Raw genomic sequence first — 72,089 nt, 5'->3', positions numbered from 1 at the left:
TAGAGAGGCCATAATAAAAGATATGCAGCCTGGTCCATTCAGAAAACATGTCACGAAGGCACCTCCTGATCATCAGCTTGTATCTCTCCTAAGCCTCATAGAAGGACTCTTCATCTTTCTGTTTGAAGGTTTGGACATCCACCCTAGGCTTAGTTAGCTTCTGAGGTGGAAAAAATTTGGTCAGAAATCCAGTGACTACCATGTCCCACGTGTCTAGGCTCTCCTTTGACTGAGAATCAAACCATTGTTTTGCTCTATCCCTCAGAGCAAATGGGAAGAGCATAAGCTTGTAGACCTAAGGATTCACTCTATTCTTCTTCATAGTGTCACAGATCTGCAAAAAGTTAAAGAAGAATAAGTTTGGATCTTCCTGCAGGAGTCCATGAAACTGGCGATTCTACTGTACCAAAGTGATCAGTTAAGGCTTAAGCTCAAAATTATTTGCACCAATAGCAAGTATAACTATACTGCACCCATAGAAGTCAGGCGTGGGTGCAATGTATAAGCCAAGCGTCCTCCTTGCCTGCTGATGACTTGCATCATCTACCATTCTTTCTTGCATAAAGAAGACCATAAAAGAGCACAAATCTCATTTGATCAGTACAATTCATGCATTATTTGATGAATATTATGGTACACTACTTTGAGATAAGTTGTGCTGAATTGTAGGTGAAAAAGGTATCAAAAATGGGAAGAAGATAAACAAGAAGCTGGGCGTGTGAGACTGGCATGCCACTTGGGGGCAAACGCCACAAAAATGCACTGGCGTGGCACGCCAGGAGCTAAGCGTGGCACGCCAGTACTAAATTCCAGAAGGGAGATCCAAGCATGCATGTGGGCATGGCATGCCAGGGACTAGGCGTGGCACGCTAGTACAAAACTTCAGAGAGAAAAATGGAGGAAACAAAAGAGGCGTGCCACGCCCAATCCATCAACTACTATGGGCGTGCCACTTGAAGTCGAAGGCGTGGCATGCCAACTCACTACCTCAAGAAGAACCTCCACTACGGCGTGCCACTTGGTGTCGAAGGCATGGCATGCCAACTCCAAAACGTCACTTTGGCGTGCCACTTGAAGACCCAGGTGTGGCACGCCAAGCTTGAAGAGTGCACAAATACATGGGCGTGCCACTTGAGCAGCATGGCGTGGCACGCTGGTATAATGATCCAGAGAAGGGGCTGATGGCTATTGAAGACCGGGCGTGCCACTTGAAGTCAAAGGCGTGGCACGCCAACCTCTCAACCTCACTTGGGCATGCCACTTGGTGTCGAAGGCGTGGCACGCCAGTTCCAAAAAGTCACTTTGGCATGCCACTTGAAGGCCAAGGCGTGGCATGCCACTTACTGGAGCGAGACAAAATCATGGACGTGGCACGCCAACCTTTAGGCGTGGCACGCTGGTATAAGTTTCCAGAGAGGGTGGAAGAGGCCAATTACATGGGGCATGCCACTTGGTATCGAAGGCGTGGCACACCAGCCATTATTCTTCATTTAGGCGTGCCACTTGAGCACACAGGTGTGGCACGCCAGTGTCTTTCAGAGGCCAAAGCATCATTGGGGTGTGCCACTTGAGTTTGTGGCATGGCACGCCAAACAGAGGAACCACTCACTCACAAAGGGGCGTCGCGCGCCAGACCCTGGGCGTGCCACGCTAGTTCAAGTTTTCAGAGGCAAATGAAGTGGAAAAATCAAAGGGTGTGCCACTTGAGCTCGAAGGCGTGGCACGCCAACACAAGAATGCCACTATGGCGTGCCAATTGAGTTCGAAGGTGTGGCACGCCAAGGTTGACAAGGGACGAGCGTGCCACTTGAAGGATTGAGCGTGGCACGCAAAGCCATTTTGAATGGTACGTGACACGCCGATGAAGCGCCAGCCACACGCCAGCTAAGGAGTCACATTTATTGAGTGTTTTCTTTCCCTCCAAAATGTAATTTTCCCTTTTTCACATTTGTAACTTCTTTATTTTCACTAGGAGTAGTATAAATACCCCCAAAAAGTATTGAAGAGGGGTTAAGCAGTTAGTTCTAGATCCACTGTTACACTCCACTTTTGAGTACTTTTCAAGCTATGAGTAGCTAACTTCCCTCTCATTGAGAGAGGGAGCTCTGTTGTACTTGATGGATTGATAATAGTGAAATTCTTCTTCTCTTCATCTTCTCTTGATTTGATAGGAGGAATTTCGTTCTTATGCTTAGTGTTCAATCATCTTGGGAAAGAGATTGAATGTAATTGGGTTTCATGGGAACCTTGGGAAAGGAAACATGAAACCATGCTTGAAATCCCTTCTCACATTTGAGTAGATTCTGGGTTTTGGTGATAGGATACGTGACATATAATCCCCCCTCTACATGGACCTACAAGGGTATGTGGTATAATCAGGGACCAAGCATATCTCTCTTCATGAGCAATTAGACCAAGGAATTGGCTATTGATCAAGATCTGAGAGATTGAGTCACCAAGGGATTAGGCTCAATCAATCACAATTGCTAAGAGGTCAATGAGTTGCATGATTGAAGAAGATATAAGCTAGATTTGATCCAAAGAGACAACATCTCCCAATCTCAATGAATTCCCCCATTCTTATCTTTTCATTTCTTTATAGCTTAATTTTACATTCAGCAATTCCCCATTCCCATTTACATTCAGGTCATTTATGATTCAGCACTTTACATTCTGCAATTTCTAATTCTGCATTTTATTACTTTTCTTTATATTCTAGTCATTTACATTTATGCCATTTACAATTCTGCACTTTACAATCTTATTGATCCGCTTGACTAATTCATCAATCAATTAAAACTACTTGGATTTGCCAATCTCTGTGGATACGATCCCACTCTAATGTGGGTTATTACTTGGCGATAATTTTGGTGCGCTTGCCAAAAGAACTGATTCACTAAATTTTTAAAAGGGGTAGTGAATTATATTCATTAAGTTTTATGGCGCCATTACCGGGGATTGGCTTAAATTTGACAGTGATTAAATTGATTGGGGAACTAGATTAAGCCATTTAATTTCCTTGTTATTTTAATTTCTTTTATTTAGCATTTTTTATTTTATTTTGAGCTCTCTTTCTTTCTTCTTTGATTATCCACATTTCCACCCTTCTAACGGTTTGATCAATTGCACCAATCACACTAACAACCACTCTAACAAAGTAATTCATTCACCCACTTTCTTTCTTGCTTTTTGCCTTGATTGGTTGTATGACAGGTAGGAGAAGAGGAGCTTCAACTTCCTTTGATTCTGAACCTGAGAGGACCCTCTTTAGATTAAGGAGGGAAGCAAGAAGGAAGAGAGTCGTTGGTGCTGAAGAAGAGGAAGAGTATTTTGAAACAAACATGGAGGAGAATATGGAAAATCATTATGAGGAAGAAGTTCATAACCATGCCAGGGGAGGCCCAGTCAATCATGATGGGCAAAAAAGGAGAGTCTTAGGCTCCTACATCAACCCAAATCCTGGAAATTGTGGCAGCATCATCCTAAAGCCAATAATTCATGCAATAATTTTGAGCTGAAGCCTCAGCTCATCACACTTGTTCAGAATAATTGCTCATATGGAGGAAGTACCCAAGAAGATCCTAATCAACATTTCAGCACATTCTTGAGGATATGTGATACTGTAAAGTCCAATGGGTTTCACCCTGACATCTACAAATTACTCTTGTTCCCTCACTCAGAGATAAGGCAGTAAAGTGGTTGGAATCATTCCCCAAGGATAGCCTAACTACATAGGAGGAGGTCATGAACAGATTCCTTGCAAGATTTTACCCTCCACAAAGAATCAATAGGCTGAGAGTTGAGGTACAAACTTTTAGACCACAAGATGGAGAAACATTCTATGAAGCCTGGGAAAGATTCAAAGATCTAACAAGAATATTCCCACCGAAAATGTTCAATGAGTGGGTACAGCTACATATCTTTCATGAAGGACTATTCTATGAAGCAAAGAAGGAAGTGGATCACTCTTCAGGAGGCTCACTCAATAAAAAGAAAACCATTAAAGAGGCCATAGACATCATTGAAACTGTAGTTGAAAATAAGTATTTCTATGCCTCAGAAAGAACCCAGAAGAAGGGAGTGCTAGAAGTCAACTCTGTAGATGCTTTGTTAGCTCAAAACAAGGCAATTGCAGCACAAATAGCAGCCTTAACCAAGAGGATGGAGGCCAACCAAGCCTCAGTTACTCAAGATCAGACTCCTCAATAAGAAGGAAATGCATCAGAATCTGAATGTGACTGGGAACAGGTCAATTATGTGCATAATTCATCCAGAACACCATGTGACCCACACTCTAAGACATACAACCCAGGTTAGAAGAATCACCCAAACTTTGGGTGGAGAAATCAACAAAACCACAACCAGGATCACAACAAGCCTTATTTATCAAATCAATAAAACCACAACCCCAACCATCAAACAGGGAACCATATACCCTACCATAACTCACAAAACATAGCCTACCATAACAACCAGCACATACACAACAACCTCAATCAAGATGCACCATCCTCAACTATGCAACCATGCGAAATCAAGAGCAACTTTGAGAGGATGGAGGTTGCAATAGCACAACTATCATCCCAGATTTTAGGGGCAGTCTCCTTCCTCATGGACAGAGAAGCACAAACCGACAGAAGGATAGATGCTAATCAAGAGGAATATAGGTCAAATTTGAAAAATCAAGGTGTAGCAATCTCAAAGTTAGAAGCACAAGTGAGAATTTTGTCCAAGAAAATTCCACTTTCCACACACACATTTCCCAGTGATACCATGGCTAACCCAAGAGGAGAGTGCAAAGTCATAACTCTAAGAAATGGGAAGGTTGTAGAGGAAGGAGCCCCAAGCAAAGATAATCATGAAGAGATTGCACCAAAACATGGAAACGAGGATGAAAGGGAGACCCCAGTTTCACCTCCACCAAAACCAGTTTTGAAGCCTTATGTGCCAAAGGCACCATACCCACAAAGATTGAGAAAAGATGGGAAGGATGGCTAGTTCTCTAAGTTCCTAGAGATTTTCAAGAGGCTCCAAATTAACATACCATTTGCTGAGGCATTAGAATAAATGCCACTCTATGCCAAGTTCTTGATAGAGCTTATAACCAAAAAGAGGAACTGGGAGGCAAAAAAAACCATAGTGTTGACTGAAGAATGCAGCGCCATCATACAGAAGAAGTTGCCTCAAAAGCTGAAAGACCCAGGGAGTTTTCAAATCCCCTGCATCATAGGGGACATCACTATTGAGAAAGCTTTGTGTGATTTGGAAGCTAGTATAAATCTTATGTCCCTAGCCATGATGTGAAAGACGAAGATTGAGGAAGCCAAGCCAACAAGAATGGCACTCCAATTGGCTGACAGAACAATTAAGTTTCCACATGGGGTGGTGGAAGACTTACTAGTGAAAGTGGGGGAGTTTATTTTCCCTGCTGATTTTGTTATGCTGGACATGGAAGAAGAAGCCAACACATCAATTATCCTGGGAAGATGATTTCTAGCTACTGTTGGAGCCATCATTGATGTGCAGAAAGGGAAATTAGTCTTGAGATTGCATGAAGAGAAAATGGTCTTCAACGTTTTCAAAGCAATGAGTTACCCCAAGGAATCCATAGGAGAATGCATACTGGTAGACACCATAGAACAGATAGTTCAAAAAGTTATGGGAGAAGAACAGTGCAAAGAAAATATTGAGCTGGAGCAAGCATCAGATGGAAAGCTACCACAAGCAACCATGAGGAACTCAATCATGCCAACTACCACAGATAACAAAGATGCAGAGTCACCAAAACTAAAGCTGAAAGCCTTACCACCCAGCTTGAAGTATGCATATCTGGGTGCTAACAACACTTACCCAGTAATCATCAATTCAAGTCTGAGAAAGGAACAAGAAGAGAAACTTATCCAAGTGCTGAGACAATACAAGGATGCCATAGGCTGGACACTTTCAGATGCATGCATAAAATCTTACTTAAAGAGGATGCCAAACCCTCAAGACAGCAACAAAAAGGAGGCTGAGCCCAACTATGAATGAAGTGGTTCAGAAAGAAGTGGTGAAGTTGTGGCAAGCAGGGGTGATCTACCCCATCTCAGACAGCCCTTGGGTAAACCCAGTGCAAGTAGTTCCTAAGAAGGGAGGGATCACTATTGTGTCAAATGAGAAGAATGAATTGATACCCACAAGAACGGTGACGGGATGGCGTATGTGCATTGACTACTGGAAACTTAATGAAGCCACCCGAAAGGATCACTTTTCCCTGCCCTTCATGGATCAAATGCTTCAAAGATTGGCTGGACATGAGTACTACTATTTTCTGGACGGATATTTAGGCTACAACCAGATTGTTGTAGATCCCAAGGATCAGGAAAAAATCTCATTTACTTGTCCATATAGCGTTTTTGCTTATAGGAGGATGTGCTTTGGATTGTGCAATGCACCTGCCACATTCCAAAGGTGCAATCTCTCCATTTTTTCGGATATGATTGAGAAGTTCATAGAAGTATTTATGGACGATTTCTCTGTGTTTGGGGACTCATATTATGATTGCTTATACCATCTTTCTCTGGTGCTAAAAAGGTGACAAGAAACCAACCTGGTTTTGAACTGGGAGAAGTGCGATTTTATGGTAACTGAAGGGGTGGTTCTTGGTCACAAGATTTCAAAAGATGACATAGAAGTAGACAGAGCAAAAGTGGAAGTAATTGAAAAATTACATCCACCTTGCAATGTCAAAGCAATCAGAAGCTTTTTGGGACATATTGGCTTCTATAGGAGGTTTATTAAAGATTTTTCAAAGATTGCAAAACTCCTTAGCAACCTACTTATCTCAAATACTTCTTTTGTTTTTGATATAAAATGCATGGTAGCCTTTGATGAACTCAAAAAGAGACTGTCCTCTGCACCTATTATAGCACCATCAAGCTGGGATCTTCTCTTTGAACTAATGTGTGATGCATCTGATTTTGCTATTGGTGCTGTTCTAGGACAGAGGAAGGACAAGTTAGTACATGTTATTTACTATGCTAGCAAGGTCCTTAATGAGAATCAAAAGAACTATACCACCACAGAGAAAGAACTTTTGGCCATAGTTTTTGCTTTTGATAAATTTAGATCATATCTCATTGGCTCAAAAGTAATTATGTTCACTGATCATGCAGCACTCAAATACTTGCTTACCAAACAAGAATCTAAGCCTATATTGATAAGGTGGATCCTGCTGCTCCAAGAATTTGATATTGAGATTAAGGATAGGAGCAGAGGAGAGAACAAGGTAGCTGACCACCTCTCATGGATTCCACAAGAAGAAGAAATGCAGTAAGTAGTAGTAAATGAAAGCTTTCCTGATGAACAATTGATGATGATTTGAGTAGCCCCTTGGTTTGCAGACATAGCTAACTTCAACGCTATTGGGGAGCTACCAACTAACATCAATAAGCACATGAGGAGGAAGCTAGTCAATGATGCCAAACACTACATCTGGGATGACCCCTACTTGTTCAAAAAGTGTACTGATGGTGTCCTAAGAAGGTGTATATCCCATGAAGAAGGGCATGAAGTATTATGGCAGTGCCAATGGTCAGCATATGGAGGTCACGTCAGTGGAGAAAGGACAGCAGCAAACGTGCTCCAATCTGGATTTTACTGGCCAAACAGTTTTTAAAGATGCCAAGGAAATGGTGTCAAGGTGTGATAAATGTCAAAGGGCTGGTAATCTAACCAAGAGGAATGAGATGCCACAGCAATACATACTAGAGCTGGAACTATTTGATGTATGGGGAATAGATTTCATGGGACCATTCCCAACCTCATACTCATATAGCTACATATTAGTGGCTGTTGATTATGTTTCAAGATGGGTAGAGGCCATAGCTACTGCAATAAATGGCAACAAGGTTGTGATAAGCTTCTTGAGAAGGAATATCTTCAGCAGATTTGGAGAGTTCACTGATGAGCGGATAATTTATACGCTTTTTGGCATTGTTTTTAGGTAGTTTTTAGTGAGTTCAAGCTACTTTTAGGGATGTTTTCATTAGTTTTTATGTTAAATTCACATTTCTGGACTTTACTATGAGTTTGTGTGTTTTTCTGTGATTTCAGGTAAATTCTGGCTGAAATTGAGGGACTTGAGCAAAACTCTGAAGAAGGCTGACAAAAGGACTGCTGATGCTGTTGGAATCTGACCTCCCTGCACTCGAAATGGATTTTCTGGAGCTACAGAACTCCAATTGGCGCGCTCTCAATGGCGTTGGAAAGTAGACATCCAGGGCTTTCCAGCAATATATAATAGTCCATACTTTATTCGAAGAATGACGACGTAACTTGGCGTTGAACGCCAAGTTCATGCTGCTGTCTGGAGTTAAACGCCAGAAAAACGTCATGATCCGGAGTTGAACGCCCAAAACACGTCATAACTCGGAGTTCAACTCCAAGAGAAGCCTTAGCTCGTGGATTGATCAAGCTCAGCCCAAACATACACCAAGTGGGCCCCGGAAGTGGATTTATGCATCAATTACTTACTCATGTAAACCCTAAGAGCTAGTTTATTATAAATAGAACTTTTTACTATCATATTATCATCCTGGATTGTATTTTGAATCCTGTGATCACGTTTTGGGGGCTGGCCATTCGGCCATGCCTGAACCTCTTTCACTTATGTATCTTCAACGGTGGAGTTTCTGCACACCATAGATTAAGGGTGTGGAGCTCTGCTGTACCTCAAGTATTAATGCAATTCCATTGTCTTTTATTCAAATCTCTCTTATTCTTATTCCAAGATATTCATTCGTACCCAAGAACATGATGAGTGTAATGATGAAAGTGACGATCATTATCATTCTCACTTATGAACGCACGTGATTGACAACCACTTCCGTTCTACATGCAACCGAGCTTGAATGCGTATCTCTTAGTTTCCCCAACAGAATCTTCGTGGTATAAGCTAGATAGATGGCGGCATTTATGAGGATCCGGAAAGTCTCACCTTGTCTGTGGTATTCCGAGTAGGATCCTGGGAATCCGGAAAGTCTAACCTTGTCTGTGGTATTCCGAGTAGGATTCCGGTAATGAATGACTGTGACGTGCTTCAAACTTGCAAGTGCTGGGCGTTAGTGACAGACGCAAAAGAATCAAGGGATTCTATTCCAGTAGGCGCAGGAACCAACCAGTGATTAGCCGTACTGTGACAGAGTGCGTGAGCATAGTTTTCACTGCGAGGATGGGATGTAACCATCAACCATGGGTGATGCCTCCAGACGATTAGCCGTGCGAGTGACAGCCGCATAGGATCATTTTCCCGAGAGGATTGAAAGTAGCCACCGCTGATGGTGAACCCCTATACACAGCTTGCCATGGAAAGGAGTAAGAAGGATTGAGTTGAAGCAGGAGAATAGCAGGCGTCCTTGAGCATACAGTATATCCATTTGCTTATCTGAAATTCCCACCAATGAATCTGCATAAGTATTCTATCCCTTTTATTTATTTTATTTATCCAATTTAATTCCATTTGACTCTATGATTCCACTCACTAACTGAGATCTACAAGATGACCATAGCTTGCTTCATGCCAACAATCTCTGTGGGATCGACCCTTACTCACGTAAGGTTTATTACTTGGACGACCCAGTACACTTGCTGGTTAGTTGAACGGAATTGTGAATTCAAATAAAGACAATTATTGAATAAATCCATACAAGCACAAAGAATAGTGATCACAATTTCGTCCACCATTCACTGAAGGGCAGAAGGTGTTAGTCTACAACTCAAGACTCAAGTTCTTCCCTGGAAAACTTAAATCTCGATGGTCAGGACCTTTCACCATACTCAAAGTGTTTTCCTATGGTCATGTGGAGCTCATGGAAGACAAGACTCAGAGGACTTTTTCTGTCAATGGCCATCGACTCAAACACTACTTGGGAGGCTCCTTGGAGGAGCAGAGAGTGAGCTACAAGCTCAGCTAAAGAAGAAGGAATGTCAAGCTAATGACAATAAAGAAGCGCTAGTTGGGAGGCACCCCAACACTTTATCCTTTTTGATTTAATTGCTTTTCTTAGATGTAGTTTAAATTCTGTGAATTAGATAGCTTAATTTTCAGTAATTAGGATTAGTTTACAATTGTAGATTAGGAAGTTTGATGTTATCTTTGATAGTTAGATCTTCTTTACACTCTTTTATTTCTTTTATTTGGGATTTTCAACTTGATGAATGCATAACTAATGATGAGTGAATGGGCTGAGAACTAGCTAAAGTGCTAAGTTTAGTGTGGCCTCTCACCCACTTAATATAGGCTTACAAACAATTAACAAGTTTGATTTTGAAGAGTAAGCCCAGAGATTAAGTTTGGTGTAGCCACCACCAATGATAACATAGTAGCCTAAGTCACCCAATTTGAAAGCACTTAATATTTTGAGTATGAACATGAACGTGATTTAATGAGTTCAGAGGAGTTGGAATCAGAAGAAAACAAAAAGATTGATGTTATTCCACTCTTATGAACACATTAAATACACAATGATGAAATCAATTTATTAAGATGCCAAAGAATTAAGTTTGGTATCCCAAGGGATACCCATCAGTTGCAACCCAATTTATTCTTGATGGGAAGGAATGTGAAGGGGTTATTTTATCATCACTAATGGGTTCAGTTTCAATTTCAGGAGAGAAGATGGGGCCCACATGGTAAACAACTCACAAAACAAGGAAGTCAAAGTGTACTTGGTCTTTGGAACTCAACACACGCAGAAGACACAATGAGAAAAGAGTTGGCGCCTCTTCCCACGCTAGGCGCCACTTCCCAAAGAGTGAAACCATTTAATCCCTTTTATTTCCCACCTTCGAACCACATCATTCACCCATTATAAAAGCCTCACTCCCCATCTCCTCTTCCACTTCAACAACCCATACAACACTCACCTTCGCACCTCCTTTCATCTTCTACTATCCCCTTTTTTCTTTCTTTTTCTTGATTGGGACAATCAAGTCCTAAGTTTAGTGTTGGAGCAAAACCTTGTTTTGCCTTCTCTTTCTTTCAACCCCCTTTTTTCATACTCTCCCAACCTAATGGCACCACCAAAAAGCTCAACCTCAAAGAAAAGAAGAACCAGAGAACCAACCTCTGGATCTTCAAGCTCTTTCAATACCTATAAGTTCCTCTTCGCATTCAACCAAAACTAATTTTATGGTTAGGTGAGTGAGAGGGAAATCATTCCAGAAGTTGGATTCCAACTAGGGAGGAATGAGCATATTGAGATCAACATTAAGATTGAACAGAGGGGTTAGTCACTCCTATGCAACCCACCAAGGAAAGTGGTAGAAAGCTTGGTGAGGGAGTTCTATGCCAACGCGGTACCTTAACCAGGGAAACAATATGGCTACATTAGCTATGTGAGAGGGAAATCCATTGACTATAGCCCCTCTAGCATAGAAAGATTGCTAATGGTGAAGAGGACAAGCTCCACTTGGAGCTATGAAGAGAGAATGAAGTAACAAGACACTGGGTTTGAGTAGATTTTGAACGAAATATGTGTGATGAATGTGCAGTGGATCAATGACAAGGATGAGATACCTAACCAATTGAGGAGAAGAGATTTGAGCCCCCAAGCTAGAGGATGGCTAGAATTTGTGAGGAGGTCCCTAATCCCCACATCCAACACTTCAGAGGTGACCAAGGAGAGAGCTGTGCTCATCTACAGCATCATGAGAGAAGAGAACATCAATGTGGGAGAGATGATTGCCAACAACATCAAGAAAGTGCTGAAAAACACCAGTGACAACACAAGGTTAGCATTTTCCAGTATCATACAAAGGTTGTGTGATGAGGCTGGAGTTGAAAAGATTATTGATGAGGTGATTGTGAAGCATGATAAGTTCATCACTGCCAAGAAGATGGCAAAAGTGGTGGCTGTCCACCCAGTCAACAGAGCTAGAGAACAAAGAGCCCATGGTCATGAACCACAACAACAACAAAAAGAGGGGGAGGCAAAAGAACAACCTCAATTTTTAGCACTTCAACCACCACCACCACAATACCAATATCAACAATTTCCAGAGGGATTCAATTGGGAGCAAATGCAAGGAGATGTACACCAAATGAAGGGAGATCTACACCACTTGAGGGAGGATGTCAACCAATTCAAGGAGACTCAGCAACAACAATGGAGCCAAGTCAACCAAAACATTCAACAACTCTAAGAGAATTGGGAGCATATGAGGAAGGAGCAGCAAGAACAATTTGACTGGGGAGAGGTACGAAGCACACTAAACAAAATAGGAGAGCAAGGCAAGTGGCAATAGAGGAACTTGGCTGAGTTCAGGCATCTCTATGATGACAGGACCATATCCAGGAGGCAGTATGATATCAACACACAAGAAAAGCTGAATCACTTGTGTAATGTTGTTGCCGCTCTAAACCTAGGTTACCCAACCTTCATGCAAGGAATGGAAGAGCTAACTGCAAGACAAGAGGAAATCCTAGCCAAACATAAGGAAGATTAGACGGATTACATGAGGAGGCTAGGATTCTGGAAGCCCAAGGACACCAAGGCTCAAGAAGGTTCTTCCAAGCCGGGTGAAGGTGGCTCATCCCTTCCCAAGAAGAAGGACAAAGGGAAGGGGCCAATGAACTGTATTTTCAAAATCATAGTGTTTGAACATTCAAAATTTTTAAGTTTCGTGTCTTGCATGTCTTTCTTTTCTTAAAAATTTTCAAAAATATGTCCTTGATGTTCATCATGATCTTCAAAGTATTCTTGGTGTTCATCTTGACATTCAAAGTGTCCTTGTATGCATTACTTGTTTTGATCTTGCATTTTTATGTTTTATTTCATTTGGTTGTTTTTCTCTCTCTTCATTAAAAATTCAATATATATATATATATATATATATATATATTCAAGTAAATAATACAGAGAAATGAAGGTTCAAAACATGAGGCAGAAGAATCACAGAGAAAAAGAGCTCATTGGCATTAAAACGTCAGTAAAGAGGCAATTTGGGCATTAAACGCCAGAATGGCTATCATTCTGGGCGTTTAACGCCAGTAAAGGCAACATTCTAGGCGTTTAACGCTAGAATGGGAAGCATTCTGGGCGTTTATAAAAATGCACAGTGAAGAAGGATTTCTTGCATTTAACGCCAGGCAGGGTATCTGGCTGGGTGTTAAATGCCCAAAGAGGCAGCCAAATGGGCGTTAAACGCCAGAATGGATAGCATTCTGGGCGTTTAATGCCAAGATGACACAAGGGAGGTAATTTCATTTCCAATTCAAATTTTTTTCAAATTTTCTTGTTTTAATTCATAATTTTAAAATCTTATCTTTCCACATTTTCAAAACTCCTTGCTAGCAATTAATGTTTTGATTCAAAAAATTGCAAGTTTGTTACTTTCTTGTTAAGAAAGGTTCAATCTTTGAATTTTAGAATCATATCTTTTTGTTTCTTATTAGTCAAGTCATCAATTTTAAAAATCAAATCTTTTTCAATCATATCTTTTCAATCATATCTTTTTAAAATCATATCTTTTTTAATCAAATCTTTTTCAATCATATCTTTTTAAATTTTGATTTCAAAATCGTTTTTCTAACTTCTTATCTTTTCAAAATTATTTTCAAATCTTTTTCAACTAATTACTGTTACTTATCTTTTTCAAAACCACCTAACCACTTTTCGACTTCCAATTTTTGAAAATCACTAACCCCTTTTTCAAAAATCTTTTTAATTAACTAATTGTTTTAAATTCTAATTTTATGTTATTTCTTTTAAATTTTCGAAAACTCTTTCTCTCTCATCTCTTTCTATTTATTTTATTGCTAACATTCCTCCTCCACTCATCTAAAAAATTTTCGAACTCACCTCCTATCTCTTCTCATTCTTCTACTCCTTTTCCTCTGACATATCAAGGAGTCTCTATACTGTGACATAGAGGATTCCTCTACTTCCTTTTGTTCTCTTCTTTTTCATATGAGCAGAAATAGGGATAAAAACATTCTTGTTGAAGCTGATCCTGAACCTGAAAGGACTCTGAAGAAGAAGCTAAGAGAAGCTAAAGCACAAAACTTCGAAGAGGACCTTACAAAGAATTTCGAAAAAGAAGCAGACATGGCAGCCGAACCCAACAACAATGCTAGAGATGCAAGGAAGATGCTTGGTGACTATACTGCACCAACTTCCAACTTCTATGGAAGAAGCATCTCAATTCCTGCCATTGGAGCAAACAACTTTGAGCTTAAGCCTCAATTTGTTTTTCTAATTAGCAGAATTGCATGTTTCATGGACTTCCATCGGAAGATCCTCATCAGTTCTTAGCTGAATTCTTGCAAATCTGTGATACTGTTAAGACCAATGGGGTTAATCCCGAGGTCTACAGACTTATGCTTTTCCCCTTTGCTGTAAGAGATAGAGCTAGAACATGGTTGGACTCACAACCTAGAGAAAGCCTGAACTCTTGGGACAAGTTGGTCAATACTTTCTTGACCAAATTATTTCCACCTCAAAAGATGAGCAAGCTTAGAGTGGAAGTCCAAACCTTCAAACAGAAGGAAGGTGAATCCATCTATGAAGCTTGGGAAAGATACAAGCAATTAACCAAAAGGTGTCCTTCTGACATGCTTCCAGAATGGAGCATCATATGTATATTCTATGATGGTCTGTCTAAATTGTGCAAGATGTCATTGTACCATTCTGCTGGTGGATCTCTTCATCTGAAAAATCATGCAGAAGCCCAAGAAATCATTGAGATGGTTACAAATAACCAGTTCATGTACACTTCTGAAAGAAATCCTGTGAATAATGGGATGACTCAGAAGAAAGGAGTTCTTGAAATTGATACTCTGAATGCCATATTAGCTCAGAACAAAATATTGACTCAATAAGTCAATATGATTTCTCAGAATTTGACTGGATTACAAGATGCATCAGGTAGTGCTAAAGAAGCCTCCTCTGAAGGAGAAGTTTATGACCCTGAGAATCCTGCAATGGAAGAGGTGAATTACATGGGAGAATCCTATGGAAACACCTATAATCCTTCATGGAGGAATCATCCAAATTTCTCATAGAAGGATCAATAGAAGCCTCAACAAGGCTTCAACAACAATAATGGTGGGAGAAATAAGTTTGGCAATAGCAAACCTTTTCCATCATCTTCTCAGCAACAGACAGAGAATTCTGAGTAGAGCCTCTTTGGCCTAGCAAACATAGTCTCTAATATATCTAAGGCCACTCTCAGTTTCATGACTGAAACAAGGTCCTCCATCAGAAATTTGGAGGGACAAGTGGGTCAGCTGAGTAAAAGAGTTACTAAAACTTTTCCTAGTACTCTCCCAAGCAATACAAAATAGAATCCCAAAAGAGAGTGCAAGGCCATAACCACATCCAAAGTGGCCGAACTTGGAGAGAGTGAAAAGGCAGTGATTCCTAGTGAGGATGACCTCAAGGGACGTCCACTTACCAATAAGGAGTTCCTTATTGAGGAACCAAAGGAATCTGAGGCTCATACAGAGACCATAGAGATTCCACTGAACTTATTATTGCCATTCATGAGCTCTGATGAATATTCTTCCTCTGAAGAGGGTGAAGACATTGTTGAAGAGCAAGTTACTCTGTATCTGGGAGCAATCATAAAGCTAAATGCCAAGTTATTTGGTAATGAGACTTGGGAGGATAAACCTCCATTGCTCATCAATGAACTGAATACATGGATTCAGCAGACATTGCCTCAAAAGAAACCGGATCCCCGAAAGTTCTTAATACCTTGCACCATAGGCACCATGACCTTTGAAAAGGCTCTGTGTGACCTGGGGTCAGGTATCAACCTCATGCCACTCTATGTATTGGAGAAAATAGGGATCTTTGAGTTACAAGCTACAAGAATCTCACTAGAGATGGCAGACAAATCACTGAAACAGGCTTATGGACTTGTAGAGGATATCTTACTGAAGGTTGAAGGTATTTACGTCCCTACTGACTTCATAATCCTAGACACTGGGAAGGATGAGGATGAATCCATCATTATTGGAAGACCCTTCCTAGCCACAGTAAGGGCTGTGATTGATGTGGACAGGGGAGAGTTAGTCCTTCAATTGAATAAGGGCTACCTTGATGTGTTCAAGACTCAAGGATCTTCTTCTGTAAACATGGAGAAGAAGCATGAAAAGCTTCTCTCAATACAGAGTCAGACTGAGCCCCCACACTCAACTTCTAAGTTTGGTGTTGGGAGGCCACAACCATGCTCTAGGCATCTGTGAAGCTCTATAAGAGCTCACTGTCAAGCTATTGACATTAAAGAAGCGCTTATTGGGAGGCAACTCAATCTTATTTATCTATATTAATTACTTTCTCATTTTTATTTTCTAGTGTTAGTCTATGTCTTCTTTAGGTTGATGATCATGTGGAGTCACAAAAATAGCTGCAGAATTAAAGCAAAATAAAAAAAAACAACATCAAAAATAGCACACCCCGGAGGACGAGCTTACTGGCGTTTAAATGCCAGTAAGGATAGTAAATTAGGCATTTAACGCCCAGTCTGGCACCATTCTGGGCGTTAAAAGCCAGAAATGGCACACAGACTTGCGTTTAATACCAGAAAGGAGTGTCTGGTGTCTGGCTGGCGTTAAACGCCAGTAAGGGTAGTAGAATGGGTGCTTAACGCCTAGTCTGGCAGCATTCTAGGCGTTAAACGCCAGAACTAGCATCTATACTGTCGTTTAATGCCAGAAAGGGGCATCAACCTAGCGTTTAACGCAAGAAATGCCACACAGAGGGTGTTTAAATGCCAGAAAGGTGCATGGATGAAAAATCCTTGACACCTCAGGATCTGTGGACCCCACAGGATCCTTACCTACCCCAACTCACTCTGTCCCTTCTTCACACCTTTTCCATAACACTCTTCCCCAACCACCATTCACCTATCAAATCCTACCCTATTCCCCAAAATCTCTTCACCACTCACATCCATCACTATTTCCCTCCCAAACCTACCCCTCCTCACTCCTTCATTTTCACACATCATAACCTCCTAAAACCACCCTTGACCAAACCACTCCTACACCTCCATTTCCTCTATTTCTTCTTCTTCTCCTCCTTTATTTCTTCTTTTGCTCGAGGACAAGCAAGCCTTTTAGGTTTGGTGAGGGAAAAAGTGTTACTTTTTGTTTTTCATAACCATTAATGGCACATAAGACCGGAGAAACCTCTAGAAAGAGGAAAAGGAAGGCAATTGCTTCCACCTCCGAGTCATGGAAGATAGAGAGATTCTTCTCAAAAGCCCATCACTAGAAAGAGAATGGAGCAAACAAGAAAGCCCACTCATGGACCTCAATAAGAGCATGAGGAAGTCCCTCATCCTTGAGATGCCTTAAGGGATGTATTTCTCTCCATATAACTATTGGAAGCAACTCAACACCACTTTAGGAGATTTGAGTTCCAACATGGAGCAACTGAGGATGGAGCACCAAGAGCACTCCATTATTCTCCATGAAATCAGAGAGGACCAAAGAGCCATGAGGGAGGAGCAACAAAGGCAAGGAAGAGATATTGAAGAGCTCAAGCACTCCATAGGATCTTCAAGAGGAAGAACTAGCCGCCGTCACTAAGGTGGACCCGTTCTTTAATTTTCTTGTTCTTATTTTTCTGTTTTTTGGTTTTTATGCTTTATGTTTTGTCCATGTTTGTGTCTTTATTACATGATTAGTGTCTAGTGTCTATGTCTTAAGGCAATGAATGTTCCATGAATCCTTTACCTTTCTTAAAAGAAAAATGTTTCTATTTACAAAAGAACAAGAAGTACATGAATTTTGAATTCTATCTTGAAATTAGTTTAATTATTTTAATGCGCATGCATAGGAATTAAATAAACTAATAGGATCTTAGTTATTAACAGTTTGGAATTTGCTATTCCGAACATAATGAATATGTCATAATTCAATTATTACAAATTGAATATTAAAATAAAATTAGAAAAAAAATATAAAATGGTGGCAATACTTTTTTATTTCTAAATGAATGCTTGAACAATGCATATTTTTTATAGTGAACTTTATGAATATTAAAATTGTTAGCTCCTGAAAGAATAATAAAAAAAGAGAAATGTTATTGATAATCTGAAGAATCATAGAATTGATTCTTGAAGAAAAAAAAAGCAGTGAAAAATACAAAGCTTGCGAAAAAAAGGGCAAAAAATAGAGAAAAAGAAAGAAAAAAAAAGAAAAAGTGATGAGCGGATAATTTGTATGCTTTTTGGCATTGTTTTTAGTATGTTTCTGGTATGATATAGTTAGTTTTTAGTATATTTTTATTAGTTTTTAGTTAAAATTCACTTTTCTGGACTTTACTATGAGTTTGTGTGTTTTTCTGTGATTTCAGGTATTTTCTGGCTGAAATTGAGGGACCTGAGCAAAAATCTGATTCAGAGACTAAAAAGGACTGCAGATGCTGTTGGATTCTGACCTCCCTGCACTCGAAGTGGATTTTCTGGAGCTACAGAAGCCCAATTGGCGCGCTCTCAACGGCGTTGGAAAGTAGACATCCTGGGCTTTCCAGCAATATATGATAGTCCATACTTTGCCCAAGATTTGATGGCCCAAACCGGCGTACAAAGTCACCCTCAGAAATCCCAGCGTTAAACGCCGGAACTGGCACCCAAATGGGAGTTAAACGCCCAAACTGGCATAAAAGCTGGCGTTTAACTCCAAGAAGAGTCTCTACACGAAAATGCTTCATTGCTCAACCCAAGCACACACCAAGTGGGCCCGGAAGTGGATTTTTATGTCATTTACTCATCTCTGTACACCTTAGGTTACTAGTTTTCTATATATAGGACCTTTCACTATTGTATTAGAAATCTTGGGATCTTTGGAACCTTTTTCTTTAGATCTTTTGAACCCTCTTTGGGAGGCTGGCCATTCGGCCATGCCTAGACCTTGTTCTTATGTATTTTCAACGGTGGAGCTTCTACACACCATAGATTAAGGTGTGGAGCTCTGCTGTACCTCGAGTATTAATGCAATTACTATTGTTCTTCCATTCAATTCCGCTTGTTCTTTATCCAAGATATCACTTGTTCTTCAACTCGATGAATGTGATGATCCGTGACACTCATCATCATTCTCACCCATGAGCAAAGTGACTGACAACCACTCTTGTTCTACAAGCATAAGAGGCTCTAGTGAATATCTCTTGGATTCTTTAACCGGAATCTTCGTGGTATAGGCGAGAACTGATGGCAGCATTCAAGAGAATCCGGAAGGTCTAACCTTGTCTGTGGTATTCTGAGTAGGATTCAATGACTGAATGACTGTGACGTGCTTCAAACTCCTGAGGGCGGGGCGTTAGTGACAGACGCAAAAGAATCACTGGATTCTATTCCGGCCTGATTGAGAACCGACAGATGAATTCCGCTATGCTGTGACAGAGCATATGCAATCGCTTTCACTGAGAGGATGGGAGGTAGCCACTGACAACGGTGAAACCCTTGCTTAAGCTTGCCATGGAAAGGAGTAAGAAGGATTGGATGAAGACAGTAGGAAAGCAGAGAGACGGAAGGGAAGGCATCTTCATGCGCTTATCTGAAGTTCCTACCAATGAATTACATAAGTATCTCTATCTTTACCTTTGTGTTATTTTCGTTCATCACCATTACCATTTGAGTTTGCCTGACTAAGATTTACAAGATGACCATAGCTTGCTTCAATACTAACAATCTCCGTGGGATCGACCCTTACTCGCGTAAGGTTTATTACTTGGACGACCCAGTGCACTTGCTGGTTAGTTGTGCGAAGTTGTGTAATGCCATGGTATTGAACTACCAAGTTTTTGGGGTTCATGACCGGGGATTATGAGAGTTGTGAAAAAGTATTGTTCACAATTTCGCGCACCAAGTTTTTGGTGCCGTTGCCGGGGATTGTTCAAGTTTTGAGCAAGCTTTTGGTAACATCAGTGCCAAGATCCGGCAACAACACCAAGTTTTTGGCGTTATTGCCAGGGATTGTTCAAGTTTGGACAACTAACGGTTCATCTTGTTGCTTAGATTAGGTATTTATTTTTTTCGAAATTCTTGAAGATGAATTCTAGAGTTTCATGATGATTTGTTGAAATCTGGCTGGCTGAGAAGCCATGTCTAATCTCATTGGACCGAGGTTTCAACTTATCATCACAAGAGCTTGTTGATTTCTATCAATCTTGCTTTTGGAGCAGTGATCTGCTAAGGCTTGGCTGGCCTCTGGCCATGTCTAGTGTTTTGGACCGAAGCTTTCTTTGAAAGCTTGGCTGGCTGTGAAGCCATGTCTAATTCCTGGACCGGAGTCTTAGACTAGCATTGCACTGATTCCTGGAATTCTCATTAAGAATTTTGATATCTTTTTCCACTTAATTTTCGAAAAACACAAAAAATTCAAAAAAAAAATCATAAAATCAAAAAAATAATTCTTGTTTGAGTCTAGTGTCTCATGTTAAGTTTGGTGTCAATTGCATGTTTCTGTTCTTATTGCATTCATGCATGTGTCTTAAGAATCTTCAAGTAATTCTTGATGATTTTCGTGCTCTGATCTTTGAATTCTATTGACTTGAGTGTCTCATTTGCATTTTCATTTTGTTAGTGTCAGTAGTATACAAACTGCTACGTTTGGTGTCTTACATGCATTGTTATTTGATTCTTGTTGCATTTTGATTTTTCCTTATTATTAAAAATCCAAAAATATTTTTAATTTGTGTCTTTTCAAGTCAATAATACAGAGAATTGAAGATTCAGAACATGCAGCAGAGGAATTGCACAGAAAAAGCTGGGCGTTTAAAACGCCCAGTGAAGAAGGACAGACTGGCGTTTAAACGCCAGCCAAGATACCTGGTTGGGCGTTTAACGCCCAAAAGGGTAGCATTTTGGGCGTTAAACGCCAGAATGTGCACCATTCTGGGCGTTTAACGCCAGGATGGCTAGAAGGGAAGATTTTGTTTTCAAATCAAATTTTTTTTAAGTTTTCAAAATCTTTTCAAAATCAAATCTTTTTCAAATCAATTTTCCAATCAAATCTTTTTCAAAACCAATTTCTTTCCATTTTTAAAGATACTTACTATCAATTAATGATTTGATTCAACATTTCAAGTATGTTACCTTTTCTGTTGAGAAAGGTTTAATGTTTGAATCATATCTTTTCTTGTTAGTCAAGTTTTTAATTTTCAAAATCAAATCTTTTTAAAAAAATGTTTTTCAAATCATATCTTCTCAATCACATTTTTTTTAAAACAATCATATCTTCTTAACCACATCTTTTTCAAAATAGTTTTCAATCAAATCTTTTTGATTTCTAATTTCAAAATCTTTTTCAAAAATCAATTGATTTCTTTTCCCTTTTCATTTTCGAAAATTAAATAATGTTTTTCAAAAATGTTTTCAAATTTTCCACTTAGTTTTCAAAAATCACTTCCCTCCTTCTCACATCCTTCTATTTATGGACTAACACTATCCCTTAATGCAAAATTCGAACTCCATCTCCTTTGATAAGTTCGAATTTTCTACTTCTGTCTTCTACTCTTCTTTTCCTCTGACACCTAAAGGAATCTCTATACTGTGGCATAGAGGATTCCACATTTTCTTGTTCTCTTCTCTTTCTTATGAGCAGGAGCAAAGACAAAGGCATTCTTGCTGAGGCTGATCCTGAACCTGAAAGGACCTTGAAGAGAAAGCTCAGAGAAGCCAAAGCACAACTCTCTTTAGAGCACTTGAACGAATTCTTCAAAGAAGAAGAACTCATGGCAGCCGAAAACAACAACAATGCCAACAATGCAAGGAAGGTGCTGGGTGACTTTACTGCACCTACTCCCGACTTCTATGGGAGAAGCATCTCTATCCCTGCCATTGGAGCAAACAACTTTGAGCTTAAGCCTCAACTAGTTTCTCTAATGCAACAGAATTGCAAGTTCCATGGACTTCCATTGGAAGATCCTCATCCGTTTTTAGCTGAATTCTTGCAAATCTGTGACACTGTCAAGACTAATGGGGTTGACCCTGAGGTCTACAGACTGATGCTATTCCCTTTTGCTGTGAGAGACAGAGCTAGAACATGGTTGGACTCTCAACCTAAAGAAAGCCTGGACTCTTGGGAAAAGCTAGTCAATGCCTTCTTGGCAAAGTTCTTTCCACCTCAAAAATTGAGTAAGCTTAGAGTGGAAGTCCAAACCTTCAGACAGAAGGAAGGAGAATCCCTCTATGAAGCTTGGGAAAGATACAAACAATTAATCAGAAAGTGTCCCTCTGACATACTTTCTGAATGGAGCATCATAGGTATTTTCTATGATGGTCTCTCTGAACTGTCCAAGATGTCTTTGGATAGCTCTTCTGGAGGATCTCTTCATCTGAAGAAGATGCATACTGAGGCTCAAGAACTGATTGAAATGGTTGCAAATAACCAATTCATGTACACTTCTGAAAGAAATCCTGTGAACAATGGGACTAGTCAGAAGAAAGGAGTTCTTGAAATTGACACTCTGAATGCCATTTTGGCTCAGAACAAAATATTGACTCAACAAGTTAATATGATTTCTCAAAGTCTGTCTGGAATGCAAAATGCACCAAGCAGTACTAAGGAAGCTTCATCTGAGGAAGAAGCTTATGATCCTGAGAATCCTTCAATGGAAGAGGTGAATTACATGGGAGAACCCTATGGAAACACCTATAATCCTTCATGGAGGAATCATCCAAATCTCTCATGGAAGGATCAACAGAGACCTCAACAAGGTTTCAATAACAATAATGGTGGAAGAAACAGGTTTAGCAATAGCAAGCCTTTTCCATCATCTTCTCAGCAACAGACAGAGAGTTCTAAGCAGAATACCTCTGACTTAGCAACCATGGTCTCTGATCTAATCAAAACCACTCAAAGTTTCATGACTGAAACTAGGTCCTCCATCAGAAATTTGGAAGGACAAGTGGGTCAGCTGAGCAAGAAAATTACTGAACTCCCCCCTAGTACTCTTCCAAGCAATACAGAAGAAAATCCAAAAGGAGAGTGCAAGGCCATCAACATGGCCAAATTTTGGGAGGAAGAAGAGGCAGTGAACGCCACTGAGGAAGACCTCACTGGACGTCCACTGGCCTCCAATGAGTTCCCCAATAAGGAACCATGGGAATCTGAGGCTCAAAATGAGACCATAGAGATTCCAGTGGACTTACTTCTGCCATTCATGAGCTCTGATGAGTATTCCTCCTCTGAAGAGGATGAGTATGTCACTGAGGAGCAAGTTGCTAAATACCTTGGAGCAATCATGAAGCTAAATGACAAGTTATTTGGAAATGAGACTTGGGAGGATGAACCCCCTTTGCTCACCAAAGAACTGGATGACTTGTCTAGGCAGAAACTGCCTCAAAAGAGACAGGATCCTGGGAAGTTTTCTATACCTTGTACCATAGGCACCATGACCTTCAAGAAGGCCTTGTGTGACTTAGGGTCAAGTGTAAACCTCATGCCCCTCTCTGTAATGGAGAAGCTAGGGATCTTTGAGGTGCAAGCTGCAAAAATCTCACTAGAGATGGCAGACAACTCAAGAAAACAAGCCTATGGACTTGTAGAGGATGTTCTGGTAAGAGTTGAAGACCATTACATCCCCACTGATTTCATAGTCCTAGAGACTGGGAAGAGCATGGATGAGTCCATCATCCTTGGCAGACCCTTCCTAGCCACTGCAAAGGCTGTGATTGATGTTGATAGAGGAGAGTTGATCATTCAAGTGAATGAAGAATCCTTGGTGTTTAAAGCCCAAGGATACCCCTCTGTCATCATGGAGAGGAAGCATGAAGAGCTTCTCTCCAAACAGAGCCAAACAGAGCCCCCACAGTCAAACTCTAAGTTTGGTGTTGGGAGGCCACAACCAAACTCTAAGTTTGGTGTTGAACCCCCACATTCAAACTCTAAGTTTGGTGTTGGGAGGTTCCAACACGGTTCTAAGTACCTGTGAGGCTCCATGAGAGTCCTCTGTCAAGCTAATGACAGTAAAGAAGCGCTTGTTGGGAGGCAACCCAATGTTTTATAATTAACTATTTTCTTTTGTTATTTTCTCTTTTTTGTAGGTTGATGATCATAAGAAGTCACAAAAACAATGAAAAAAGCAAAAACAGAATGAAAAACAGGAAGAAAAATAGCACACCATGGAGGACGCACCCACTGGCGTTTAAACGCCAGTGAGGTTAGCTGGTGGGCGTTTAACGCCCAGTCTGGCACCATTCTGGGCGTTTAACGCCAGAAAGGGGCACTAGACTGGCGGTAAACGCCAGAAAGGTGCAAGATGCTGGCGTTAAACGCCAGAAATGGGCACCAGCCCGGCGTTTAACGCCAGAAATGGCTCAAAACGTGTTTTTGAGTGCCATTTGGTGCAGGGATGACTTTTCCTTGACACCTAAGGATCTGTGGACCCCACAGGATCCCCACCTACCCTACCACTCTCTCTCTTCTTCACCAATCACCTCTCTCTTCTTCACCAATCACCTCAACACCTCTTCTCCAAAAACCCCTCACCTATCAAATCCCATCTTTCTCTTCACCACTCACATCCATCCTTCACATAACCCTACCTACCCCACCATTCAAATTCAAACCACTTTCCCACCCAAACCCACCCTCTAATGGCCGAAGCATCTCTCTCCCCCTCTCCTATATAAACCCTCCTTCACTCCTTCATTTTCACACACCTTAAACACTACTTCTTCTCCCTTTTGGCCGAACACAAAGCCCTCTCCATCTCCTCCATTTCTTCTTCTTCTACTCTCTTCTTTCTTCTTTTGCTCGAGGACGAGCAAACATTTTAAGTTTGGTGTGGTAAAAGCATTGCTTTTAGTTTTTCCATAACCATTTATGGCATCCAAGGCCGGAGAAACCTCTAGAAAGAGGAAAGGGAAGGCAAAAGCTTCCACCTTCGAGTCCTGGGAGATGGAGAGATTCATCTCAAGGGTGCATCAAGACCATTTCTATGAAGTTGTGGCCTTGAAGAAGGTGATCCCCGAGGTCCCTTTTTCACTCAAAAAGGGTGAATATCCGGAAATCCGACATGAGATCCGAAGAAGAGGTTGGGAAGTTCTTACCAACCCCATTCAACAAGTCGGAATCTTGATGGTTCAAGAGTTCTATGCCAATGCATGGATCACCAAGAACCATGACCAAAGTGTGAACCCGAATCCCAAGAATTATCTTACTATGGTTCGGGGGAAATACTTGGATTTTAGTCCGGAAAGTGTGAGGGTGGCGTTCAACTTGCCTATGATGCAAGGAGATGAACATCCTTACACTAGAAGGGTCAACTTTGATCAAAGGTTGGACCAAGTCCTCACAGTCATATGTGAAGAGGGCGCCTAATGGAAGAGAGATTCAAGAGGAAAGCCGGTTCAATTGAGAAGGCATGACCTCAAACCCGTGGCTAGAGGATGGTTGGAGTTCATCCAACGCTCAATCATTCCCACTAGCAACCGGTCCGAAGTTACCATAGACCGGGCTATCATGATCCATAGCATCATGATTGGAGAAGAAATAGAGGTTCATGAGGTTATAGCCCAAGAACTCTATAAGGTGGTGGACAAGTCCTCTACCTTGGCAAGGTTAGCCTTTCCTCATCTCATTTGTCACCTCTGTTATTCAGTTGGAGTTGACATAGAGGGAGACACCCCCATTGAGGAGGACAAGCCCATCACTAAGAAAAGGATGGAGCACACAAGAGATCCCACTCATCATGAGATCCCTGAGATTCCTCAAGGGATGCACTTTCCTCCACAAAACTATTGGGAGCAATTAAATACCTCCCTAGGAGACTTGAGTTCCAACATGGGACAACTAAGGGTGGAGCATCAAGAACACTCCATCATCCTTCATGAGATTAGAGAAGATCAAAGAATCATGAGGGAGGAGCAACAAAGACAAGGAAGAGACATTGAGGAGCTCAAGCACTCCATAGGATCTTCAAGAACAAGAAAGAGCCGCCATCACTAAGGTGGACCCGTTCTTTGATTTCCTTGTTCTTTATTCTTCTGTTTTTCGAATTTTATGCTTATGTTTATCCATGTTTGTGTCTTGTGATCATTAGTGTCTTAGTGTCTATGCCTTAAAGTTATGAATGTCCTATGAATCCATCACCTTTCTTGAATAAAAATGTGCTTAATTGAAAAAAGGAAAAGAATTGCATGAATTTTGAATTTTATAACAGTTTAATTATTTTGATGTGGTGGCAATATTTTTGTTCTCTGAATGTATGCTTAAACAGTGCATATGTATCTTGAATTTGTGGTTCATGAATGTTGGCTCTTGAAAGAATGATGAAAAAGGAGACATGTTACTGAGGATCTGAAAAATCATTAAAATGATTCTTGAAGCAAAAAAAAAAAAGCAATCAAAAAAAAAATTTTGAAAAAAAAAAGAAAGAAAAGAAAACGAAAAAAAAAAAGAGTTGTGATCCAAGGCAAATAAGAGTGTGCATAAGAACCCTGGACACCTCTAATTGGGGACTTTAGCAAAGCTGAGTCACAATCTGAAAAGGTTCACCCAATTATGTGTCTGTGGCATGTATGTATCCGGTGGTAATACTGGAAGACAGAGTGCTTTGGGCCACAGCCAAGACTCAATAAGTAGCTTTGTTCAAGAATCATCATACTTTACTAGGAGAATCATTAACACTATCTGGATTCTAAGTTCCTAAAGAAGCCAACCATTCTGAATTTCAAAGGATAGAGTGAGATGCCAAAACTGTTCAGAGGCAAAAAGCTAAAAGCCCCGCTCATCTAATTAATACTGATCTTCATAGATGTTTTTGGAATTCATTGCATATTCTCTTCTTTTTATCTTATTTGATTTTCAGTTGCTTGAGGACAAGCAACAATTTAAGTTTGGTGTTGTGATGAGCGGATAATTTGTATGCTTTTTGGCATTGTTTTTAGTATGTTTCTGGTATGATATAGTTAGTTTTTAGTATATTTTTATTAGTTTTTAGTTAAAATTCACTTTTCTGGACTTTACTATGAGTTTGTGTGTTTTTCTGTGATTTCAGGTATTTTCTGGCTGAAATTGAGGGACCTGAGCAAAAATCTGATTCAGAGACTAAAAAGGACTGCAGATGCTGTTGGATTCTGACCTCCCTGCACTCGAAGTGGATTTTCTGGAGCTACAGAAGCCCAATTGGCGCGCTCTCAACGGCGTTGGAAAGTAGACATCCTGGGCTTTCCAGAAATATATGATAGTTCATACTTTGCCCAAGATTTGATGGCCCAAACCGGCGTACAAAGTCACCCTCAGAAATCCCAGCGTTAAACGCCGGAACTGGCACCCAAATGGGAGTTAAACGCCCAAACTGGCATAAAAGCTGGCGTTTAACTCCAAGAAGAGTCTCTACATGAAAATGCTTCATTGCTCAACCCAAGCACACACCAAGTGGGCCCGGAAGTGGATTTTTATGTCATTTACTCATCTCTGTACACCTTAGGTTACTAGTTTTCTATATATAGGACCTTTCACTATTGTATTAGAAATCTTGGGATTTTGGAACCTTTTTCTTTAGATCTTTTGAACCCTCTTTGGGAGGCTGGCCATTCGGCCATGCCTAGACCTTGTTCTTATGTATTTTCAACGGTGGAGCTTCTACACACCATAGATTAAGGTGTGGAGCTCTGCTGTACCTCGAGTATTAATGCAATTACTATTGTTCTTCCATTCAATTCCGCTTGTTCTTTATCCAAGATATCACTTGTTCTTCAACTCGATGAATGTGATGATCCGTGACACTCATCATCATTCTCACCCATGAGCAAAGTGACTGACAACCACTCTTGTTCTACAAGCATAAGAGGCTCTAGTGAATATCTCTTGGATTCTTTAACCGGAATCTTCGTGGTATAGGCGAGAACTGATGGCAGCATTCAAGAGAATCCGGAAGGTCTAACCTTGTCTGTGGTATTCTGAGTAGGATTCAATGACTGAATGACTGTGACGTGCTTCAAACTCCTGAGGGCGGGGCGTTAGTGACAGACGCAAAAGAATCACTGGATTCTATTCCGGCCTGATTGAGAACCGACAGATGAATTCCGCTATGCTGTGACAGAGCATATGCAATCGCTTTCACTGAGAGGATGGGAGGTAGCCACTGACAACGGTGAAACCCTTGCTTAAGCTTGCCATGGAAAGGAGTAAGAAGGATTGGATGAAGACAGTAGGAAAGCAGAGAGACGGAAGGGAAGGCATCTTCATGCGCTTATCTGAAGTTCCTACCAATGAATTACATAAGTATCTCTATCTTTACCTTTGTGTTATTTTCGTTCATCACCATTACCATTTGAGTTTGCCTGACTAAGATTTACAAGATGACCATAGCTTGCTTCAATACTAACAATCTCCGTGGGATCGACCCTTACTCGCGTAAGGTTTATTACTTGGACGACCCAGTGCACTTGCTGGTTAGTTGTGCGAAGTTGTGTAATGCCATGGTATTGAACTACCAAGTTTTTGGGGTTCATGACCGGGGATTATGAGAGTTGTGAAAAAGTATTGTTCACAATTTCGCGCACCAAAAAGCAACCAGAAAAAGTCAATAGCCCTTTAAACCAAAAGGCAAGGGTGAAAAGGATCCAAGGCTTTGAGCATTAATGGATAGGAAGGCCCAAAGGAATAAAATCCTGGCCTAAGCGACTAAATCAAGCTATCCCTAACCATGTGCTTGTGTCATGAAGCTCCAAGTAAAAAGCTTGAGGCTACGTGGTTAAAGTCGTGATCCAAAGCATAAAGAATGTGCTTAAGAACTCTGGGCACCTCAAACTGGGGACTCTAGCAAAGCTGAGTCACAATCTGAAAAGGTTCATCCAGTTTTGTGTCTATGACATTTATGTATCTGGTGGTAATACTAGAAAACAAGATGCTTAGGGTCACGGCCAAGACTCATAAGTAGCTGTCTTCAAGAATCAACATACTGAACTAGGAGAATCAATAACACTATCTTAATTCTGAGTTCCTATAGATGCCAATCATTCTGAATTTCAAAGGATAAAGTAAGATGCCAAAACTGTTCAGAAGCAAAAAGCTACTAGTCTCGCTCATCTAATTAGAACTAAGCTTCATTGATATTTTGGAATTTATTGTATATTCTCTTCTTTTTATCCTATTTTGTTTTCTGTTGCTTGGGGACAAGCAACAATTTAAGTTTGGTTTTGTGATGAGCGAATAATTCATACGCTTTTTGGCATTGTTTTAAGGTAATTTCTAGTTTGTTTTAGTTACTTTTTAGTATATTTTTGTTAATTTTTATGAAAAATTTACATTTATGGACTTTACTATGAGTTTGTGTGTTTTTCAATGATTTCAGGTATTTTCTGGCTGAAATTGAGGGACCTGATCAAAAATCTGATTCAAAGGCTGAGAAAGGACTGCAGATGCTGTTGGATTCTGATCTCTTTGCACTCGAAATGCATTTTCTAGAGCTACAGAATCCCAATTGGCGCTCTCTCAATTGCGTTGGAAAGTAGACATCATGGGCTTTCCAGCAATGTATAATAGTTCATACTTTGCTCGAGATCTCATGGCCCAAAGTGGCGTCCAAATGCCCACCCGAGACCCTTTTCTGGCATAAAACGCCAGAACTGGCACCAAAGCTGGAGTTAAATGCCAAAACCTGTCACCCAAGCTGGCTTTTAACTCCAAGGATGGCCTATTCACGTGAAAGCTTCAAAGCTCTGCCCAAGCACACAACAAGTGGTCCCTGAAAGTAGATTTCTGCATTATCTACTCATTTTCTGTAAACCTAGTTTACTAGTTTAGTATAAATAGCACTTTTGACTATTGTATTGGGGTCTTCTTTGGATCCCTTGATCTTTATGATCATCTTTAGGGAGGCTAGCCATTCGGCCATGCCTAGACCTTTTTCTCTTATGTATTTTCAACAGTGGAGTTTCTACACCTCATAGATTAAGGTGAGGATCTCTACTGTTCCTCATGAATTAATGCAAGTACTATTGTTTTTTTCCTTCAATTCACACCTACTTCTTCTCCAACATATACTCTTGTACTTAATTCAGTTAATTCAGACTGAAGGGGTGACCCGTGACAATCATCCACTATCTTTAGTACTCGCTTAGCCAAGATTGGCGTGCCTGACAACCACAAAGCAGTCTACATGATGTTCAACGTAGTCATTGGATGCCAGCCAGAGTATACTCTCTTGGGTCTCTGATCTACAGTTTCACATCGTCTCTCCTGACAACAGAACATCCGACCCCGTGATTAGGATCTTCGTGGTATAGGCTAGAATCAATAGACAGCATTCCTGAGATCCGAAAAGTTTAAACCATGTCTGTGGTATTCCGAGTAGGATCTGGGAAGGGATGACTGTGAGGAACTTCAAACTCGCGAAAGTTGGGTGTAGTGACCGTGTGCAAAAGGATCAATGGATCTTATTCTGACACAAGTGAGAACCAACAGATGATTAGCCCTGCGGTAGCTGTGCCTGGTATTTTTCATCCGAGACGAGAAATCCGACAGTTGATTAGCCGTACAGAGACCATAGCCGGACCATTTTCACTGAGAGGATCATACAGCTTGTCATGGAAGGGAGCATACATGATTGGATGAAAACAATATGAAAGTAGAGGTTCAGAAGCAACAAAGAATCTCCAAACACTTATCTGAAATTCCCACCAATGAATTACATAAGTATCTCTATGTTATTTTCCGTCTTATCTATCTTTTAATTATCAATACCTCATAACCATTTGAATCCGACTGACTGAGATTTACAAGATGACCATAGCTTTCTTTAAGCCGTCAATCTCCGTGGGATCGACCCTTACTCACGTAAGGTATTACTTGGACGACCCAGTGCACTTGCTGGTTAGTTGTGCGGAGTTGTGAAAAGTGTGATCACAATTTCGTGCACCAGCAGTACTAAAGAAGCCTCCTCTAAAGGAGAAGCTTATGACCTTGAGAATCCTGCAATGGAAGAGGTGAATTAAATGGGAGAATCCTATGGAAACACATATAATCCTTCATGGAGAAATCGTCCAAATTTCTCATGGAAGGATCAACAGAGGCCTCAACAAGGCTTAAATAATAATAATGGTGGGAGAAATAGGTTTGGCAATAGCAAGCCTTTTCCATCATCTTCTCAGCAACAGACAGAGAATTCTGAGCAAAGCCCCTCTGGCTTAGCAAATATAGTCTCTGATCTATCTAAGGCCACTCTCAGTTTTATGATTGAAACAAGGTCCTCCATCAGAAATTTGGAGGCACAAGTGGGTCAGCTGAGTAAAAGAGTTACTGAAACCCCTCCTAGTACTCTCCCAAGCCATATAGAAGAGAATCCAAAGAGAGAGTGCAAGGCCATCAATATAACCAAAATGGCCAAACCTATAGAGGAGAAAGAGGCAATGATCTCCAATAAGGAAGACCTCAAAGGATGCCCACGAGCCAATACGGAAGTCCCTAATGAGGAACCAAAGGAATCTGAGGCTCATATAGAGACCATAGAGATTCCACTGAACTTCCTATTACCATTCATGAACTCTGATGAGTATTCTTCCTCTAAAGAAGATGAAGATATTGTTGAAGAGCAAGTTGCTTAATACCTAGGAGCAATCATGAAGTTGAATGTCAAGTTTTTTGGTAATGAGACTTGGGAAGATGAATCTCCATTGCTCATCAGTGAACTGAATGCGTGGGTTCATCAGACATTACCTCAGAAGAAATCGGATCCCGAAAGGTTCTTAATACCTTGTACCATAGGCACCATGACCATTGAGAAGGCTCTGTGTGACCTAGGGTCAGGTATAAACCTCATGCCACTCTCTATAATGGAGAAACTAGGAATCCTTGAGGTACAAGCTACAAGAATCTCATTAGAGATGGCAGACTGGTGCACAAAATTGTGATACACAATGGCGCCAAAAACTTGGTATGTACAATTGTAATCTCAACTCTTTTTCACAACTTTGCACAACTAACCAGCAAGTGCACTGGGTCGTCCAATTAATAAACCATACATGAGTAAGGGTCGATCCCACAAAGATTGTCGGCTTGAAGCAAGCTATGGTCACCTTGTAAATCTCAGTCAGGCGGATTCAAATGCGTGATAGAGTTTTCATAATTAAAAGATAAATAAACAGAAAATAAAGATAGAGATACTTATGTAATTCATTGGTGAAAATTTCAGATAAGCGTATGGAGATGCTTCATCCCTCTTGAATCTCTGCTTTCCTACTGCCTTCATCCAATCCTTCATACTCCTTTCTAAGGCAAGCTGTATGTAGGATTTCACCGGCGTCAATGGCTACCTCCCGTCCTCTCAGTGAAAATGGTCCAAATGCGCTGTCACCGCACGGCTAATCATCTGTCGGTTCTCGATCATGTTGGAATAGAATCCAGTGATCCTTTTGCGTCTGTCACTACGCTCAATACTCGCGAGTTTGAAGCTCGTCATAGTCATCCCTTTCCAGATCCTACTCGGAATACCACAGACAATGTTTTGACTTTCCAGATCTCAGGAATGGCCGCCAATAATTCTAGCTTATACCAAGAAGACTCCGATCTATCGGAATGGAGGCTAAGAGATACACGCTCAATCTTAAGTAGAACGGAAGTGGTTGTCAGTCACGCGTTCATAGGTGAGAATGATGATGAGTGTCACGGATCATCACATTCATCAGGTTGAAGTGCGAGTGAATATCTTAGAACAAGAATAAGCTTGAATTGAATAGAAAGTAGTAGTAATTGCATTAATACTCGAGGAACAGCAGAGCTCCACACCTTAATCTATGGTGTGTAGAAACTCCACCGTTAAAAATACATAAGAACAAGTTCTAGGCATGGCCGCGAGGCCAGCCTCCAATGTCTAAGATTCCAAGATGAAAATACAATAGTAAAAGGTCCTATTTATAATGAAACTAGCTGCTAGGGTTTACAAAAATAGGTAAATGATGCAGAAATCCACTTCCGGGCCCACTTAGTGTGTGCTTGGGTTGATGATTGAGCTTTACACGTGTGGAGGCTTCTTTTGGAGTTAAACACCAGCTTTTGCGCCAATTTGGGCGTTTAACTCCAACTTTTATGTCAGTTCTGGCATTTTGACGTCAGAAAAGGGCAGAGGGCTGGCATTTTGATGCCATTTTACGTCGTCAAAACTCGCACAAAGTATGGACTACTATAAATTGCTGGAAAGTCCTAGATGTCTACTTTTCAAATCAATTAAGCGCGCGCCATTTGGAGTTCTGTAGCTCCAAAAATTTCACTTTGAGTGTAGGGAGGTCAGAATCCAACAGCATCTGCAGTCCTTTGTCAACCTCTGAATCAGATTTTTGCTCAGGTCCCTCAATTTCAGCTAGAAAATACCTGAAATCACAGAAAAACACACAAACTCATAGTAAAGTCCAAAAATGTGAATTTTGCTTAAAAACTAATAAAAATATACTAAAATCTAACTAAATCATACTAAAAACTATATAAAAACAATGCCAAAAGAGCGTATAAATTATCCGCTCATCACAACACCAAACTTAAATTGTTGCTTGTCCCCAAGCAACTGAAAACAAATTAGGATAAAAAGGAGAGAACATATAATGAATCTCACAATATCAATGAAACTTAGTCCCAATTAGATGAGCGGGGCTTGTACCTTTTTGCTTCTAAACAATTTTGGCATCTCACTTTTTCCTTTGAAGTTCAGAATGATTGGCATCTATAGGAACTCAGAATTTTAGATAGTGTTATTGATTCTCCTAGTTTAGTGCGTTGATTCTTGAACACAGCTACTTTATGAGTCTTGGCCGTGACCCTAAGCACTTTGCTTTCCAGTATTACTATGGGATACATAAATGCCTGGTGGACGAAATTGTGATTCCTATTTTCTTGTAATTGGATTTTAGAAATTGGCACTAGTGGACACAACTCCGTTCAACTAACCAGCAAGTGTACTGGGTCGTCCAAGTAATAAACCTTACGTGAGTAAGGGTCGAATCCACAGAGATTGTTGGTATGAAGCAAGCTATGGTCACCTTGCAAATCTCAGTTAGGCAGATTAAAAATGGTTTATGGGTTTTCGAATAATTAATAATAAAAAGAAGAAATAATAAAAGGGATAGAACACTTATGCAGATTTATTGGTGGGAATTTCAGATAAGCGGATGGAGATGCTGTAGAGCTCTTGGACGCCTGTTCTCCTACTCCTTCTACTCAGTCATTCTTACTCCTTTCCATGGCAAGCTTTGTATAGGGGTTCACCATCAACTGTGGCTACTTTCATTCCTCACGGGGAAATATCCTGTGCGGCTGTCACTCGCACAGCTAACCAGTCTGGAGGCATCACCCATGGCTGATGGCTACATCCCATCCTCGCAGTGAAAACTATGCTAACGCACTCTGTCACAGTACGGCTAATCACCGGTTGGTTCCCGCTCCTACTGGAATAGAATCCCTCTTTTGCGTCTGTCACTAACGCCCAGCAGGTTAAAGTTTGAAGCACGTCACGGTCATTCATTACCGGAATCCTACTCGGAACACCACAGACAAGGTTGAACTTTCCGGATTCCCAGGATCCTACTCGGAATACCACAGACAAGGTGAGACTTTCCGGACCCTCATAAATGCCGCCATCTATCTAGCTTATACCACGAAGATTCTGTTGGGGAATCTAAGAGATACACATTCAAGCTCTGTTGCATGTAGAACGGACATGGTTATCAATCACGCGCATTCATAAGTGAGAATGATAATGAGGGTAATCTGAATCATAACATTCATCATGTTCTTGGGTACGAATGAATATCTTGGAATAAGAATAAGAGAGATTTGAATAAAAGAAGATAGAATTTCATTAATACTTGAGGTACAGCAGAGCTCCACACCCTTAATCTATGGTGTGCAGAAACTCCACCGTTGAAAATACATAAGCAAAGAGTTCAGGCATGGCCGAATGGCCAGCCTCCCTAACGTGATCAATGATCCCCTAAGATGAAGAATAAAACAAAACTGAGATCAAAGATGTCTAATACAATAGATAAATGTCCTATATATACTAGACTAGCTACTAGGGTTTACATGAGTAAGTAATTGATGCATAAATCCACTTCCGGGGCCCACTTGGTGTATGCTTGGGCTGAGCTTGATCATTCCACGAGCTAAGGCATTTCTTGGTGTCAAACTCCAGGTTATGACGTGTTTTGGGCGTTCAACTCCGGATCATGACGTTTTTCTGGCGTTTAACTCCAGACAGCAGCGTGTACTTGGCGTTTAACGCCAAGTTACGTCGTCAATCTTCGAATAAAGTATGGACTATTATATATTGCTGGAAAGCCCTGGATGGCTACTTTCCAACGCCGTTGAGAGCGCGCCAATTGGAGTTCTGTAGCTCCAGAAAATCCATTTCGAGTGCAGGGAGGTCAGATTCCAACAGCATCAGTAGTCCTTTTGTCAGCCTTCTTCAGAGTTTTGCTCAAATCCCTCAATTTCAGTCAGAATTTACCTGAAATCACAGAAAAACACACAAACTCATAGTAAAGTCCAGAAATGTGAATTTAACATAAAAACTAATGAAAACATCCCTAAAAGTAGCTTAAACGTACTAAAAACTATATGAAAACAATGCCAAAAAGCGTATAAATTATCCGCTCATCACAACACCAAACTTAAATTGTTGCTTGTCCCCAAGCAACTGAAAATCAAATAGGATAAAAAGAAGAGAATATACTATAAATTCCAAAATATCAATGAATATTAATTTAATTACATGAGCGGGACTTGTAGCTTTTTGCTTCTGAACAGTTTTGGCATCTCACTTTTTCCTTTGAAGTTTAGAGTGATTGGCTTCTCTAGGAACTTAGAATTTCAGATAGTGTTATTGACTTTCCTAGTTAGGCATGTTGATTCTTGAACACAGCTACTTTATGAGTCTTGGCTGTGGCCCTAAGCACTTTGTCTTCCAGTATTACCACCGGATACACAAATGCCACAGACACATAACTGGGTGAACCTTTTCAGATTGTGACTTAGCTTTGCTAAAGTCCCCAGTTAGTGGTGTCCAGAGCTCTTAAGCACACTCTTTAGCTTTGGATCACGACTTTAACCATTCAGTCTCAAGCTTTTCACTTGGACCTTCATGACACAAGCACATGGTTAGGGACAGCTTGTTTTAGCCGCTTAGGCCTGGATTTTTAATTTCCTTGGGCCCTCCTATCCATTAATGCTCAAAGCCTTGGATCTTTGCTAAAATTTTCGCCACTTTTTTTTTTTTTGCTGCTTTTTCTTGCTTCAAGAATCAATTTCATGATGTTTTTCAGATCATCAATAACATTTCTCTTTGTTCATCATTCTTTCAAGAGCCAACAATTTTAACACTCATAAACAACAAGATCAAAAATATGCACTGTTCATTCATTCATTCAGAAAACAAAAATTATTGCCACCACATCAATATAATTAAATTAAATTCACTAATAATTTCGAAAATTATGTACTTCTTGTTCTTTTGAATTAAAACATTTTTCTTTTAAGAGAGGTGAAAGACTAATGGAATTTATTCATAGCCTTAAGGCATGGTTACACACTAATGATCATGAAGTAGAGACACAAAAACATAGATAAACATAACACTTAAAAACCGAAAACAGAAAGAAAATAAAGATCAAGGAATGAATCCACCTTTAGTGGCGTCTTCTTCTTGAAGGACCAATGATGTTCTTCAACTCTTCTATGTCCCTTCCTTGCCTTTGTTGCTCCTCCCTCATAGCTCTTTGATCTTCTCTTATTTCTTGGAGAGTGAGGGCGTGTTCATGGTGTTCCACCCTTAGTTGTTCCACATTATGGCTCAAGTCTTCCAAAGAGGTACTAAGTTGCTCCCAATAGTTGTTAGGGGGAAAGTGCATTCCATGAGGCATTTGTTGATGAACTTCCTCATGTTCTCCTTGGGGGCCGTGAGGAACTTCCCTTGTTTGCTCCATCCTCTTCTTTGTGATGGGCTTGTCTTCTTCAATGGAGACATCTCCATCTATGATAACTCCAGCTGAGTAGCATAAATGGCATATAAGGTGGGGGAAGGCTAGCCGTGCCATGTATGAAGGCTTGTCAGCTATTTTGTAGAGTTTATTAGAGATGACTTCATGAACCTCTACTTCCTCTCCAATCATGATGCTATGAATCATGATGGCCCGATCCACAGTAACTTCAGATTGGTTGCTTGTAGGGATGATGGATCTTTGGATGAACTCCAACCATCCTCTAGCTACAGGCTTGAGGTCCAGTCTTCTTAGTTGGACCGGTTTGCCTTTGGAGTCTACTCTCCATTGGGCGCCTTCCACATAAATGTCCATTAGGACTTGGTCCAACCTTTGATTAAAGTTGACCCTTCTTGTGTAGGGGCGTTCATCACCTTGCATCATGGGTAGATGAAACGCCAACCTTACATTTTCCGGACTGAAATCTAAGTATTTCCCCCGAACCATTGTGATATAGTTCTTTGGATTCGGGTTCATACTTTGATCATGGTTCCTAGTGATCCATGCATTAGCATAGAACTCTTGAACCATCAATATTCCGACTTGTTGCATGGGGTTGGTTATGACTTCCCACCCTCTTCTTTGAATTTCATGTCGGATTTCCGGATACTCATTCTTTTTGAGCTTGAAAGGGACCTCGGGGATCACCTTCTTCTTTGCCACAACATCATAGAAGTGGTCTTGGTGGCTCTTGGAGATGAATCTCTCCTTTTCCCATGACTCGGAAGTGGAAGCTCTTGCCTTCCCTTTTCCTTTTCTTGAGGAAACTCCGGTCTTGGGTGCCATTGATGGTGAATGAAAAATAAAAAGCTTAGGCTTTTTACCACACCAAACTTAAAATTTGCTCGTCCTCGAGCAAAAAAAGAAAAGAAGAGTAGAAGAAGAAGAAGAAAATTTTGGTAGAGAAGGAGAGGAGGGGGTTCGGCTAAATGAGAGAAGAATGGGTAGTGTTGTGTGAAAATGAAGAAGAAAGGAGAGGTATTGATAGGGAGGGGGAGGGTGATGTTTCGGCCATTTTGGGTGGGAAAGGGTGGGAAATTGAATTTGAATGTAATGGAGGTAGGTGGGGTTTATGGGGAAGAGGAGGTTGATGTGAATGGTGCATGGGGAAATTGGGAAGAGGGGTTGAGGTGATTGGTGAAGGTTTTTGGGAAGTGTGACATTGAAAATGAGATTTGGATTAGGAGAGTGTGATTAGGATTAAAAGAAAAGGTAGGTGGGGATCCTGTGGGGTCCACAGATCCTGAGGTGGGGATCTTGTGGGGCCCACAGATCCTGAGGTGAAAAGAAATACCATTCCTTCACCATATAGGCGTGTAAATTGCCTTTATGCACCATTCTGGCGTTCAAACGCCCATTGGTGCATGTTCTGGGCGTTAAACGCCCATGTAATGCTTGTTTCTGGCGTTGAACGCCAGTTTCAAGCTTGTTTCTGGCGTTCAGCGCCAGATTGTCCTCTGCGTGCGCATCCTGGCGTTAAACGCCAGGATGTAGCTTGTTTTGGGCGTTCAGCGCCAGAAAGATGCTCTATTCTGGCGTTGAACGCCAGCCAGATGCATCTTCTGGGCGTTGAACGCCAGCCCGTGCGTCCTCCAGGGTGAAAATTTTTTTTCTTCTGTTTTTGACTCTGTTTTTAATTTTTTTGATTTTTTCGTGACTCCACATGATCATGTACCTTATTAAACACAAAAATAACAAAGAAACAAAATAAAATAAAATTAGATAAATAAAATTGGGTTGCCTCCCAACAAGCGCTTCTTTAATGTCAATAGCTTGACAGTGGCTCTCAGGGAGCCACAGAGCAATCAAGTCAATGTTGTCTAGTCCCAACACCAAACTTAGAGTTTGGATATGGGGTTTGAACACCAAACTTAGAGTTTGGTTGTGGCTTCACAACACCAAACTTAGAGTCTGACTGTGTGGGCTCTTCTTGACCTTGAACTGAGAGAAGCTCTTCATGCTTACTCTCTTTTGTCACAGAGGGATGGCCATGTGCTTGAAACACAAGGTATTCCCCATTCAATTGAAGGACTAACTCTCCTCTGTTGACATCTATCACAGCTTCTGCTGTGGCTAGGAAAGGTCTTCCTAGGATGATGCATTCATCATTTTCCTTCCTAGTATCTAGGATTATGAAATCAGCAGGGATGTAAAAGTTTTCAACTTTTACTAGCACGTCCTCTACTGTTCCATAAGCTTGTCTTATGGACTTATCTGCCAATTGTAATGAGAACAAGGCAGGTTGTACCTCAATGATCCCTAGCTTCTCCATCACAGAGAGTGGCATCAGATTTATTCCTGACCCAAGATCACATAGAGCTTTCTCAAAGCTCATGGTGCCAATGGTGCAAGGTATTAAGAACTTGCCAGGATCTTGTTTCTTTTGAGGTAGAGTTTCCTGAATCCAAGTATCCAAATCACTAATGAGCAAGGGAGGTTCACTTTCCCAAGTCTCATTACCAAACAGCTTGGCATTCAGCTTCATGATAGCTCCTAAATATTGAGCAACTTGCTCACCAGTCACATCTTCATCCTCTTCAGAGGACGAATAATAGTCAGAGCTCATGAATGGCAGAAGGAGATTTAATGGAATCTCTATGGTCTCTGTATGAGCCTCAGATTTCTCAGGATCCTTAATAGGAAACTCCTTCTTGCTTGAAGGACATCCCAGGAGGTCTTCCCCACTAGGATTTTCGTCCTCCTCCTCCCTAGTGCATTCGGCCACTTTGATTAAATCAATGGCCTTGCACTCTCATTTTGGATTCTCTTCTGTATTACTTGGGAGAATACTGGGAGGAGTTTTAATAACTTTCTTACTCATCTGACCTACTTGTGCCTCCAAATTCCTAATGGAGGATCTTGTTTCATTCATGAAACTGAAAGTGGCCTTTGACAGATCAGAGACTATATTGGCTAAATTAGAATTATTTTGTTCAGAGTTCTCTGTCTGTTGCTGAGAAGATGATGGATATGGCTTACTATTATTCAGCCTATTGCGTCCACCATTGTTAAAACCTTGTTGAGGTTTTTGTTGATCCTTCCAGGAGAAATTTGGATGATTTCTCCATGATGGGTTATAGGTATTTCCATATGGTTCACCCAGATAATTAACCTCTGCCATGGCAGGGTTCTCAGGATCATAAGCTTCTTCAGAAGCTGCCTCTCTAGTACTGTTGGATGCATGTTGCAATCCATTCAGATTTTGAGAGATCATGTTGACCTGTTGAGTCAACACTTTGTTCTGAGCCAGTATGGCATTCAGAGCATCAATTTCAAGAACTCCTTTCTTCTGAGGTACCCCATTGTTCACGGAATTCCTCTCAGAGGTATACATGAACTGGTTGTTTGCAACCATGTCAATGAGTTCTTGAGCCTCTTCAGGCGTCTTCTTCAGGTGAATAGATCCACCTGCAGAGTGATCCAGTGACATTTTCGAAAATTCAGAGAGACCATAATAGAATATATCTAGCATGGTCTATTCTGAAAACATGTCAGATGGACATCTTTTGGTCAGCTGCTTGTATCTTTCCCAAGCTTCATAGAGGGATTCACCATCTTTTTGTTTGAAGGTTTGAACATCCACTCTCAGCTTGCTCAGCTTTTGAGGAGGAAAGAATTTATCCAAGAAGGCAGTGACCAGCTTATCCCAGGAGTCCAGGCTATCCTTAGGTTGTGAATCCAACCATGTTCTAGCTCTGTCTCTTACAGCAAAAGGGAAAAGCATGAGTCTGTAGACTTCAGGATTAACTCCATTCATCTTTACAGTATCACAGACTTGCAAGAACTCAGTTAAAAACTGATAGGGATCTTCAGATGGAAGCCCATAAAACTTGCAGTTTTGTTGCATTAGTGCAACTAGTTGAGGCTTAAGCTCAAAGTTATTGGCTCCAATGGCAGGAATGGAGATGCTTCTTCCATCAAACTTGGACGTTGGCTTTGTGAAGTCACCAAGCATTCTCCTTGCATTATTATTATTATTATTTTTGGCTGCCATGTCCTTCTCTTGTTCGAAAATTTCTGAAAGGTTGTTTCTGGATTGTTGTAATTTAGCTTCTCTTAATTTTCTCTTCAGAGTCCTTTCAGGTTCTGGATCAACTTCAACAAGAGTGCCTTTTTCCCTGTTCCTGCTCATATGAAAGAGAAGAAAACAAGAAAAGAAAAAGGAATCCTCTATGTCACAGTATAGAGATTCCCTTATGTTAGTAGAAGAAGAAGGGGGTAGAAGAATGAAGAAGGATGGATTTGTAGATGAAGAGAGGTGAAGAGAGGTGTTAGTAATTAAATAATTAAATAGAAGAAGAAAAGAGAAGAGAATTTTCGAAAATAATTTTTGAAAAAGGAGTTAGTAATTTTCGAAAATTAGAGATAAAATGTAATTAAAATTTTAAAGCATGAAACAATTAATTAATTAAAAAGAATTTTTGAAAAAGAGAGAAATATTTTCGAAAATAGAAGAGGGGGAAGTAGTTAGGTAATTTTGAAAAAGATAAGAAACAAACAAAAAGTTAGTTAGTTGATTGAAAAAGATTTGAAATCAAATTTGAAAAAGATAAGAAGATAAGAAGTTTAGATAGGATATTTTGAAATCAAATTTTGAAAAAGGTAAAATTTTTGAAAAAGATAAGATAAAAGATAAAAAGATATATTTGAAAAAGATATTTTGAAAAAGATTTAATTTTTAAAAAGACTTAACTAACAAGAAACTACAAGATAAGATTCTAGAACTTAAAGATTGAACCTTTCATAACAAGAAAGTAACAAACTTCAAATTTTTGAACCAATCACATTACTTGTTAGTTAATTTTCGAAAATTAGATATAAAAGATAAGAAAAAGATTTTGAAAATATTTTGAAAAATAATTTTGAAATTTTTGAAAATGATAAAAAAATGAAAAAGATATGATTTTTGAAAAAGATTTTGAAAAGATAAGATTTTTAAAATTGAAATTTTGACTTGACTTGTAAGAAACAACTAATTTTAAAAATTTTTGACCAAGTCAACCCAAAATTTCGAAAATTTGGAGGAAAATAAGGAAAAGATATTTTTTTATTTTTGAATTTTTTAAAGAAAAACACAAAAATGACCCAAAACATGAAATTTTTGGATCAAGACACAAGACGCATGCAAGAATGCTATGAATGTCAAGATGAACACCAAGAATACTTTGAAGATCATGATGAACATCAAGAACATTATTTTGAAAAATTTTTGATGCAAAGAAAACATGCAAGACACCAAACTTAGAAATCTTTAATGCATGAAAAATATGGATGCAAAGATGCACATGAAAAACAACAAAAGACACAAAAGAAGAAATCATCGGGATCAAACAAGAAGACTTGTCAAGAACAACTTGAAGATCATGAAGAACACTATGAATGCATGGGATTTTCGAAAAAAAATGCAAGAAAAATTTTAAAAGCATGCAATTGACACCAAACTTAAAAATCAACACAATACTCAAACAAGAAACACAAAATATTTTTGATTTTTTTGATTTTCTAATTTTTTTGTATTTTTATTAATTTTTTTCGAAAATATAGTTTGGAAAAACGAAAAAGAAAAAGAAAAATTTTTGAAAAAGATTTTTGAAAAGAAAATTACCTAATCTGAGCAACAAGATGAACCGTCAGTTGTCCATACTCGAACAATCCCCGGCAACGGCGCCAAAAACTTGGTGGACGAAATTGTGATTCCTATTTTCTTGTAATTGGATTTTAGAAATTGGCACTAGTGGACACAACTCCGTTCAACTAACCAGCAAGTGTACTGGGTCGTCCAAGTAATAAACCTTACGTGAGTAAGGGTCGAATCCACAGAGATTGTTGGTATGAAGCAAGCTATGGTCACCTTGCAAATCTCAGTTAGGCAGATTAAAAATGGTTTATGGGTTTTCGAATAATTAATAATAAAAAGAAGAAATAATAAAAGGGATAGAACACTTATGCAGATTTATTGGTGGGAATTTCAGATAAGCGGATGGAGATGCTGTAGAGCTCTTGGACGCCTGTTCTCCTACTCCTTCTACTCAGTCCTTCTTACTCCTTTCCATGGCAAGCTTTGTATAGGGGTTCACCATCAACTGTGGCTACTTTCATTCCTCACGGGGAAATATCCTGTGCGGCTGTCACTCGCACAGCTAACCAGTCTGGAGGCATCACCCATGGCTGATGGCTACATCCCATCCTCGCAGTGAAAACTATGCTAACGCACTCTGTCACAGTACGGCTAATCACCGGTTGGTTCCCGCTCCTACTGGAATAGAATCCCTCTTTTGCGTCTGTCACTAACGCCCAGCAGGTTAAAGTTTGAAGCACGTCACGGTCATTCATTACCGGAATCCTACTCGGAACACCACAGACAAGGTTGAACTTTCCGGATTCCCAGGATCCTACTCGGAATACCACAGACAAGGTGAGACTTTCCGGACCCTCATAAATGCCGCCATCTATCTAGCTTATACCACGAAGATTCTGTTGGGGAATCTAAGAGATACACATTCAAGCTCTGTTGCATGTAGAACGGACATGGTTGTCAATCACGCGCATTCATAAGTGAGAATGATAATGAGGGTAATCTGACTCATAACATTCATCATGTTCTTGGGTACGAATGAATATCTTGGAATAAGAATAAGAGAGATTTGAATAAAAGAAGATAGAATTTCATTAATACTTGAGGTACAGTAGAGCTCCACACCCTTAATCTATGGTGTGCAGAAACTCCACCGTTGAAAATACATAAGCAAAGAGTTCAGGCATGGCCGAATGGCCAGCCTCCCTAACGTGATCAATGATCCCCTAAGATGAAGAATAAAACAAAACTGAGATCAAAGATGTCTAATACAATAGATAAATGTCCTATATATACTAGACTAGCTACTAGGGTTTATATGAGTAAGTAATTGATGCATAAATCCACTTCCGGGGCCCACTTGGTGTATGCTTGGGCTGAGCTTGATCATTCCACGAGCTAAGGCATTTCTTGGTGTCAAACTCCAGGTTATGACGTGTTTTGGGCGTTCAACTCCGGATCATGACGTTTTTCTGGCGTTTAACTCCAGACAGCAGCGTGTACTTGGCGTTTAACGCCAAGTTACGTCGTCAATCTTCGAATAAAGTATGGACTATTATATATTGCTGGAAAGCCCTGGATGTCTACTTTCCAACGCCGTTGAGAGCGCGCCAATTGGAGTTCTGTAGCTCCGGAAAATCCATTTCGAGTGCAGGGAGGTCAGATTCCAACAGCATCAGTAGTCCTTTTGTCAGCCTTCTTTAGAGTTTTGCTCAAATCCCTCAATTTCAGTCAGAATTTACCTGAAATCACAGAAAAACACACAAACTCATAGTAAAGTCCAGAAATGTGAATTTAACATAAAAACTAATGAAAACATCCCTAAAAGTAGCTTAAACTTACTAAAAACTATATGAAAACAATGCCAAAAAGCGTATAAATTATCCGCTCATCAATGCCACAGACACATAACTGGGTGAACCTTTTCAGATTGTGACTCAGCTTTGCTAAAGTCCCCAGTTAGAGGTGTACAGAGTTCTTAAGAACACTCTTTTGCTTTGGATCACGACTTTAACCACTCAGTCTCAAGCTTTTCACTTGGACCTGCATGCCACAAGCACATGGTTAGGGACAGCTTGATTTAGCCGCTTAGGCCTGGATTTTATTTCCTTAGGCCCTCCTATCCATTAATGCTCAAAGTCTTGGATCCTTTTTACCCTTGCCTTATGGTTTAAAGGGCTATTGGCTTTTTCTGCTTGCTTTTTCTTTTTCTTTTTTTTGCCACTTTTTTTTCTCTTTTTTCGCTTTTTTTCACTGCTTTTTCTTGCTTCAAGAACCAATTTCATGATTTTTCCGATTATCAATAACATTTCTCTTTGCTCATCATTCTTTCAAGAGCCAAGAACTTTAACGTTCATAAACAACAAGATAAAAAATATGCACTATTCAAGCATTTATTCAGAGAACAAAAAGTATTGCCACCACATCAAAATAATTAAACTAATTTCAAGATAAAATTTGAAATCCAAGTACTTCTTGTTCTTTTGTAATTAAGCACATTTTTCATGTATGAGAGGTGAAGGATTCATGGAGTTATTCATAGCTTTAAGACATAGACACTAGACACTAATGATCATGTAGTGAAGACATAAACATAGATAGAACATATAGCATTCAGCTGAAAAACAAAAATTAAATAGACAAGGAGATTAAGGAATGAGTCCACCTTAGTGAGGGTGGCATCTTCCTCCTCTTGAAGAACCAATGGTGCTCTTGAGCTCCTCTATGTCTCTTCCTTGCCTTTGTTGCTCCTCCTTCATAGCTCTTTGATCTTCTCTAATCTCATGGAGAATGATGGAGTGCTCTTGGTGTTCCACCCTTAATTGCTCCATGTTGTAACTCAAACTTTCCAAAGAAGTGTTGAGTTGCTCCCAATAATTGTGTGGAGGAAATTGCATCCCCTTAGGCATCTCAGGGAATTCTTGATGAGGGAATTCCTCATGCTCTTGTTGAGTGCCACAACTTCATAGAAGTAGTCTTGATGGACCTTTGAGATGAATCTCTCCATCTCCCATGACTCAGAGGTGGGGGCAGTTGCCTTTCCTTTCCTCTTTTTAGAGGCTTCTGATGAGTGGATAATTCATACGCTTTTTGGCATTGTTTTTAGATAGTTTTTAGTATAATCTAGTTAATTTTAAGGATGTTTTCATTAGTTTTTATGCTAAATTCACATTTTTGGACTTTACTATGAGTTTGTGTTTTTTTCTGTGATTTCAGGTAATTTCTGGCTGAAATTGAGGGACCTGAGCAAAACGCTGATAAGGAGGCTGACAAAGGACTGCTGATGCTATTGGAATCTGACTTCCCTGCACTCGAAATGGATTTTTTGGAGCTACAGAACTCCAAATGGCACGCTCTTAATGGCGTTGGAAAGTAGACATCCGAGCTTTCCAGCAATAAATAATAGTCCATACTTTATTCGAAATTATACGACGTAAACTGGAGCTCAGCACCAGTTCCATGCTGCATTATGGAGTCAAACGCCAGAAACACGTCACGAACCAGAGTTGAACGCCAAAACCACGTTACAACTTGGCGATAAAGTCCAAAAGAAGTCTCAGCTCGTGTAAAGATCAAGCTCAGCCCACACACACCAAGTGGGCCCCAGAAGTGGATTTCTGCATCAATTACTTACTTCTGTAAACCCTAGTAGCTAGTTTAGTATAAATAGAACTTCTTACTAGTGTATTAGAGTCTTTTGACCACGTTATATCTTTGGTCTCAATTTTATTTTATTATTCATCTTAGAAGACTATTGATCACGTTTTGGGGAGTGGCCATTCGACCATGCCTGAACCTTCATCACTTATGTATTTTTAACGGTGGAGTTTCTACACACCATAGATTAAGGGTGTGGAGCTCTGCTGTACCTCAAGTTTCAATGCAATTACTACTATTTTCTATTCAATTCCGCTTGTTCTTATTCTAAGATATTTGTTGCACTTCAACATGATGAATGTGATGATCCGTGACACTCATCATCATTCTCACCTATGAATGCGTGACTGACAACCACTTCCGTTTTACCTTAGACCGGGCACATATCTCTTGGATTCGTTAATCAGAATCTTCGTGGTGTAAGCTAGAATTGATGGCAGCATTCATGGGAATCCAGAAAGTCTAACCTTGTCTGGGGTATTCCGAGTAGGATTCCGGGATTGAATGACTGTGACGAGCTTTAAACTCGCAATTGTAGGGCGTGATGACAAACGCAAAAGAATCAAGGGATTCTATTCTAACATGATCGAGAACCAACAGATGATTAGCCGTGCTGTGACAGAGCATTTGGACCATTTTCACTGAGAAGATGGGATGTAGCCATTGACAATGGTGATGCCCTACATACACCTTGCCATGAAAAGGAGTAAGAAAGATTGGATGAAAGCAGTAGGAAAGCAGAGATTCAGATGGAACACAGCACCTCCATGCACTTATCTGAAATTCCCACTATTGAATTACATGAGTAACTCTATCTTTATTTTGTTTTATTTATTTACTATTCGAAAACTCCATAACATTTATTATTCGCCTAACTGAGATTTACAAGATGACCATAGCTTGCTTCATAACAACAATCTCCGTGTGGTCGACCCTTACTCACGTAAGGTATTACTTGGACGACCCAGTGCACTTGCTGGTTAGTTGTGCGGAGTTGTGACTAAGTGTGATTCACGTTTGAGAGCGCTACCAAGTCTTTGGAGCCATTGTTGATGATCAAAATTTTGTGCACCAAGTTTTTGGCGCCGTTGCCAGGGATTGTTCGAGTTTGGACAACTGACGATTCATCTTGTTGCTCAGATTAGGTAATTTTCTTTTTATTTTCTTTTCAAAAAGTTTTCAAAAATATTTTTCAAAATTTTTTTCTTTGTTTTTGAAAAATTATTCAAAATTTTTAAGAATGAATTCTAGTGTTTCATAAAGTATGTTGAAGCTTGGTTGGCTGTAAAGCCATGTCTAACTCAATTGGATTGAGGCTTCAAAACCATCAGCATAGAGGCAAGTTAATTGGAATATCAGTTGTTACATGCCTGATTTATATCTTCTAAAGCTGGCTGGCTATTAAGCCATGCCCAACCCTTGGATTGGAGCTTTAGACTAACATTGAAAGATTCCTGGAATTCTTATTAAAAATTTTGAATCTCTTAATTTCTTCTCCTATATGTTTTTTCGAAAAAAATAAAAGAAAATACAAAAAAAAATCATAAAATCATAAAAAACCAAAAATATTTTGTGTTTCTTGTTTGAGTCTTGAGTCAATTTTTAATTTTGGTGTCAATTGCATGTTTTTAAAAATTTATGCATTATTTTTCAAAAATTCATGCATTCATGGTGTTCTTCATGATCTTCAAGTTGTTCTTGGTAAGTCTTCTTGTTTGATCTTGATGTTTTCTTGTTTTCTATCTTTTTTTTTGTTTTTCATATGCATTTATGCATTCATATTGTCTAAGCATTAAAGATTTCTAAGTTTGGTGTCTTGCATGTTTTCTTTGCATAAAATTTTTTTTCAAAAATATGTTCTTGATGTTCATCATGATCTTCAAAGTGTTCTTGGTGTTCATCTTGACATTCATAGTGTTCTTGCATGCATTAAGTGTTTTGATCCAAAATTTTTATGTTTTGGGTCATATTTGTGTTTTTCTCTCTCATAATTAAAAATTAAAAAAAATCAAAAAATATCTTTTCCTTTTTTTCTCAAAATTTCGAAAATTTGAGTTGACTTAGTCAAAAAAAATTTTAAAATTATTTGTTTCTTGTAAGTCAAGTCAAATTTTCAAATTTTAAAAAAAATCTTATCTTTTCAAAACTTTTTCAAAAATCAAATCTTTTTCATTTTTTTATTATTAATTTTCGAAATTTATTTTTTTAAATTATTTTTCAAAAATCTTTTTCTTAATTTTATCTTTATTTTCGAAAATTATGCTAACAGTTAATATGATTGATTCAAAAATTTGAAGTTTGTTACTTTCTTGTTAAGAAAGGTTCAATCTTTAAATTCTTGAATCTTTTATTTTAGTTTCCTGTTAGTAAAGTAATCAATTTTAATTTTAATCATATCTTTTTATCTTATCTTTTATATCATATCTTTTTCAAAAGTTTATCTTTTTCAAAAGTTTGATTTTAAAATATCTTTTCTAACTTCTTATCTTCTTATCTTTTCAAATTTGATTTTCAAATCTTTTTCAACTAACTATTTGACTTTTTGTTTGTTTCTTATCTTTTTTAAAACCACCTAACAACTTTTCTCTCTCTCTAACTTTCAAAAATACCTCCCTCTTTTTCAAAAATTCTTTCTTTAATTAATTAATTGTTTTAAATTTAAATTTTAATTTCATTTCTTATCTTTATATTCGAAAATCATTTAACTCCTTTTCAAAATTTAATTTCGAAAATTTCTCCCTCTCTTATCTTTTCCTATTTATTTATTCATTTACTAACACCTCTCTTTACCTCTCTTCATCTCAAATCACTGCCCCTATCCTTACCCTTGTGTTTGGATTCTCCTTTCTTTATTCCCTTCTTCTTCTTCTAATAATAAGGAACCTCTTTACTGTGACATAGAGGATTCCTCTTCTTTTTCTATTCTCTTCTCTTTCATATGAGCAAGAACAAGGAAAAAGGCATTCTTGTTGAAGCTGATCCAGAACCTGAAAGGACTCTGAAGAGGAAACTAAGAGAAGCTAAATTACAACAATCCAGAGACAACCTTACTGAAATTTTTGAGCAAGAAAAGGAGATGGCAGCCGAACCCAACAACAATAATGCAAGAAGGATGCTTGGTGATTATACTACACCTATTTCCAAGTTTGATGGAAGAAGCATCTCAATTCCTGCCATTGGAGCAAACAATTTTGAGCTGAAACCTCAACTAGTTGCTCTAATGCAACAGAACTGCAAGTTTCATGGACTTCCATCAGAAGATCCCTATCAGTTTTTAATTGAGTTCTTGCAGATCTATGAGACTGTAAAGACGAATAGAGTAGATCCTGAAGTCTACAGGCTCATGCTTTTCCCTTTTGCTGTAAGAGACAAAGCTAGAACATAGTTGGATTCACAACCTAAGGATAGCTTGGACTCATGGGATAAGCTGGTCGCAGCCTTCTTGGCTAAATTCTTTCCTCCTCAAAAGCTAATCAAGCTTAGATTGGATGTTCAGACATTCAAACAAAAAGATGGTGAATCCCTCTATGAAGCTTGGGAAAGATACAAGCAGATGACCAAAAGGTGTCCTTCTGACATGCTTTCAGAATGGACCATTCTGGATATATTCTATTATGGTCTGTCTGAGTTATCTAAGATTTCACTGGACCATTCTGCAGGTGGATCCATTCACCTAAAGAAAACGCCTGCAGAAGCTCAAGAACTTATTGACATGGTTGCAAATAACCAGTTCATGTACACTTCTGAGAGTAATTCCGTGAATAATGGGACGCCTCAGAGGAAGGGAATTCTTGAGATTGATGCTCTGAATGCCATATTGTCTCAGAACAAAATGTTGACTCAACAAGTCAACATGATTTCCCAAAGTCTGAATGGATGGCAAAATGCATCCAACAGTACTAAAGAGGCATCTTCTGAAGAAGAAGCTTATGATCCTAAGAACCCTACAATAGCAAAACTAAATTATATGGGTGAACCTAATGGAAACACCTATAATTTATCATGGAAAGATCATCCAAATTTCGCATGGAAGGATAAAAAAAAGCCTCAACAAGGCTTTAATAATGGTCGAAGAAATAGGCTCAGCAATATCAAGCCTTATCCATCATCTTCTCAGTAACAGATAGAGAATTATGAACAGAGTACCTCTAACTTAGCAAATTTAGTCTCTGATCTGTCTAAGGCCACTTTAAGTTTCATGAGTGAAACAAGGTCCTCCATCAAAAATCTGGAGGCACAAGTGGGCCAGCTGAGTAAGAAAATCACTGAAACTCCTCCTAGTACTCTCCCAAGCAATACTGAAGAAAATCTAAAAAGAGAGTGCAAGGCCATTGATATAATCAATATGGCTGAACCTAGAGAGGAAGGAGAGGACGTGAATCCTAATGAGGAAGACCTCATGGGACATATCTCAAGCAAGAAGGAGTTCCCTATTGAGGACCTAAAGGAATCTGAGGCTCATATAGAGACTATAGAGATTCCATTAAATCTCCTTCTGCCATTCATGAGCTCTGAAGATTATTCTTCCTCTGAAGAGGATGAAGATGTAACTGGAAAGTAAGTTGCTCAATATCTAGGAGCCATCATGAAGCGGAATGCCAAGTTGTTTGGTAATGAGACTTGGGAAGGTGAACCTCCCTTGCTCATTAGTGAACTAGATACATTGGGTTCTACAAACTTTACCTCAAAAGAGACAAGATCTTGGCAAATTCTTAATACCCTGTACCATAGGCACCATGACCTTTGACAAGGCTCTGTGTGACCTAGAGTCAGGCATAAATCTTATGCCACTCTCTGTAATGGAGAAACTGGGAATCATTGGGGTACAGCCTGCCATATTCTCATTACAAATGGTAGACAAGTCAGTAAGACAAGCTTATGGATCGGTAGAGGACGTGTTGGTAAAGGTTGAAGGCCTTTACATCCCTGCTGATTTCATAATCTTAGACACTAGGAAGGAGGAGGATGAATGCATCATTCTTGGAAGACCTTTCCTAGCCACAGCAAGAGCTGTGATAGATGTTAACAGAGGAGAATTAGTCCTTCAATTGAATGGGGACTACCTTGTGTTTAAGGCTCAAGGATCTTCTTCTTTAACAATGGAGAGGGAGCATGAAAATCTTCTCTCAGTACAGAGTCAAACAAAGCCCCCACAATCAAACTCTAAGTTTGGTGTCAAGAGGCCACAGCCAAACTCTAAGTTTGGTGTTGAATCCCCACATCCAAACTCTAAGTTTGGTGTTGGGAGTCTACAACATTGACCTGATCACCTGTGAGGCTCCATGAGAGCCCACTGTCAAGCTATTGACATTAAAAAAGCGTTTATTGGGAGGTAACCCAATTTTTATTTATCTAATTTTATTTTATTTTCATTGTTCTTTTATGTTTTATTAGGTTCATGATCATGTGGAGTCACGAAAAAAATATTAAAATTAAAAACAGAATAAAAAATAGCAGAAGAAAAATCACACCCTGAGGAGAGCTGGCGCTGAACGCCAGAAACAAGCATGGAACTAGCGTTCAACGCCAGAAACATGCTGCAGTTGGGCGTTGATCGCCCAGAACATGCATCACCTCGGCGTTTAAACACCAGAATTGCATGCAAAGGCATTTTATATGCCTAATTGGTGCAGGGATGTAAATCCTTGACACCTCAGGATTTGTGGACCCCACAGGATCATCTCAGGATCTGTGGACTCCATAGGATCCCCACCTACCATATTCTCCCCTCTTCTCAACATTCATCCTCTCTTTCCAATAAAACACTCTTCCCCAAAACCCTTCATCAATCACCTCAATCTCTCTCCCCAATTACCCCCTTCACCACTCACATCCATCCACTCTTCCCTATAAACCCCACATACCTTCAAAATTCAAAATTTCTTTCCCACCCAAACCCACCCTAAATGGCCGAACCTACTCCATCTCCCCTCACTATATAAACCCCTCCATTCTCCTTAATTTTCACACAATACAACCCCCTCTTCTACACCTTGGCCGAATACACCTCCCCTACTCTCCTCCATATTTTCTCTTCTTCTTCATCTTTTCTTTCTTCTCTTGCTCGAGGGCGAGCAATATTCTAAGTTTGGTGTGGTAAAAGCATAAGCTTTTTATTTTTCCATTATCATTGATGGCACCTAAGGCCGGAAAAACCTCTAGAAAAGGGAAAGGAAAGACAAAAGCTTCCACCTCAGAGTTATGGGAGATGGAAAAATTCATCTCCAAAGCCCATCAAGACCACTTCTATGATGTTGTGGCCAAGAAGAAGGTGATCCTCGAGGTCCCTTTCAAACTCAAGAAAAATGAGTATCCGAAAATCCGACATGAGATCTAAAGAAGAGGTTGGGAAGTTCTAACCAATCCCATCTAACAAGTCGGAATCCTAATGGTCCAAGAGTTCTATGCCAATGCATGGATCACTAGGAACCATGATCAAAGTAAGAACCCAAACCCAAAGAATGATCTTACAATGGTTCGGGGGAAATACTTAGATTTTAGTCCGGAAAATGTGAGGTTGGCGTTCAACTTGCCCATGATGCAAGGAGATGCACGCCCCTACACTAGAAGGGTCAACTTTAATCAAAGGTTGGACCAAGTCTTTATGGACATATGTGTGGACGGAGCTCAATGGAAAAGAGACTCTAAAGGCAAGCCGGTTCAACTAAGAAGACTGGACCTCAAGCCTGTGGCTAGAGGATGGTTAGAGTTCATCCAATGCTCCATCATCCCCACTAGCAACCGATCTGAAGTTACTGTGGATCGAGCCATCATGATCCATAGCATCATGATTAGAGAGGAAGTAGAAATTCATGAAGTTATCTCCCTTAAATTCTACAAAATAGCCAATAAGCCCTCTACTTTGGCAAGGCTAGCTTTTCCTTATCTTATTTGCCATCTATGTTACTCAGCTGGAGTTATCATAGAAGGAGACATCCTCATTGAGGAGGATAAACCCATCACTAAGAAAAGGATGGAGCAAACAAGAGAGCCCACTCATGGACCCCAAGAGATGCATGAAGAAGCTCATCACCAAGAAATCCCGGAGATGCCTCAAGGGATGCACTTTCCTCCTAACAACTATTGGGAACAACTCAACACTTCTCTTGAAGATTTGAGTTACAATATGGATCAATTAAGGGTGGAACATCAAGAGCACTCCATCATTCTCCATGAAATTAGAGAAGATCAAAGAGCAATGAGGTGGAGTCAAGGACATCATTGGTTCTTCAAGAAGAAAACGCCACCATCACTAAGGTGGACTCATTCCTTGTTCTTATTTTTCTGTTTTTTGGTTTTTATGCTTATTATGTCATCTATATTTGTGTCTCTGTTACATGATCATTAGTATTTAGTAACTATGTCTTAACGCTATAAATAATTCAATGAATCCTTCACCTCTCTTAAATGAAAAATGTTTCTAATTCAAAAGAACAAGAAGTACATGAATTTCAAAATTATCCTTGAATTTAGTTTAATTATATTGATGTGGTGACAATACTTTTTGTCTTCTGAATGAATGCTTGAACAGTGCATAATTTTGATCTTGTTGTTTATGAATGTTAAAATCGTTGGCTCTTAAAAGAATGATGAACAAAGAAAAATGCTATTGATAATCTAAAAAATCATGAAATTGATTCTTGAAGCAAGAAAAAGCAGTGAAAAAGCAAAAGCTTGCGAAAAAAATAGAAAGAAAAAGAAAAAGCAAGTAGAAAAAGCCAATATCCCTTAAAACAAAAAGGCAAGGGTAAAAAGGATCTAAGGCTTTGAGCATCAATGGATAGGAGGGTGGTGGACGAAATTGTGATTCATATGTTATTGTATTTTGTAAAATTCATTGCTCTTTCTTTCCCTGGCAATGGCACCAAAAACTTGGTGCCAAAACCATGGTTCACAACTATGTGTGGGCACAACTTCGTTCAACTAACCAGCAAATGTACTGGGTCGTCCAAGTAATAAACCTTACGTGAGTAAGGGTCGATCCCACAGAGATAGTTGGTATGAAGCAAGCTATGGTCATCTTGTAAATCTCAGTCAGGCAGATAATAATTGATTATGGAATTTGGAAAATCAAATAATAATGAATAAACATAAAATAAAGATAAAGTTACTCATGTATTTCCATGGTGGGAATTTCAGATAGGTGTATGGAGATGCTGTGCTCCTCCTGAATCTCTGCTTTCCTACTGCTTCATCCGATCCTTCTTACTCCTTTCCATGGCAAGCTGTATGTAGGGCATCACCGTTGTCAATGGCTACATCCCATCCTCTCAGTGAAAAAGGTCCAAATGCTCTGTCACAGCACGGCTAATCATCTGTCGGTTCTCAATCAGGTTGGAAAAGAATCCCTTGATTCTTTTGTGTCTTTCACTAATGCCCAGCCTTCAGGAGTTTGAAGCTCGTCACAGTCATTCAATCCCGGAATCCTACTCGGAATACCACAGACAAAGTTAGACTTTCCGGATTCCCATGAATGCTGCCATCAATTCTAGCTTATACCACGAAGATTCTGATTAAGGAATCCAAGAGATATGCGCCCGGCCTAAGGTAGAACGGAAGTGGTTGTCAGTCACGCGCGTTCATAGGTGAGAATGATGATGCGTGTCACGGATCATCACATTCGTCAAGTTGAAGTGCAACGAATATCTTAGAACAGAAATAAATCGAATTGAATAGGAAATAATAGTAATTGTATTGAAACTTGAGGTACAGCAGAGCTCCACACCCTTAATCTATGGTGTGTAGAAACTCCACCGTTGAAAATACATAAGTGAAAGGTTCAGGCATGGCCAAATGGCCAGCCCCCAAACGTGGTCACAAGACCGAATGATCAAAAGATTCTTAATAAACTAGTAAAAAGTTCTATTTATACTAAACTTGCTACTAGGGTTTACAGGAGTAAGTAATTGATGCATAAATCCACTTTCGGGGACCACTTGGTGTATGTTTGGGCTGAGCTTGATCTATCCACGAGCTGAGGTTTCTTTTGGAGTTGAACGCCAAGTTGTAACATGTTTTGGGCGTTCAACTCCGGGTCGTGACGTGTTTCTGGCGTTTTACTCTAGACAACAACATGAAACTGGCGTTGAGTGCCAATTTACGTCGTCAATTCCCGAATAAAGTATGGACTATTATATATTGCTGGAAAGCTCTGGATGTCTACTTTCCAAAGCCGTTAAGAGCGCGCCATTTGGAGTTCTGTAGTTCCAGAAAATCCATTTCGAGTGCAGGGAGGTCAGATTCCAACAGCATCAGCAGTCCTTTGTAAGTCTCCTTCTCAGAGTTTTGCTCAGGTCCCTCAATTTCAGCCAGAAATTACCTGAATTCACAGAAAAACACACAAACTCATAGTAAAGTCCAGAAATGTGAATTTAACATAAAAACGAATGAAAACATCCCTAAAAGTAGCTTGAACTTACTAAAAACTACCTAAAAACAATGCCAAAAAGCGTATAAATTATCCGCTCATCAGAGGGCCCAAGGAAATAAAATCCAGGCCTAAGCGGCTAAATCAAGCTGTCCCTAACCATGTGCCTGTGGCATGCAGGTCCAAGTGAAAATCTTGAGACTGAGTGGTTAAAGTCGTGATCCAAAGCAAAAAGAGTGTGCTTAAGAGCTCTGGACACCTCTAATTAGGGACTTTAGCAAAGCTGAGTCACAATCTGAAAAGGTTCACCCAGTCACAATCTGTGGCATTTATGTATCCAGTGGTAATACTGGAAAACAAAGTGCTTAGGGCCACGGCCAAGACTCATAAAAGTAGCTGTGTTCAAGAATCAACAAACTTAACTAGGAGAATCAATAACACTATCTGAAATTCTAAGTTCCTAGAGATGCCAGTCATTCTAAACTTCAAAGGAAAAAGTGAGATGCCAAAACTGTTTAGAGGCAAAAAGCTACAAGTCCCGCTCATCTAATTAGAATTAATATTCATTGATATTTTGGAATTTATAGTATATTCTCTTCTTTTTATCCTAATTGATTTTTAGTTACTTTGGGACAAGCAACAATTTAAGGTTGGTGTTGTGATGAGCGGATAATTTATACGCTTTTTGACTTTGTTTTTAGATAGTTTTTAGTATAATCTAGTTACTTTTACGGATGTTTTCATTAGTTTTTATGCTAAATTCACATTTCTATACTTTACTATGAGTTTGTATATTTTTCTATGATTTTAGGTAATTTCTGGCTGAAATTGAGGGACCTGAGCAAAACTCTGATAAGGAGGCTGACAAAGGACTGCTGATGCTGTTGGAATCTGACCTCCCTGCACTTGAAAAGGATTTTTTGGAGCTAAAGAACTCCAAATGGCACGCTCTCAACGGCATTGGAAAGTAGACATCCAGAGCTTTCCAACAATATATAATAGTCTATACTTTATTCGAGATTAGACGACGTAAACTTGCACTCAACGCCAGTTCCATGCTGCATTCTGGAGTCAAACGCCAGAAACACGTCACGAACCAGAGTTGAACGCCAAAAACACGTTACAACTTGGCGTTGAACTCCAAAAGAAGCCTCAGCTCGTGTAAAGATCAAGCTCAGCCCAAGCACACACCAAGTGGGCCCCAGAAGTGGATTTCTGCATCAATTACTTACTTCTGTAAACCCTAGTAGCTAGTTTAGTATAAATAGAACTTCTTACTAGAGTATTAGAGTCTTTTGACCACGTCACATCTTTGGTCTCAGTTTTATTTTATTATTCATCTTAGGAGACTATTGATCACGTTTTGGGGGCTGACCATTCGGCCATGCCCAAACCTTCATCACTTATGTATTTTTAACGGTGGAGTTTCTACATACCATAGATTAAGGATGTGGAGCTCTACTGTACCTCAAGTTTCAATGCAATTACTACTATTTTCTATTCAATTCCGCTTGTTCTTATTCTACGATATTCGTTTCACTTCAACATGATGAATGTGATGATCCGTGACACTCATCATCATTCTCACCTATGAACGCGTGACTGACAACCACTTCTGTTCTACCTTAGACCGGGCACATATCTCTTGGATTCCTTAATTAGAATATTCATGGTATAAGCTAGAATTGATGGCGGCATTCATGGGAATCCGGAAAGTCTAACCTTGTGTGTGGTATTCCGAGTAGGATTCCGGGATTGAATGACTGTGACGAGCTTCAAACTCGTGATTGTTGGGCGTGATGACAAACGGAAAAGAATCAAGGGATTCTATTCCAACATGATCGAGAACCGAAAAATGATTAGCCGTGCTGTGACAGAGCATTTGGACCATTTTCACTAAGAGGATGGGATGTAGCCTGATGAGCGGATAATTTGTACGCTTTTTGGCATTGTTTTTAGTATGTTTTTGGTATGATATAGTTAGTTTTTAGTATATTTTTATTAGTTTTTAGTTAAAATTCACTTTTCTGGACTTTACTATGAGTTTGTGTGTTTTTCTGTGATTTCAGGTATTTTCTGGCTGAAATTGAGGGACCTGAGCAAAAATCTGATTCAGAGACTGAAAAGGACTGCAGATGCTGTTGGATTCTGACCTCCCTGCACTCGAAGCGGATTTTCTGGAGCTACAGAAGCCCAATTGGCGCGCTCTCAACGGCGTTGGAAAGTAGACATCCTGGGCTTTCCAGCAATTATGATAGTCCATACTTTGCCCAAGATTTGATGGCCCAAACCGGCGTTCAAAGTCACCCTCAGAAATCCCAGCGTTAAACGCTGGAACTGGCACCAAAATGGGAGTTAAACGCCCAAACTGGCATAAAAGCTGGCCTTTAACTCCAAGAGAAGTCTCTGCACGAAAATGCTTCATTGCTCAGCCCAAGCACACACCAAGTGGGCCCGGAAGTGGATTTTTATGTCATTTACTCATTTCTGTAAACCTTAGGCTACTAGTTCTCTATAAGTAGGACCTTTTACTATTGTATTGGCAGACCTTGGTAGCTATCTTCATTTTTATGCTATCTTAGATCATTGGGAGGCTGGCCATTCGGCCATGCCTAGACCTTGTTCTTATGTATTTTCAACGGTGGAGCTTCTACACACCATAGATTAAGGTGTGGAGCTCTGCTGTACCTCGAGTTTTAATGCAATTACTATTGTTCTTCCATTCAATTCCGCTTGTTCTTGTTCTAAGATATCACTTGTTCTTCAACTTGATGAATGTGATGATCCGTGACACTCATCATCATTCTCACCTATGAACATGTGACTGACAACCACCTCTGTTCTACCTTCGATTGGGTGAATATCTCTTGGATTCTTTAATCGGAATCTTCGTGGTATAGGCTGGAACTGATGGCGGCATTCAAGAGAATCCGGAAGGTCTAACCTTGTCTGTGGTATTCTGAGTAGGATTCAATGATTGAATGACTGTGACGTGCTTCAAACTCCTAGCAGGCGGGGCGTTAGTGACAGACGCAAAAGAATCGCTGGATTCTATTCCGGCCTGACCGAGAACCGACAGATGATTATCCATGCTGTGACAGAGCATAGGCGACGTAATCACTGAGAGGATGGGAGGTAGCCATTGACAACGGTGAAACCCTACATAAGCTTGCCATGGAAAGGAGTAAGAAGGATTGGATGAAGACAGTAGGAAAGCAGAGAGACGGAAGGGAAGGCATCTTCATGCACTTATCTGAAGTTCCTACCAATGAATTGCATAAGTACCTCTATCTTTATCTTATTGTTTATTTTCGTTCATCACCATATCCATTTGAGTTTGCCTGACTAAGATTTACAAGATGACCATAGCTTGCTTCATACTAACAATCTCCGTGGGATCGACCCTTACTCGCGTAAGGTTTATTACTTGGACGACCTAGTGCACTTGCTGGTTAGTTGTGCGAAGTTGTGTAATGCCATGGTATTGAACACCAAGTTTTTGGGGTTCATGACCGGGGATTATGAGAGTTGTGAAAAGTATTGTTCACAATTTCGCGCACCATAGCCATTGACAACGGTGATGCCCTACATACAGCTTGCCATGGAAAGGAGTAAGAAGGATTGGATGAAAGTAGTAGGAAAGCAGAGATTCAGAAGGAACACAACACCTCCATGCACTTATCTGAAATTCCCACCATTGAATTACATGAGTAACTCTATCGTTATTTTCTGTTTTATTTATTTACTATTCGAAAACTCCATAACATTTATTATCCGCCTAACTGAGATTTACGAGATGACCATAGCTTGCTTCATACCAACAATCTCCGTGGGATCGACCCTTACTCACGTAAGGTATTACTTGGACGACCCAGTGCACTTGCTGGTTAGTTGTGCAGAGTTGTGACTAAGTGTGATTCATGTTTGAGAGCGCTACCAAGTCTTTGGAGCCATTGTTGATGATCACAATTTCGTGCACCAGCTTCTCTGGCCTTAGGTGCCATAAATGGTTATGGAAAAACAAAAAGCAATGCTTTTACCACATCAAACTTAAAATAGTTGCTCATCCCCGAGCAAAAGAAGAAAGAAAGATGTAGAAGAAGAAGAAAATGGAGGAGATGGAGGGTGTATAGGGTTTGGTCAAGAGGGGAAGAAGGTATTTGTGATGTGTGAAAATGAAGGGGTGAAATGGGGTACTTATAGGGAGAGTGGCCGAATGGTTTGGGTGGGTTTGGGGGGGAAGTGGTTTTGAATTTTGAAGGTGGATGGGGTTTTTAGGGAAGAGTTAAGGAGGTGATTGGTGAAGGGTATTTGGGGAAGAGATATGGAGGTGATTGGTGAAGGGTACTTAGGGAAGAGTGTTGTAGAAAGGTGTGAAGAGGAGAGAAAGTGAGTTGAGGTTGGTGGGGATCCTGTGGGGTCCACAGATCCTAAAAGATCAAGGAATTCTTCATCCCTGCTCCAATTAGGCGTTCACAACGCCTTAGAGTGTAATTTTGGCGTTTAAACGCCAGTTTGCTACCCTATTCTGGCGTTTAAACGCCAGCTTTCCTTCCTATTTTGGCATCTAAATGCCAGTTTATTGCCCTGTTCTAGCGTTTAAACGCTAGTCTGGTGCCCAGTTCTGGCGTTTAAACGCCCAGAAAGGTGCCAGATTGGGCGTTTAAATGCCCATTTTGCTACCTTTACTGGCATTTAAACGCCAGTAAGTCCTTCCTCCAGGTGTGCTATTTTCAATGCTGTTTTTATTTTTTCTTTATTTTTGTAATTGTCTCTATGACTTCACATGATCATCAACCTAAAAGAAAATAAAATAATATAGATAAAATTAAAATAAAATTGGGTTGCCTCCCAATAAGCGCTTCTTTAATGTCAATAGCTTGACAGTGAGCTCTCATGGAGCCTCACAGATGATCAGAGTATGGTTAAGATCTCCCAACACCAAACTTAGAGTTTGGATGTGGCCTCCCAATACCAAACTTAGAGTTTGAATTTGGGGGCTCTGTTTGACTCTGTATTGGGAGAAGCTCTTCTTGTTTACTCTGCATGGTTAAAGATGGAGAACCTTGAGTCTTTACTACAAGGCATTCTTCATTCAAATGAAGGATCAACTCTCCTCTGTCAACATCAATCATAGTTCTTGTTGTGGCTAGGAAGGGTCTTCCAAGGATGATGGATTCATCCTCATCCCTTCTAGTGTCTAGGATTATGAAATCAGCATGGAAGTAAAGGCATTCAACTTTCACCAGCACGTCCTTTACTAGTCCATAAGCCTTTTTCATAGATTTATCTACCATCTCTAATGAGAATTTGGTAGCCTGTACCTCATAAATTCCCAATTTCTCCATTACAGAGAGTGGCATCATGTTTATCCCTGACCCCAGGTCACACAAAGCTTTTTCAAAGGTCATGGTGCCTATGGTACAAGGTATTAAGAATTTACCAGGATCCTATTTCTTTTGAGGTAAATTTTGCTGAACCAATGTATTCAGTTCATTGGTGAGCAAGGGAGGCTCTTCCTCCCATGTCTCATTACCAAATAGCTTGGCATTTAGCTTCATGATTGCTCCTAAATATTGGGCAACTTGCCCTTCAACAATGTCTTCATCCTCTTCAGAAGATGAATAGTCATCAGAGCTCATGAATGGTAAAAAGAGGTCCAAGGGAATCTCTATGGTCTCTGTATGAGTCACAGATTCCTTTGGTTCCTTATTAGGGGATTCTGTACTAACCATTGGATGTCCCCTGAGGTCTTCCTCATTGGGATTCACGTCTTCCTCATCCTCTAAAGTTTCGGCCATGTTGATTATATCAATTGCCTTGCACTCTCCTTTGGGATTCTCTTTTGTATTGCTTGGGAGAGTGCTAGGAGGAGTTTCAGTGACCCTTTTACTCAGCTGGCCCACTTGTGCCTCCAAATTTCTAATAGAGGATCTTGTTTCAGTCATGAAACTAAGAGTGGCCTTAGATAGATCAGAGACTATGTTTGTTAAGCTAGAAGGATTCTGCTCAGAATGCTCTGTTTGTTGCTGAGATGATGATGGAAAAGGTTTGCTTTTGCTAAACATGTTTCTTCCACCATTGTTATTATTGAAGCCTTGCTTCTGTTGATCCTTCCACGAAAAATTTGGATAATTTTTCCATGAAGGATTATAGGTGTTGCCAAAGGCTTCACCCATGTAATGCACCTCTGCCATTGCAGGGTTCTCAGGATCATAAGATTTATCTTCAGAAGATGCTTCTTTAGTACTGTTGGATGCATTTTGCAATCCATTCAGACTCTAAGAGATCATATTGACTTGTTGGGTCATTATTTTATTCTGAGCCAGTATGGCATTCAGAGCATCAATTTTAAGAACTCCCCTCTTTTGAGGCGTCCCATTACTCACAGGATTCCTCTCAGAGGTATACATGAACTGGTTATTTGCAACAATTTCAATAAGTTCCTGAGCTTTTGCAGGCATTTTCTTTAGGTGAATGGATCCAACTGCAGAGTGGTCCAGTGACATCTTGGAAAATTCAGACAGACCATCATAGAATATATCTAATGTGGTCTATTCTGAAAGCATGTCAGAAGGACACTTTTTGGTCAGTTGCTTGTATCTTTCCCAAGCTTCATAGAGGGATTCACCTTCTTTCTGTCTAAAGGTTTGAACATCCACTCTAAGCTTGCTCAGCTTTTGAGGAGGAAAGAACTTGGCTAAGAAAGCCGTGACCAGCTTATCCCAAGAGTCCAGGCTATCTCTAGTTTGTGAGTCCAACCATGTTCTAGCTCTGTCTCTTACAGCAAAAGGGAAAAGCATGAGCTTGTAAACTTCAGGATCAACTCCATTGGTCTTAACAGTATCACAGATCTGCAAGAACTCAGTTAAGAACTGATAAGGGTCTTTTGATGGAAGTCCATGAAACTTGCAGTTCTGTTGCAGTAGAGAAACCAATTGAGGCTTTAGCTCAAAATTGTTTGCTCCTATGGCAGGGATTGAGATGCTTCTTCCATAGAAATTGGAAGTTGGTGTAGTAAAATCACCAAGCATCTTCCTTGCATTATTGTTTTGTTCGGCCATAATTGTTTCTTTGCCTGCTTCCTTTTCAAAAAGTTCAGTGAGGTCCTCTTCAGAGTTTTGTGCTTTAGCTGCTCTTAGCTTCTTCTTCAGAGTCATTTCAGGTTCAGGATCAGCTTCAACAAGTATGCCTTTATCTTTGTTCCTGCTCATATGAAAGAGAAGAAAACAAAGAAAATATGGAATCCTCTATGTCACAGTATAGAAATTCCTTGAGATGTCAGAGGAAAATAAGAATAGAACGATGAGGTAAGAATTCGAACACACAAGAATAGAAGGAATCTTAGTGTTTAAATAGAAAAAGATAAGAGAGTGGGAAGAATTTTCGAAAATAAAAAGGATAAAATTTAAAATAAATTTTTGAAAAATTGGTTGTGGTTTTGAAAAAGATAAGAAATAGTAAAACAAACAAAAAAAATCAATTAGTTAGTTGAAAAAGATTTGAAAATCAATTTTGAAAAGATAGGAAGTTTAGAAAAGATTTTTGAAATCAAATTTTTGAAAAAGATATGATTTGAAAAAGATATGATTAAAAAGATATGATTGAAATTTATTTTGAAAAAGATTTGAAATTTTTTTTTTAAAAAAGATTTGATTTTGAACATTGAAGTTGAAGACTTAACTAACAAGAAACTAAAAGATATGATTCTAGAATTTAAAGATTGAACCTTTCTTAACAAGAAAGTAACAAACTTGAAATTTTTGAATCAAGATTTTTGAAAAATATAAGGAAAAGATTTGATTTTTTTGAAAAAGATATGTTTGAAAAGATATGATTTTGAAAAAGATATGATTGAAAATATTTGATTTGAAAAAGATTTGATTTTTTTAAAAAATATGAAGATTTGAAAACAAAATTCCTCTCCTTGTGTCATCCTGGCGTTAAACGCCCAGGAGCTGCATGTTTTGGGCGTTTAACGCCCAATTGCTGCATGGTTTGGGCGTTTAAACGCCCAACCAGGTACCCTGGCTGGCGTTTAAATTCCAGTTTTCCTTCTTCACTGGGCGTTTTAAACACCCACCTTTTTCTCTGTAATTCCTCTGCTTTATGTTCTTGGATCTTCATTTTGCTAAATCCTTTATTCAAGAAGATATGTTTTCAATTTTGAAAAACAACAAAATGAGTCAAAACATATATTTCTTGGATTAAAACACAAGATATATGCAAGAACATTATGAACGTCAAGATGAACACTAAGAGCAATCTTGAAGATCAAGATGAACATCAAGAACTCAGTTTTCTTAATGACAGAAAACATGGAGGACACCAAACTTAGAACTTTCTCATGTTTGGGCCATATGAATGCAAGAATGCATGTGTAAAACATCATGGTGTGCAATTCAATAAATCATGAAGATCAAACAAGGCAATTCATCAAGAACGACTTGAAGATCATCAAGAACACAATGTATGTCTTTCGAAAATTTGCAAGACAGTTAAAATCATGCAATTGACACCAAACTTAAAATTTGGCCTTAGATTCAAACACGAACCATGAAATATTTTTGAGTTTTTATGATTTTATGAATTTTTTTGGATTTTTCGAAAATAATTTTGGAAAAACGAAAAAGAAGAAAAAATTTTTTGAAAGATTTTTGAAAACTTTTTTGAAAAGAAAATAAAAATTACCTAATCTGAGCAACAAGATGAACCGTCAGTTGTCCAAACTCGAACAATCCTCGACAACGGTGCCAAAAACTTGGTGCACGAAATTGTGATACACAATGGCGCCAACAACTTGGTACACACAATTGTAATCTCAACTCTTTTTCACAACTTCGCACAACTAACCAGTAAGTGCACTGGGTCGTCCAAGTAATAAACCTTACGTGAGTAAGGGTCGATCCCACGGAGATTGTTGGCTTGAAGCAAGCTATGGTCACCTTGTAAATCTCAGTCAGGCGGATTCAAATGGGTGATAGAGTTTTCATAATTAAAAGATAAATAAACAGAAAATAAAGATAGAGATACTTATGTAATTTATTGGTGGGAATTTCAGATAAGCGTATGGAGATGCTTCATCCCTCTTGAATCTCTGCTTTCCTACTGCCTTCATCCAATCCTTCATACTCCTTTCCATGGAAAGCTGTATGTAGGATTTCACCAGCATCAATGGCTACCTCCCGTTCTCTCAGTGAAAATGGTCCAAATGCGCTGTCACCGCACGGCTAATCATCTGTCACGAGTTTGAAGCTCCTCATAGCCATCCCTTCCCAGATCCTACTCGGAATACCACAGACAAGGTTTAGACTTTTCGGATCTCAGGAATGGCCACCAGCAAAATGCCTCTTTTAATTTTAGAGTAGATTTTAGCACTCTTGACTTGAGATTGATGACTTAGGTTCTTTGATGTTATTGATGTCCAGTGTGATTGGTAATTTATGGTTGTTAGTTTAGGATCAATTATGTCCACTTGACTTCACCCTGTGATGTTAGAGGATAACTAAGTGGAATTAACCTTTTGTAATTACCATGTTGTGGTCAATGATCTAGGATAGGAAACTTTGACTCTTAATTCTTGCCATAAGTGTATTTTAGCATTTATATTATCTTAGTTGTTAGCTTTACTTTCTTACAATTTACATTTCCCGTTCCTCATTCCAAAACCCCAAAAATATCTCATAAACAATAATATGCACACTTCTCTGTAATTCCTTTGAGAGATGACCCGAGGTTTAAATACTCTCGGTTTTTATCGGTTTTACTTAAGTGACAAACAAATTAAACTTTGATTGAAAGTTATCTGTTGGTTTGGATCTATACTTCAATGGAATTATTTTGTAAAAACTTCGAAATGACGATTTTCCTTCGTCAGTCTGAAAAGTCTGTTTATTGAAAATCCGGTTCTTATAGCCGTCACCATCTGGCACTCATGAGATAGCAAGCCGCTGCGTCGTCATCCACCCCTCGTGACCAAGCAATATCTCACAACACCCACCCTTCCCGACATAGAAACACTCGCAACACGATGACTACTTGCCTTCTCTCGTTTCGCAACTACCACCGCCTTCCAACAACTCGTACCCGCCATTGCCTTCCTTTGCCCTTTTATTGCCATCACCCCTTTCTCTCTCATTCTCTTGATTTTTTTTATTTTGATTGACTGTTACTGTGATTACTATCTTTGCCTCTCTGTCATTTTTTTTATTAGATAAATGGTTATTGATAAGAAATTTATCAAGATTTTTTTGTTAATTATAAATGATAATAAATTTAATAGTAGTAGTTGATGGTTATCAGTGGCTAAGAGAAAGGAAGGTTAAATCTTAGCATCTTTTTCTACTGAATAGTACTTTTGCTTTTCCAAAGAAACTCAGGAGATATTTTTACATTTGTCTCGTAGCGAGTTGAGAGACATTTTTATTTTGTCTCCTAAGTAACAAAAACAGAAATGAAGTAGAGAAGAAGGAATAACACCAAATGTATCCTAGTTCAGCTACTTAGTGCAATGTAGCCAACATCCAGTCTCCATCACAACTATGATGGAATTTCACTATCTCTTTTTCAAGATTACAAACAACAATGTTTTCTTAGGATCTACCCAATCCTATCTGGGACAAATCCAGATTTTAAACTCAATCAAATTTAACTAGACCTTAATCTAGCTTTCAACAGTAAAGTGCTAACCCAACTTACAAGGAAATCCCCACAGGATCATGACACAAAATAGAAAGATGTACAAAGCAAACCTGAGACATCTTATGGCTTTTTCTCCTAGTTTAACTCACTGCCTTTTACCTCTCATTGGCTTTTTCTTACAAACTTTACCATGTTTGCCTTTTATAATGAGACTCAGACAGATTAAAACTGAGAAAAAGAAAATACTTAATGAACTACATGAAGGAGAAGAACTCTAACAGCTTGGGTAGCTATGAGAGTGAACTTTGTGCTTTTCACTTACTCTCCTTGCCTTCAACCCTTGGCCGTTCACCCTTAATATAGAAGAGTGAAGCTTCCAAGGTTGAATCTCATTCAACCCTAACACTGTCTTCTTATCCAACATCAAAGACTAGTAGCAGCTTCATCAGAAAGGACAGAGAGAACTGAGTCTGTGGCATGCATGTTACCTATTCTCTCTCATATTTTTTCTTCATGCTTCTTCAATCTTGACCGTTGAGCTTGACTTCGGCCCCAAGTTTTGATTTTGAGCATTGATGAGCTTCTGAACCATGTTGACTTTACTTTCTCCATGGTTGCTTCTTCTGTGGTTGAGACCTTGTGACTTTCTTTTTGGTTCCTTGTCATAGCACAAATGAGGAAAAAAACTTTTTTTGTGTTTTAACCGAGAGAGACTAGCTACTTAGTTGTAGCCCCTTTTCTTTGCTTTGATTTGGCAATTTTTCTTTTGCCTTTCAAAACTCAATAGCCTTTGTGCTTTCCCTTTTCTTTCTTTCTTTCTTAGAAGAGTGAGTGATGTGACCGAAGCAAGAGAGAGAAGAGAGAGAAGAGAGAAGTAATGGCTTTCGGTGGAAGTTTCAAAGAAATTAATTGAATTGAATTTAAAGTTCTAGTTACCAAGAGTGAGAGAACCATATGAAACTTGTGGTCACTTGGATTCTTTTTTTTTTTTTTTGGTATTAAGACGAGGCTAAAGCCTGGAAAAAAGACATAGTTACAAACTAAATGGGGTAAAGAAACCCCTTTTTCATCATAAAAAAGGATGGTCACAATCTCTCTAAAAGGTGTATCCCAAAAGTATAATCTTGGTTCTAGCTCAAAGCCTTTGCGCGCGAGGCAATCGGCACCTCTATTGTCTTCTCTATAAATATTTACAAAACAAATATTCTAATCTTTAACTCTCCAAGTATTGATGTTTCTAATCATACTATTTGGATGATTGGATAAATTTTTCTCACTATTTAAAATTTCAATTACTGATTTAGAATTACATTCTACTTTAACCTTCTTTAGTCCCAAAGTCTATGCCAATCTGAGGCCTTGGTTAATACACCATAACACAGCTTTGTAAGCTGTGCAATTGATGATTAGATTTTTGACGGTTTAGAATTTTACAAATGAAATCTCATTGCAAGTATAGTTTCTAAACCAAGCAATAATCCTTTCATACAAAAGATTGTTTGTCACAAGTACAAACCCCTGAAATTATAAACTGAAGTATTTAAATCTCGGGTCATTCTCCCTAAGAATTGCAATAAAGTGTCCCTGTTATTAGTTATGAGTTATGTTTGGGGTTTTTGATAAGAGACATGAAAGATAAATGGCAAGAAAATAAACTAATAGCTAAAAAGGTTTTGGCAAGGGTTGGTGGTCAAGGATCTCTATCCTAATCACTAACCACAACTTGAGAATTGGCAAGGATCAATCCCATTAAGTCATCCTCTAACTAGTAGTAAAGGAAAGTCAAATGAGCTATATCAATCCTAGTCCATATGTTCGAATTCTTCACTAATTCAATTAGTGAGAACTAGAGTCAATGGCTCCCAATCATCAATTACTTGGACATTAGTAACTCAAGAGTTCCTAAGTTATCTTTCCAAGCCAAGAGCATAAATTTCTACTCTAAATTCCAACCAAGCATTTTATCAAACACTTGAAAGGCATAAAAAGGAAAGCATAGTAAAATTTCAAGGAAAGTAAATCTACACTACTCAAATTGCAAGGAATTAAACAACAACAAATCAAATGAATAATAAAGGAAATTAAAACATGAATTGCATCAAAAAGGAAAATAGAAGAAACAAAAGAGCATCAACATAAAAGTAAAGAATTACAAGAATTAAATGCTAAATTAGAGAGAGGAGATGTAGAAGAAGGAGAATTACAAAAAGAAAACTAAATCAAAGCATGAATTAAACCTAGATCTAAGAAATTCTAATCTAGATCTAACCTAATCCTAATTCTAGAGAGAAGAGAGAGCTTCTCTCTCTAGAAACTAACTTTCCCTCTAAAACTAAACTAAACTAAACTAATGATGACTAGTGTGTTGATTTTCCTTCAATCCTGGGCTTAAATAGTATTAGAAATGAGTTGGATTAGGCCCACAAGGCTTCTAAAATTGTTGGCCACGAGTTGCATTAAGTGGATCATGTGCAACCATCGGCGTATACATGTACAGTGCATGTGCGTGCCCATATGCGCAATGCAACTATGGGAAATCTTATATCATTGTGAAGCCTCAGATGTTAGCTTTCTAACGCAACTAGAACCGCATCATTTGGACCTTTGTAGCTAAAGTTATCGTCAATTAAGCGCGAAGAGGTCGGCTTGACAGCTTTTGCTATTCCTTCATTTCTTCATGAGTTTTCCATTTCTACATGCTTTTCCTTCATTCCCTTGATCCAATCCTTACCTTCTAAATCTAAAATCACTTAACAAACATATCAAGGAATCTAATGGAATCAAGGTGAATTAAATTTAGCTATTTTAAGACCTAAAAAGCATGTTTTCACTCTTAAGTACAATTAAGGGAGAAGTTATAAAACCATGCTATTTCATTGAATAAATGTGGGTAAAAGGTGATAAAATCCCAAAAAATCAATATAAGATAAACCCTACAAATGGAGTTTATCAACCTCCCCACACTTAAACCAAGCATGTCCTCATGCTTATACCAAGAAGGATAAGAAAAGGGGTATGAACATTTATTCAATGCAAATAACCTAAATGCATCTATTTATATGAACGCAACTAAATGCAAAATGGTTTTACCTACTTGGTTAAAAATAAATCAATCATCCAAGTCATACATGCACAAGTAGGGCCAAGATCATATGACGATTCATGAATCCTACCAATTCAAATATAAAAAAAATGAAGTTCAAATAGACTTGCTAGAAGAATGCTCATGAAAGTCGGGAACAAGGAATTAAGCATCGAACCCTCACCGGAAGTATTTGCACTATAGTCGCTCAAGTGTATAGGGTCGATTCTCTCAATTCTCTCCTAATCATACTTTCTAAGATTTGTTTTTCATCTAACAATCAACATTTATTTCATGCATGCATACAACTATCATGAGGTCTTTTCATAGGTTGTAATGGGGTTAGGGTCAAGGTAGGATCATATATGGTTAAGCGGACTAGAATTTGAATATTTGATTAACCTAGACTTTTCCACCTAACCTATATAATAACCTATACAATTAAGTGCTAACCTAACTACCCATTCTTCACTTTCTCACATACTCATGCATTTTTCCTTTCATTTCACAACTCATATGCATTGATCTTTATTAAGCTTCACTTTGGGGTATTTTGTCCCCTTTTATTTCTTTCTTTTTTTTCTTTTTTTCTTTTCTTTTTTTCATATTTTTTTCTTTCTTTTTGTTTTTCGCATTTTTTTCTTTTTGCATTAAAGTATATACAAAAGTAGTCTCAATGCATATGGTTTTACATTTAATTAAAACATGAGTATGTACCTAATTCCCAAATATAGAAATACAAACAAAAACACCCTTTTCTCTCAACCAATGTCCCAAGTTTCTCACACTTGAATGATACTCACACTCATTTATTATTTTTTGCTTAAAGGCTTGTAATGTGCTAAATTAAGAACAAGTGGGTTAAGTGTAGGCTCAAAGTTGCTAACAATAGATGATAAAAAGTAAGACTGTTTGGGTAAGTAAGCTAATAAAATGATGGCCTCAATCACATAAATGCATGAATACAAGGAATAATGGACATAGAGAATCAAACAAATCAAAGATTACAATCATAGAGAGAGAACAATGCACACACGAAGGGAAAATAAGTGGTTATAAGATGTAACCACACCATTAGCCTCAAAACTCACATGCTTGTGTTCTTAGCTCAAAACCATATTCCAAAATAAATTCTTTCAAGCAAGTTCAACCAATTTTTTTTTTCTTTCAAATTGGTAGGGTGCCCTAAAACAGTTTCTTGGAAAAGAAATCATCACCCTAACCAAGTAGTCCTAATAAGAAAGAAGTGGTAAAAATATGTACAAATTTTAACTAACATGCAACCTATCATGCAATGCAACAACTAGCTAACATTGGTGTTGAAAAAGAAGATTGTTACCCACGGAGATCAGTCGGATGACCTCCCCACACTTGAAGATTGCACCGTCCTCGGTGCATGCAAAGAAGAGCAAGGTGGATGGGTTACTATAACTGATGAGCTTCTTGGTGGCCAACCTAAAAGGAGAGAAGAAGAAAGAAAATTAAGCCTATAACAAAGATATCAAAGCAAATAAAATATAGGCGGGGGCTAATGCCAAATAAGAAAATGGTTCTCTACTACATGGCAGCTACAATATGTCAGTGAGAAAATAATATAAGCTAAGACATATTATTAAACTTGATGCATCAAAGCATAAAGAGCATATTGAGCATCAAGTTCAAACAAGAAAGGGTGGGTCATGAAAGACAATATAAGGTCATATCAATGCACAAGGAATACAAGAGTCATAAAAGATGAAGCATTGATTTAAAAGTTTCATCACCCATCAATATCAAACAAGTCAAGGAGCACCCAAAATAATGTAAGAAATTCTCAACAATTGGGTAGGAAAATTCAACACCATTATTTAAAATAAGAAATTAAAAAAAAGAAAGTTACAACAAGCTATAAAAACAAAATTAAAATGCAATGAATGAAAATAAGCAAACGCAATAAAAGAAAATAAAAGAAAAGAAATTTTTTTTAGTATTTTATTTATTTATTTATTTATTTATTGTTAGTTATATATATATATATATTATTCTAAAAAACATTTTTTTCAAGAGATGAAGAAGAAGAAAGGTAGAAAGAAAGAAGAAGAAAAGAAGAAAGAAGAAGAAAGGAGAAAGGAGAAAAACAGGGTGCAAATCCGCGCGTAAGCGCCATGCGTGTTTACGCGCGCCTTGGGATCATGGACGCGTACGCAGCATGTGCGCGGGCACACGCATTGCAGATTACGCCATCGGCGCTCATGCGCGCAGTGCGCATACGCGTGCATTAGGTTGTACTAGGAGCTTAATGTTTACGCAGAATTAGCACAACTCTCTAGAAAATGTACCAGGAGTCATGCAGTGCCATCGACGCGTACGCACGCTGTGCGCGTACACACGCTCTCCCCTTTTTCGAATTTTTTTCAGAAATACTAAAAATGGCTAAAAATCTCCCTAACACTACCTACAACTCAAAAATAACCAAAAATCCAAAATTACCAACATCTTTTTGGTTTTTGAAGGGTTTTCAACTCTAAGCAAGGAAAGTTTGCTCCACAAGCAACTAGCAACCAATTACTAACACAACTATATGAAGATGAAACTACCTACAATGGTAACTCAAATCACTTATTAATTAAATCTAGAAGAGAGTGGAGAGAGTTTACCATGGTGGGTGTCTCCCACCTAGCACTTTTATTTTTTGTCCTTAAGTTGGACTTTTGGGGAGCTCCTTTCAAGGTGGCTTGTGCTTAAACACTTCTTGGAACTCCCACCAATGCTTGGTTCTCCAATAAGCTCCATCATTAAAAATTAATAGCTCCAAGCTT

General features: G+C 39.1%; 3 non-coding genes across 3 annotated transcripts; 1 reads left to right on the top strand and 2 right to left on the bottom strand.

The window, feature by feature from the left end:
- Nucleotides 1-14,491: 14,491 nt before the first annotated feature.
- Nucleotides 14,492-14,599, bottom strand: LOC112765702 (small nucleolar RNA R71). Its single transcript, XR_003183878.1, has one exon. It is a non-coding gene; the product is annotated as a small nucleolar RNA R71 (small nucleolar RNA).
- A 35,077-nt stretch (nucleotides 14,600-49,676) lies between these two features.
- LOC112768194 (small nucleolar RNA R71) lies at nucleotides 49,677-49,784 on the bottom strand. The gene has a single exon (XR_003185637.1). It is a non-coding gene; the product is annotated as a small nucleolar RNA R71 (small nucleolar RNA).
- A 12,347-nt stretch (nucleotides 49,785-62,131) lies between these two features.
- Nucleotides 62,132-62,239, top strand: LOC112767048 (small nucleolar RNA R71). The gene has a single exon (XR_003184687.1). It is a non-coding gene; the product is annotated as a small nucleolar RNA R71 (small nucleolar RNA).
- The last annotated feature ends 9,850 nt before the right edge of the window (nucleotides 62,240-72,089 follow it).

This window comes from Arachis hypogaea, chromosome 2, assembly GCF_003086295.3.
Source record: "Arachis hypogaea cultivar Tifrunner chromosome 2, arahy.Tifrunner.gnm2.J5K5, whole genome shotgun sequence".
Classification (NCBI taxonomy): Eukaryota; Viridiplantae; Streptophyta; class Magnoliopsida; order Fabales; family Fabaceae; genus Arachis; species Arachis hypogaea.
The sequence above is the reverse complement of the archived record's forward strand: the minus strand, read 5'-3'. Positions and strand labels throughout refer to the sequence as shown.